General features: G+C 51.5%; 1 long non-coding RNA gene across 1 annotated transcript; it reads left to right on the forward strand.

The window, feature by feature from the left end:
• Positions 1-17,903: 17,903 nt before the first annotated feature.
• LOC144334042 (uncharacterized) lies at positions 17,904-29,790 on the forward strand. Its single transcript, XR_013403407.1, has 4 exons — positions 17,904-18,086; positions 22,405-22,588; positions 22,956-24,384; positions 24,456-29,790. It is a non-coding gene; the product is annotated as an uncharacterized LOC144334042 (long non-coding RNA).
• Positions 29,791-72,089: the final 42,299 nt, after the last annotated feature.

Below are 72,089 nucleotides of genomic sequence, written 5' to 3' on the forward strand. Positions count from 1 at the left end.
CCGCCAGCACTACCCAACAGCATCTGTCTTCCAGGTCATCACCCACGCCCGACATTAGGAAGCTTGACGGACACTTCAGCGGCATCTCAGGTCCACCTGCTTCCCAGGCATCTCTACTTCTCCCTCTCTCGAACAATCCCTTTGCCGCTTCCCCTCATCTTCCCTTTGGGGGCTTGCATTTTCCATGATGAGACGTGGGAATTCTTTATGCATTCCCGACATGAATCCTTTTTGGCAGGAAATACCATCTCCCGGATCCTGGTCCACCCTTTACCATGTTTATGGAGACTGTGGTCATCAAGAAGGCTTGGCATTGATGTGGCCTCGGGGAGCCAGGCTTGTCAACCCTCTCCTTTGTGGTGTCTACAGCCTGGATCTTGTCCAACAACCCACCCCAGAAACAGCAATGTTCCCCCAAAGAAAGGAAGCGCCAGCCCCCTCCTCGTGCACACTGGAGTAGGGGACTGTGTTCCCAGAAAAGCATATGTAATGTCATAGTGCAGTTTTGCATTTAGATAACAAAATAGCAAACGTGGTCTATTGTTTCTCTTTTACAAACCGCAGATGGTGGGCTGGGCAGAATCTTCCGAACTGGGGTGAACGTACCTGTGAGTGCCTGTGCAGAGGAGGCAGCACGGAGGGCAGGGCCTCCAGGCGATGCTGATGCTGAGGTTTTGATGTTTATCAAAGGGATCAAGGGTTAGGAAGGCAGAGAGAGCTGTCAGGTCCACAAGCACTGAGTTGCCCCAGGGAACCCTGCGGAGGGAGCAGGCAGGCCACGCACCCCACCTTCCTAGGGAGGGCCTGGGCGTCAGGGCTGGGCGACGTGAGGAGGCTGACTCTGTCCGGGCCGCCCCGGGATCCCCGCCCCCTGTGCCAGTGCACCCCCAGGAGTGGCTTCTCATTCGGGTCAGAATGGGGACCCTCAGGCTCGCATCCTCTGAGGATTCGTCTGGGGGCAGCAGGGGGCCTGGGCTGGCCCTAGACTTGAGGCCAGCGTCATTACTGCTGCCCTGACAGTGTCAGAGCCTGTGCCTGGCTCGCGCTCCAGAGAAGGAGCTGCAGAAACTCAGCCTAGATGGGCAGTCTCCCGAGGAAGCTGGGGGAGGGGGTTCACCCGGAGCTGGGGTGGGGTCACAGGCAAGGCGGTGGTGCCAGAGTGCATTTGGCTGTTTGGAAGGGGGTAGGGATGGCAGGATCTCCAAATGACCTCCTCTGGAAGGAGCCCTTTCCTTCTAGATTCGGCTCCTGGGGTCCCCACCCTCATGGTCCTCAGAATGCTGTATGCCCCCTCCCCACTGTTGGCCTGGGCAGGGAGCAGTCAGAGGGTGGTGCTGGCGTCCAACATCCTGGCCCCTCTTCCTGGCTGCAACCCGGTACCCATGTGTAAATGGCTGTGGTTTGGGGCCTTCCACTCCCTCCGCATCTGACCTCTGCTTGCCACCTTCCCTTATCCAGGCTGTTGCCCCCTCAGCCCCAGGGTCTCCCTCCTTCTCCACATCCCCACCGACAGCTGGGAGTCCAAACAAACAGCATGGTCCATGCAGCCTGCCACAGCTCCATGAGACACCCAGGCTGAGTGGACCCCTGAAATGTGTACACAGGTCTCACGGTTCTTCCCAGCCACCCCCACTCTATCTCTTCCCAGCAAACATCTCCCAACACAGGTACTTCCGTGGTTTCGCCAAACACACGTTGCCTCGGCCACTCTCTTACTCAAGCACTTTCAATGGCTCCCACTGCCTGAAAATGATGGCATGACCTCAGGTCTTGCCAATGCAGGCTCTCTGGTGGGTTGGACCCTCCACTCTTTAGCACCCCCCCTCCCCTGCGTCCTTCTGCTCGCAACCCCCACGCTCCAGTCTCAGAGCCCACAGGAGGGGCCTCTTTTGACCCCAAGAGTAAAATTTCCAGACATTTTTAGACAACAGTACATTTGAATATTGATTCTGACCTGTTCTGAATGCTCCGGTGACTTATTTTATAAAGGACCCCAGCACAAAGGCCTTCTCAGCCTGATATCCCTGTGGGCACCAGAGGATGGCATCCAGACGCAAGCAGCGTTTACCCAGAGGACACAGGTGCACTCCCTCAGAGCCTCCAGGTGAAGCCACTGAAACACCTGCTGAGGAGACAAAAGATGAGGGCGGCCCACCCAGGCCTCCCCGGAAAGGCTGCTGAACCAGGCGGCTGCATTGGGAGGGCAGCAGAGGCAGGAGCAGGAGGCACGGCCGGGTGAAGGGGGCCCTTCCCAGGACGGCAGCCCGAGAAGGAAGCGGTGCCAGGGACTGCTCTCCACGACAAGCTGCGAACACAAGATATCTAAGTGCGTGCACACACACAGACACACACACACACAAACACACATCACACACCACAGACACCATACACATACATGCACACCACACCATATACACACCACACGCCACATACAACACACACAAACCACACACACGCCACACACATGCACACCACACACACCACACACACATACCACACCACATCACAAACACACCACACACAAACCACACACACATCACACATACCACATACACACCACACACAAACCACACATATACACACCACACACACCATACACACACACATGCACACCACACCATATACACACCACATGCCACATGCAACACACACAAAATCGCACACACAACACACATACATGCCATACACATGCACACCACACACACCACACACACACGCCACACCACATACAAACACACCACACACACAAACCACACACACACACCACATACATACCACACAACACACACAACATACACAAACCACACACACCAGACACACAAACACCACATGCCACATACTCACCACATACACACCACACACACATATACACCACACACCACATACAAGCTACACGCCACACACAACACACACAAACCACACACACCACACATACCACACACACCTACATACATACCACATAAACACAAACCACATGCCACACAAAACACACATAAACCACACACTACACACACCAGACCCTACACACACACCACACACACATACACACCACACACCACAAACACCTACATACACACCACACACATACCACACAAACTACACCAATCATACACATACACATACACACCAAACACACACCACACACAGCTACATATACACCACACACACTACACAAACTGTGCAAACCACCCACACACCACATACACACACCACACACACCACACCCAATACACACACACCACACATACATACACACCACACACACACCACACCCAATACACACCACACAAACTATGCAAACTACACACACCACATACACACACCACACACACAACACACAATACACACACAGCACACATACGCATCACGCATAAACCCACACCACACACAAACACCACACACCACATATACTACACACAATACACACCACACACACCACACATACCACACAAACTGCATAAACCACACACACATATCACACTACCACACACTTACAAACACAATGCACATACACACACCACACATCCATATACACCACACACACAAACATCACATACCATACATACACACACACACACACACCACATATATAGGCACACATAACACATACATCATACACATCACACACACACACCACATACACATGCCACACACGTGCAACACACACATATCACACACTACACACACATACAGGCACACACATGCACACCACACACACAACACACATAGATCACACACCACACACACATCCCACACATACCACACCCACCACGCACGCACTTCACACACCCCATACACACCACACATGCACACACCGCACATGCTACACACCATACACACATCACACACACCACGCACACAACCACACACCACACACACACCACACACGCACTCCACACATACCACACACACCATATACCACGCACACCACAAACACACAGCACACACACACCCCACACACACTCCACGTGTCACACACTAACACGCCACAGACGCTACAGCCACATGCGTGTGCTCTATCCACACAGCCTCTGGGTGGGGAGGTAGGAACCTGGCATAGGGCTGTCCCGTGGCCCCATTGGGTGTTCTGTGGAATGTGTATGGATCCCTATTCATGCGTAGATACGTAGAGGACAGCCTGACAACCCCCCTGGCGAATGCAGTCCCATGATCTTTGGCACAGGTGCCAAGGCCACTCAGTGGGGCAAGGACGGCCTCCTCCACAGAGGGCGCTGGGAAACCGGGATGCCCAAATGCAGAAGTGCGATGCTGGACCCCTCCCTTCCCATCCAAAAATTAACGCCAAACAGGTCAACGGCCTGGACGTAGGGTCTGAGACGGTAGAGAGAATGCACAGGGCCAAAGCTTCACAGCCTCAGACCTGGCAGTGATTTCCCAGACGTGACATCAAAGGTGTAAGCAACAAAGAGATAAACTGGACTCGAAAATTTAAAAAAAAAACAACTTTGTGCATCAGAGGACATCATCAACAGTACAACGGCAACTTCCGGAACAGGAGAAAATGCCACAAATCACACACCTGATCGGGGAGTAGTACCCAGAGCACAGGGAGAACCCCTAAAACACAACCGCCAAACACCAGATTCAAAAGTGGGCGAAGGACACAGACGGGCGCCTCTCCAGGGAAGGTGTATCAAGAGCAGCAACCGCAGGGAAAGGTGCCCAACGCCACGAATCGTTAGGACAATGCCAATCAAAACCACAGCACGACAGGACCCCACACCCGTTAGGGCGGCCACCATCAGCAAACCCAAAAAATGCACGACAGGAAACAGCAAGTTCTCACGAGAATGTGGAGAAATCAGAGCCCCTGTGGTGGGGACGTGCCGCGGGGCAGCCGCTGTGGACGGTACCCTGGCAGCACCCCCGCAGGTTAAAGGGGCACTAGAGGCTGCCGCACTCCTATTCCTACGCCGATGCCCAAAAGAAATGAAACCTATGTCCACACGGGGACATGTGTATGACTGCTCAAACAGTGTTATTTGCTGTCGCCAAAAAGTGGAGTGAACCCAAAGTCCACCGGCTAAGACCACGTCTTGTGGTCCACGCATACAACGGGGCACGATTCAGCCTTAAAAAGGAAGGACATTCTTATACCCGCTATGCCGTGGATGAACCTCAAGAACCTTACAATCAGGGAGAGGAGCCAGTCACAACAGGACAAACGCTGCCCGATTCTGCTCCCATGTGGTCCCTAAAGCCGTCAAATCCGTTGGGATGGGGAGGAGAATGGGACTGCGGGTTCGGGGTGGGGGCAGCGGAGGGGATAGGGAGTGAGTGTTTCAGGGGACAGAGTTCAGTTTGGGAAGATGACAGAGTTCTGGAGATGACGGTGGTGATGGCTGCCCAGCAGCCTGAATGTGCTTAATGCCACTGAACTGTGCACTTAAAGTGGTTCAGATTAGAAGTTTTATGTTATGTGTATTTGACCGCAAAAAACTGGAAAAAGTATAATATAAAAAAAGGGAGAAAAGAATGTTGAAAAAGAGACCCCAGAACGAACTCTTCTGCAGAATGAGGGGCTGCCTCACGTGTTTTTCTTTGCCAGCCTGGAGTTTCCACCCGTGGTCAGCGGGCACAGAGGGCTGGGCTGGAGGCAGAGACCGCCTGGGTCAGCGGCAAGGCCGTCTCTCAGCAACCCTGGGGCAGAGCAAGCAGCCCCTCCTGGGAGGCCAGAGGGGGAATGGACACAGGCCCACCCAGGGGCCGGGCAGCTGGTGGGCACACCCCGTGGGGACTGGGAGTGCAGAACCACTGAGGCAGCACCTCAGGGAGCCCTGGGGAGTGTCCCCTCTGGGTCCACACAGCACTAAGGCCGCCTCTGGGGCATAAGGTCGGCAGCCCACCCACCACGGCACTACGCTGCCTGTGCCCTCCTCATGGGCAGAGTGGGCGTCTAGAGCCTGGCAGGACCCCTTCTGGCTTGTTGTCCACAAGTCCCCAGTTACACAGCCCAAGCCGGCTTTGGAGGGGCACGGTGACAGAGCCCCTCCCTGCCCTCTGCAGGAAGCCGGGAAGGAAGGGTGGACCCCTCCCACTCCAGGCTACTCCCGCCCCACAGGGAGGGCCGTCTTGGCGGTGAAGCCTGAGGCTCAGGGTCCAGGCAGAAAGGGCTGGTTCCTCCAGACCGCCAAATGCCGTTGCTACTTATTTCTTCTCCATTAAAAGCCTCGGGACCAGTTATTGATTTCTTATTAAGATGTGTTATCGTCCATGATACAGCAAAGCGAACAAAACTGGAGAAAATAGAAGCAGAGGTGAAGGCGAACGCGCACGTGGCCGCGCTGCTCATGGGGCTCTGAGCGTGTTGTTTCGCTGTCACCGCAGGTGGCCTTGCTGCCATCATCCCGCTGTGTGTCAGAAACCTTTTCCGTGGCGTCTGTATCAATCTGCTTTTAACAAGGAGGAAGGAAGGGCCTGATCCCGTGCCAGCTGCGTGGGGGTGAGGGCTGCCTGCCCCGGGCCTTCGGCTGAGTTGGTTTGGAAAGCACTTCCTTTGTCTAATTACACCCTGATCTGGTATCCAGGGAAACAGCTGCATCTTAATCCTCAGGGCAGGACATTAGTTTGTCTTTTATCTGTCCACAATCGGCACTGGGGCCACGTGGAGTCAAAGTGTGCTGACTTCTCGCACGCACGCGGAGGCTAATTGCAGGGACACGGAAAGCCAGAGACCCCTGCGAGTAGAGCACCCTACCAGTGGGCAGGGGGCAGAGCCGGAGCTGCCCGTGCTGAGCAAGCCCTGGGCACCTGCCTGGCAGGAAGGTCGGGGTGGAGGAAGCGGGTGCAGGTGGCTGAGATTGCAGAGGGAGAAAGCGAGGGAGGAAGGAGAGGGAAGGAGAGGAGGATGAGGGAGGGGAAGGAGGAGGCCCTGAGGCTGTCTCAGGGAAGGGTTTGGGGCCTATGACTCTGCAAAGGAGGAACATAACTGTTCCCTGGTTCCCTTTGTGTGTTGACTTTGTCACCAGGCACATGCTAACCTTTCAGTGGATGAGGATGTTGGTGGCTTTATATTCGTTATTGAGGAAACACAGATTTTTGTTTTCGTTTTGAGATGGCGTCTCTCTCTGTCACCCAGGTTGGAGTACAGTTGCAGGATCACGGCAACCTCCATGGCCTCAATCAATCCTCCAACCTCAGCCTCCTGAGTAGCTGGGACTATAGGGACACGCCACCATGCCCTGTTAATTTTAAAACAATTTTTTGTAGAGACGGAGCCTCACTATGTCACTCAGGCTGGTCTCAAACTCCTGGGCTTAAGCGATGCCCCTGCCTGACCTCCCAAAGCATTGGGATTACAGGCTTGAGCCACCACACCTGGCCTGAAACCACAGTTTTTTAACTGAAAAAAATAGGTATGTATATTTATGATTAAAATGGTAACCCCATGCTCACTAGAAAAATGTAAAACATACAAAAATGCATAAAGAAGAAACCGAATAGCTTCTAGAACTCCTAGAACAAACACACAAAATAGGTAAAGGCCCCTAAGGAATAATCTGTGACCCCCCGCACCCCTCCCCGAGCCTGGATAAATCGGGTGCGCTGTGCGGACACCCCACGGGACACGAAATTTAAAGTGGTGGCTATGTCTGGGGAAGGAGGGAAGGAGGGAGGGAAGCTCAGTGAGCCAGGGGTATGGGCAGGGCTGGTTTATCATTCTTTAAATCAAGGTGCACGTGAGGCTAAGTCTGGGTGTGACGGAGCTGGGCAGTGGCCACTCCGAGGTGCTGGTGATTACTGTCTTCGTGAATCGAGATGGTCAATCATTAACGTCCCCTAACCCCTGGGGTGTACCCTGGGGGGGCCCTGGCTAGGTGCAGTGTGACTTCTCGGGGTGAAGCAGGAATGCACCCTCCTGGGTCACCCCCTCCAGGCTGAGACCCGACCCCGTTCACTGTGGCCTGGGCAGCGAGAAGTCCCCAGCCACAGGCCCTGTGGTCCAGCCAGGGCTCCCGACCTCCCAGCCCCCCAGTCCCCAATATTGCACACCCAAAAGAGGTGAGTTTCATCTCAGAAAGGGGGTGCTTGTTGGCTTAACCTGGGACACTCCTGGCCCGGCAGTCGGTAGAGCTGTCTCCAGGCCAAAGGCACACCCGTGGGCAGGGGTCCGTGTTGTGAGATACCAGGGTGCCCCCCATGGCTGGGTGCTCTCCCCACAGGACAAGAACTCGGCTCCAGGAAGGATCAGCCGTTCCCAGAGGGAGTGGAGGCTCAGGGACCCCCCACCAAGGTCCTGGTCTGGGGCAGTTGGGACTGAGCAATCTTCTTCAGGGGAGCAGCCTTGGGGACCCCAGAAGGCAGAGCCTGATGTCCCTAAGCTGACTCTGCAGGGGGGAGCATGGTGGCCGATCGCTGAAGGTGGCCCCCTCCCTCCCTTTCTCCCCTGTTTCCAGGGGTAAGGCTGGCTACAGCCCTGCCCACTGAGGGGCCAGCGTTGTCTTGGGCATCAGGCACTGGTGCAGGGTCAGACAGTGCCTAGGCAAACAAGGGAGAGGCTGTCTGGGGGCAGCTCAGAGGCCAGAACAGGGTTGGCCCTGGGGACAGTGCTGTGTAAAAAGAGGAGGCCCAGCTTGGTGGTGGGCGCCTGTAATCCCAGCCACTCGGGAGGCTAAGGCAGGAGAATAGCTTGAACCAGGGAGTTGGAGCTTGCAGTAAACAGAGATCGCGCCACCGCACTCCAGCCTGGGCAACAGAGTGAGACTCCGTCTCAAAAAAAAAAAAAAGAGGGGGCCCCAGGCTCAAGGCCTCACTTGCCCACTCTCTGGTGGGCCTCAGTGTCCCCACCTGGGCAGCGTGTGTCCTCATACCAACCCCGTGGGCTACGGTGGGAATCAGAGGGGTGATGGGGTGCAGTGATGGCTCAGGCGGCCACGGTGGCGTCACAGGGCCTGGTGTGCGCGCCAGCCCCAGACGGTCCTGCTGGCTGTGGCACAAGATGTTCTCTCCCGGGGTGCGCATCCTGACCTTGCCTGCGGGCACCGCTGAGCTGCTCTGCTCCTCAACACAGCGGCCCTGGTCTGTGTCACTGTGACAGGTGACACCATTGCTCCGTTCCACTGGGAGGTAGGCAGAGGCTCCGGGCAGAGGCGGGGTGTGCCGTGTGCTGTCCTCAGCAGTGGGAGACCGAGGAAGGCACAGCTCTGTCAGGACAGGGATGCGGGCTGGGGGTCAGTTCAGGAGAGACCGTCCATGAGGGCGGCGGGGGCCCAAGTGGACACAGGGAGGGCAAAAGCAGGGGCAGGAACGGAGGCGCCATCAGGCCGGCCTGGAGCAGGGAGGACGGGGTGCAGCGCGGGGCGGGGGCTCGGCACAGTGCCCAGGAGAGGCCCAGCCCCGCCCCTGTTCTTGGAAGGGCCTCAGCTACAGGCCCACAGGGAAGTCCAGTTTACTGTCTGGTCCACCCTAGCTGGGTGCTACTGGGAACCCCACTGAGGGCAGACCCCTGGGAATCCACCCACGGAGCCATCCCACCCAAAACCCCATACTCGAGGCCTAACCCGCTGTACCCTTGGCCCCATGTTCTTCTCCCCGAAGACACCAGACTCCAAACCCAGGGAGTGGGGAGCTGGGGTCTGTGCCAGTGACTTGTCACAGCAGTGCTGGTGCTGAAACAGCTGCGATTTGTGCACACACATGTGATAGAGCGTGTGGGCCCGGCCCTGTGCACACGCATGTGAGAGTCAGAGTGTGTGAGCCCGGCCCCGTGCACATATGTGAGAGTCAGAGCGTGTGAGCCCAGCCCTGTGCGCACACATGAGAGTCAGAGTGTGTGATCCCAGCCCTGTGCGTACACATGTGAGAGTCAGAGTGTGTGATCCCAGCCCTGTGCGCATACATGTGAGAGTCAGAGTGTGTGAGCCTGGCCCCATGCACACATGTGAGAGTCAGAGCGTGTGAGCCCGGCCCCATGCACACATGTGAGAGAGCGTGTGAGCCCGGCCCTGTGCACACGCATGTGAGAGTCAGAGCGTGTGGACCCGGCCCTGTGTGCACACACGTGAGAGAGCGTGTGAGCCTGGCCCTGTGTGCACACACGTGAGAGTCAGAGTGTGTGGGCCTGGCCCTGTGTGCGTGCACACATGTGAGCGTCAGAGCGTGTGACCCTGGCCCTGTGTGCACATGTGTGTGCATGCCGAGGGTCAATGGAAGACCAGGCCACCTGTGAGGGCCAGCCTAGCCTGCTGAGAGCAGTGATGGTGGCTGCAAGGGGGACAGAGAGGGAGGGGACAGAGGATGGGGAGGCGTTGGGTCCTGGTCCTGCCGCCCAACTGGATCTGGGATCTACCTGCAGGGACGGGGAGAAACCTGAGCAGGCTGCACGCCCTTCCTGGGCACAATGGTCTCCACGGTGTGCACAGGTGCTTCTGTGGGGTATGGATGTGCGTTTGCTGCAGATGGACTGAGTGTGTGTGTGCATTTGTATGTGACCGTGTGCATCTGTGGGCTGAGAAGTTGCAAGTATGTTTCTCCCTGGATCATGTTGATCTGGGATATGGATGGGGTGGGCTCTCGAGGCCTGCAGCTTCCCTGTCCCCTGCACCCTGAGCTCACCCCAGGAACCCCCCAGCATGCTTGCTCCCAGGGTCTCCAGCACCTGCCCCACTCCCGCCTGTCCACGCCCTCTAGCTCCGTGGATGGCCGCAGCCACACTCAGGCCCATGTCCCAGCTTAGCTGGTGCTCCTCTTCCTTGCAACTGCCATCCTCTCTCTTGCTGCCTGGGGTGCACACTTCCTGGTGGGTGGCGGGTGACAGGCATTCTGGGCCATCTCTGTCCTTGCAGACTGAGGCCCAGCCCCTTCCTTGGTGTTCTCTGAGGCTGGCACCCCCTCGTGGCCATCTGTGGCATAACCTCGCTCCCAGCCACCTGTGCCAGAAAGAGGCTGGGGGTCCACAAAGCCCCCTCCCTGCCCGGGGAGGGGCCTGGCAGGCAAACCTGACAGAACAGTCTGTGGGGGCATTTGTGGGCGCCTCAGGGCCCCTGGGCCAGCTGGCATCGGGTGCACTGAAGGTGGGTGCATGGGCCCCAGTTTCCCAGATGCCTCTGGGCTCCCCAAGCCCCTGACATGGTCGGTCAGGGGTAGAATTTTCTAGGGACGCTTCCACACAGCTCCCAGACACCCAGGTGGGAGCAGGGGGCTTCTCGAAAGGCCTCCGAAGGCCTGAGAGGACCCCTGCGCCTCATTGACTCCCACCGAGGGCTCTTTCCTGCCTTCTGAATTGGCCCCAGCCCACCCTTAGCAAACCAGCCTTGCAGTCAGGCCCCTGGCTTGTTTTGGGAGGCCATGCGGCTCCAAGTTCAGACCCCAGCCCTGAACCAGGCTGCTCCCCGCTTCCCGCCCCCGGGGAGGGTTGCACTGCTCTATTCGCAACAGCCCACCCCGGCAGCTTCGCAGGGCACTGGTGGCCTCGCAAATTTGTGCAGCACCACGACCCCCTGGGGCTCTATGTCCATCACCCCCATTCCACAGGTGGGAAAACGGAGGCCTGCGGACAGTGAGTGGCAGCGGGGCCCAGGCCTTCAGACCGGGCGCCAGGCTGCTTCCACCGCCTTGAGGAAGACGCATCTTGGGAGGAGGGCGTCCTGCCAAGATGGAGGGGCGGTGCCCACCCCTGCCCGTGAGTCAGGGCATCAGATCTCGTGGGCACCACTCACAGGGGCAGATGTGGCAGGGGTCAGCTGGGGCCTGGGCCGGATCTGGGGTCTTGGCGTCAGGGGGCTGAATCTGGCCTGGTAGAGGGTGGGCTGTCCCTGGGCTGTGCTGTGGCCCAGCCGGCTCTGGGGTCCAGCCACCACCACGCTCACCATTATCCCCAAGAAACCGGTGGGCCCAGGGCCAGTGGGTGCAGGTGAAGACCTGGGTTCTGGACCACACAGGTCGTGAGGGTCTCCATCTGTAGCAGGGAAAGGGGTAGGGGTTTGAGGTGAACAGAAGGATGAGCGTGTGGCCTCATCAGTCTCTGTTTCTCTGTCTGCGTCTGTCTCTATCTGCCTCTCCCCATCTCTGTCTGTCTCTATCTGTGTCTCTGTCTCTCTGTCTCCGTGTCTGTCTCTTCCCAGTCTGTCTCTATCTTTGGGTCTCTATGTCTCTGCTTCTGTCTCTATCTCTGTTTCTCTCCCTATCTCTGTCTCTCTCTTATTCTATCTTTGTGTCTCCATCTCTCCATTTCTGCATCTCTGTCTCGCCATCTCTGTCTCCCTGTCTCTGTGTCCCTGTCTCTGCGTCTCTGGCTCCTCATCTCTGTCTGCATCTCTGTCTCTCTGTCTCTCTGTCTCTCTGTCTCCCTGTCTCTCTTTGTCTCTGTCTCCCTGTCTCTGTCTCCATCTCTGCATCTCTGTCTCCCCGCCTCCATCTCTCTTCTGGCTCTCTCCATCTCTGTCTCCCTGTCTCTGCGTCTCTATCTCCTCACCTCTGTCTCCATCTCTGTGTCTCTGCCTCCCCTTCATCTCTCTGTCTCTCTGTGTCTCTGTCTCCCTGTCTTTGTCTCTCTGTGTCTCTGTCTCCCCTTCTCTGTCTCCATCTCTGTGTCTCTGCCTCCCTGCCTCCATCTCTCTGTCTCTCTGTCTCTCTGTCTCCCCGTCTCTGCGTCCCCGTCCCCGTGTCTCTGTCTCCCATCTCACACGTCCAGTCGGGGAGGAGGAGGAACCCTGGGTGCTGAAGGCAGAAGTCAGGTGGAAGAGCCGCCCTGCAGGGTGTCCAGGTGGCCACAAGGTGGGGCCGTCGCCCTATGTCCAGGTGGCCAGGCTGCAGGAGGAGGGTGCTGGCTCCTCAAGGAGGAGAGGGGCTGGGAAGGGGTCAGGAAAGGGGAGCTGGGGTGGGACTCAGGGGGTCTCCATCAGATTGCTCTCAGGGAACCAGGCTGGTCCCCAGGACCCCAAGGGAGAGACAAGACCGCAGGAGGTGCGGCTCAACTGTGACTGCCACAGGACTGGGGCAGGGGAAGGGTGGAGGGGCCAGGTGCGGGCCGCCCGAGGTGCTGACACTGCCAGGCAGGGCAGGGGTCGCTCACGTCCCAGGAGGCCTCCATGAGAGTCCCACAGTCAGGTGCAGAGGTCTCCGAAGTGCCTCAGTCCCACCTACAATCTAGCTCTGTGGCTGGGGCCTAACGGGGGCTGTTGGGGGCCAGGCCTGAGGACGTGGGGCCCCCAGACACATTCTCTCTACAGGCACGTCGCATGCCACACACTACATATGCACACGCACACTCGCGGGCCCTGCAAACATGCATGTGCAGATGCCAGCACACATGGCCCTATGTACAGCACACATCGCAGTCACACACACGCCCCTGGCAGCCTCCTGCACAGCTGTGCACACACTTACCTCCCAGGAGAAAGGAAAGAATCACATCCCAGCCCAGAAAGACTGACCACCGTGGCACCACAGCCCGGCCTGCAGGGTAGCAGGGAAGAGGCTAGCAAGCGACGAACGGGGGCCGGTCCGTGACCCCAGCTCCCTAACCGGGCACCAGCCGCCGGGGCATCTTGCCCCTGGGCTCCAGCTTCCCTGGTAGGATCCACATGGCCAGGCCACGCACAGGTCCCACCTCTCCCCACCCAGCTCAGCATCCTTCATCACCCACACCCCACATGCCCTGTGCCATCCCACTCAGAGACCTCACTGCTTCCTTTCTCCCAGGGCAAAGCCCAGCTCAGAGGACAGAGGAGGGGGCCAGTGGGGGCTCCTGGAGTCCCCACAGACACTGGGCCTGGCATGCCTGTTGGGGTGGGGATGGCATGAGTTGTCTGCTGAGGTGGCCTCGAGCCCACCTCAAGGACCCAGAGACCTGGCAGGTGGCACCTTTCTGGGGGCTGTCCAGGGACCAGGCCTGGCCAGTATCTTCACCTGGGTTCAGGAGGGCTCCTCCTCAGAACCCATCCCAGGGACACTGGGTGCACCCCTTCCCCCTCCAGGATCCTGTCCTCACAGCCACTGGCCGGGAAGGGGTCTTGGCCCCTGCTCCACAGAACTAGGAGCTGGGCCTGCCATGCGGTCATTCACAGGCCAGCCCAGCCCCGTGTCATTCCAGTTCTGGCGGATAGCAAGACGAGGCCACCTGGTGCTGGGCCTCTCGCCTCCGCACGGCCAGCATCCCTCCTTTAACCAGCGCTGGGCCTGGCTACTGGCTGGGAGGGCAACTGCCCCAGCCCCAAAGTCACCTGTGCCTGCAGGGTCCCGCTCCTGGGTGTCCGAGGTCAGCCCGGCACAGCCCTCACAGACATACCTAGCCCGGACCTTATGAGCTGAGCAGTGGGAGCCAGGGCCTGGCTGGCATAGCTCACTGTCTGCCCTGGGCAGCTTGACCACCACACACAGACGGCCACAGACCGATGGCCTGGAGGACTGCCAGCCAAGGCACAGCCCTTTGTCCAGCACAGCCAGCACCTGCAGACAGGGATAACCAGGGGTGGGTGAGAGTCAGACACAGGCTGACCCGCAGAGGGCCTCCAGCTGGAGACATGAGGGCAGACGTCACAGAACCATAGCATCTCCTGTTTCCCTGCCGCAGGCGTGAGGGGACATGGTGGTGGGGGGAACAGGGCAGCTAGCGGAGCCCGGGGCAGCTAGCGGAGCCTGGAGCAGGAGGCGGGCTGGGGAGGCCTGGAGGAGGGAGCCCTTCTCACCCTCCTGCCCAGAATACCTGGGTACTTCCTGGCCGGCCAACTCCATCTCCACCGGGCTCCCTGACCACACTCTCTATACCCACGTGTCTCCTGTGCAAGGGAGGCCAAGGAAGTTTGAAAGCATAGACTCTGACCCCCAAGGTCAGGCCATCCTCCCCTCCTTAGCCTGGGCCTTCCCAAGACAGGGGCCCTTTTGCTGGAACTTTTGGCCGGTCTGGTGACCTAGCACCCACCAGGGACCTCTGGGGCTGAGCGCAGAGACTGACCTGCCTCCAGGAGTAGCCCATGGCTGCAGCGGGCCCTAGACCGAACCCCCAGGCCACAGCTGGGGCCCACCCCATGACTGCCCTGCTGCAGACTTACTGCTGGGCCACTCTGGCACAGGCCTTTGTAAGTGCCTATTTCATGCCGCCCCACTCTGAATGTGGGCTGGCCGGCAGGGAGGCGGGGGCCGGGGGTCAGCTCATGCTGCAGCATTCAGCGGGTGCACTGTGGGTCCCTCTAATGGCTCACGGGGCCAGCCCTGCAGCTAACAGGGTGTGAGCCCAGAGCCCCAAGGTGTTTCTGGGTCCCCAGACTCCCCAGTTGTTTGTTTTCTGCCTTGCAGCACCCCCTCCTGAGCTCGGTGGGACCAGGGCTCCTCCGAGAGGCCCGAGTCTGCATCCTAAGCCAGGCCGGATCCCCCTCCCCACCTGTGTCCCAGCCTATCTTCCACCCTAGCATCTACCTGGGCACAAGGGTGAGCAGCTAGACGGCTGTTCCGCCTGGAGAAAAAGTCCCCCGTGCTGAGCAGGACAGACAGGGTGTGGAGGTGAGGGCAAGACAGAGGCAGGGGCTGGACGGGGAGGGGGCACAGAACGACCAGGGCTCTGGACAGGCCGGGGCAGAGAAAACAGTGGCCTACACAACCTTGCCCTCATAGACGGCCTCTAGGACTAAAGACACTCTATCCTGAGAGCTCAGTCAGCTCAGGCAGCCAGAACAAAGGGCCACAGACTGGGGGCTTAAACCCTACTCATTCATGTCCCACAGCTCTGAGGCCTGGGTGGCTCCGATCAAGGGGCCAGCAGATTCGATTGCTGGTGAGAACCTGCTTCCTGGCTCAAGTCAGGGCCTCCCCAGCTCACACGGGCAGCAAGTAAGTGCTCTGGGGTCTCTTCTTACAAGGACACTCACAGTGTGGGGTCAGAGCCCACACTTGTGCCCTCATTTAGCCTTGATTACCTCCATCAAGGCCACACCTACGCCCTTTAGAGACCCCCAAGATGGGCCACGGTCCTTTTGGATCCTCACCCTCTTCCCACAAAGCAGACGCTTCCGGACTTCACCAAGGAGACATGGAGGCTGCAGAGGCAGACGCATGGGCAAGGCCATCAGCTGGGGAATGACCAGCTGATGTCTGGTGTCTGGGCTTGTTGCCTGCCTCCTGGCCCCAGACAGCCTACTCCAACATTCTTTCCTCCCAGCCACCCACCCACATCTGTCCACCTTCCCGGGGTGTCCTATCATCTACCCATTCCTTTTTTCACCCTCGAGCACCCACTCTGGTACGAGCAGCCCCCACAAGAGAGAATGAGGGCCACCCAAATGCAAAACAAATGTGGACTCAGAGTTGACCAACAACCAAGGGTCAGTTCTCTATGAAGGTGAAAAATAGATATTTTCAAAGCAACTGAGTTAATAAAACAGGCCCACTGCTTTAGGAAGCTTTCATTCATTAAAGAACTTCTGGGACCCGCCCCCACCACCGTATTATTATGGGCACACTGAGACATGTACACTCTGGACCCCAAAAGCCCTTTACCTAATAAGAGATAAGTTGTGATTTAACCCATGGCCATCTGCTCGTAAAAGTGGTGAGAGTTAATGGATAGATGCATGAATAGATACATAAATGTGTAGACAGGTGCCTAAAGATAGACGCAGAGACAGATCAAAGGATGAAAGGAGGAAGAGAGGGAAAGATGGGTAAAGGAATGAATGAATGGATGGCAAAATGGATGGATGGAGAAGTGGATGGATGGACGGATGGACGGACGGATGGATGGATGGATGGATGGATGGATGGATGGATGGATGGATGGATGGATGGTTGGATTGGTGGATGGGAAAATGGCTGGATGGCTGACTGGCTGGCTGGCTGGATGGATGGATGGATGGATGGATGGAGGAACAGATGGACAGATGGATAAGTGGGATGATGCATAGATGGATAAGTGGGATGATGGATAAATGGGTGGATGGAAACAGAAGAAAGACCTTTGCTGTATTCCAAACACCATATCCTTAGTCTAAAGACTCAGCTCCCATCCCTGCCAGCTTGGAGATTTGCCTTGGTTGACCCTCTTGTAAACAGACCGAACAGGCCTCCAATTCTCTGGAACCCCAATCCTTACTGATGTCAAACTTGGTACCTAGTTAACATAACTCCAAAACCCTGGCCCACCTGGGGCTTAGCCATGGTAGAGGGGGCTGCCCACTGCTAACTGGGTACCTTCTAAGTCCTCTGCCAAGCGTCAGTATACCACATTAAGATTTAGTAGATAAATGGGTGCGCATATCTGTACAACGTCTCCCTGTAGGGGAATCTCAGGACCCTGCTGAGAGGATGCTGGGAGCTGTGTGCTGTCCAGTCACTCGTGTCTTCTAGACCAAGCAGAAATGTCCTCTACTCCAGGGAAACAGAGGGGATCCCTCAACCCTTCCTCCTCTCCCTCCCCCATGGGGGCCATTAAGACCCCCATGAGTTCTGGACCACGTGGTCCTCTAGTGCCTGGTTCATCCCGGGTGTCTGCCAGGCCCTGCCCAAAAATGCAACGTCTGGGCAGCAAGGAGACTGAGGCCAGATCCCACCCTCATCCATGCCTGGAACCTGCACCCACGTGGCAACCCCTCCCTCCAAACCCAGCTCATGCCGGGGCTCAGAGCATGATGGAGAGGGTAGCCCTGGGCACCCTGGGCATGGCAGGGCTGCCCTGCCTGCCCCGCCCTGGCCCGTGCCTGCGAGAGCCACCTAGGGAAGGCTCCTTCCCCTGGCCCCGGGCCCACGCTCCACCCAGGAATGTCCTGCACCACTGGAGTGCGGAGATGAAGGTTACAGGGTCCAGCTTCTGGGCACCGGGACATCTGGGGTAGGGGCTGAAGGCCATTCAAAGCCCCTGTCCCGGAGTCTACCTTCCCTCCTCACCCCTCCCCCACCCACCCTGGAGGAGGTTTGTAATCCTCAGTCATAACCTGTCAGGCCTGTTTGGAAGGGAAGGGCCGCCAGCTTCCTAGCAGGGAGCAGGGAGCTCAGGCGTTGGTTAGAGAAGAGGTGAAGCGTGCACAGGAAGCGTGCGGGGGGCCGCCCTGGGCATGGGGGAGGGGCGCCTGCCCCGCCGACGGGAGCTTGGGCACGTGCTCACACACGGGACTGGACCGTGTGTCACAGCAAGCCAGGTAGGTGCAGACAGGTCCGCGCATGTCACCTGCGCAGTGCACAAGGGCCTCTGCTGTGGGTGCAGGGCATGCCGGAGTGAGTGCCTGGCTGCCCGAGGTTCCAAGGGTTCCACTTCACCCGGTGCTGAGTGGTGCCCCCCACCCCAGAGACCTGGGGCAGCCAAGAAATGGAGAGGAGGCCCCACCCACCCAGCCCTGTGGCCTCCAGGCTTGACTCGGTGCAGCTGGCAGAGGCCCTGCCCTCCTGGCTGTCTCCCTCCTAGGGGGGTCCAGGAGTTTCAGGAACTGGGGACCAAGGGGGGTCTTCTGCAGAGACAGGAGGGCGCAGGCCCCAGGCCAGGAACCCCCTTCACCCACAGAGCCATCGGCGTGGGGAGGTCAGCCGTGGGGTGTCCTGGTGTCTCCAGGGAGCCTTGGATAGAGCTGTTCACTCCCTCCTTGTGGCCCCCAGAAGCCCAGGAGGGACCTGGAGCCCATGTCCCAGGAGTGCCCTTGGGAAGGTCAACCGCAGGAACCCTCGCAGCCCGAGGCTGGGGCTCCGAAGCTGGGATGGGCAGCGGGGGCCCTGCAGGGCCCCACAGGCACAGAAATCTCTGTAATCCTGAACCATAAAGGGGCCGCCTTCCCTTTTGATTCTGAATTTTTATAGCAAAATGAAGAGATAAGTCAGCTTTGATCTGAGTTTTATTAGCTTATGCCTTTGTTCCCTCTCTCCTTTGGGGGAACAAACGGGTTTATGGCTGGTCTCCCCATCCCTCCGTCAGCTGCAGGCGGGTGGCGGGCGGTCGCTCTGATAAGACCTGGTCCCTGCCTCCTGCGCTGCTGTGGGGTGCCGGCATGAGCCCACCTGGAACCTGGGCCACCAGCCCCTCCGCCAGGTCACCAGGAGGCCTGGGGGACAGGCACCCTCAGGTTGGGGGGGACTCTGGGATACAGACCCATGCAAACCCGTGGCCTCCTATTTCGCCCATCCCACCTCCCTCCCTCTGCCTGATGACTCCCGTGGGCAGGGCCTTCTGCCTTCCCAAGCCCCTGTGCCTCAGTTTCCTTACCTAAAGAACAGGGTGCTAATGGAGCCGAGGGAGACCAAGGAGACGGCTCAGCCAGGGGACAAACCAGCAGCTATTGCTATGGAGGTTCAGGGAAGTGAGGATGTTGGACCACAGGCTGGGAACTGGCCCTCCAGGGACCCCTGAGGAGAGCAGGCCTGGGATCCTGGGGCTGGGCTGGGGCCTCATGCCTCTCTGGGAGAGCCGGTGGTCTCATGCCTCTCTGGGGGAGCCGGTGGACTCCAGGGTGAACTTGGTGTTAGCCTGTGTCTGCTGGGAGTGGGCCACGAGAGTTCCCAGCTTCAAAGGGCCAGGGGAGGCCTTGGAGCCCCGCCCACCTGTGAGTTCGGGGACATCAAAGGGCCCCACCCAAGGGGCGGCTGGCTGTCGGAGCAAGTGTAGAAACACCCAGAACTCTAGCTCCAGAGGGAGCGGCTGGGTTGGGTCCACTGGAGGCCCCCTGCAGTGACCCAAGGACCCTGCCTCACCCTGAGGTTCTGGCCAGGCCGGTGACACCCCACCTCTCTGGGTGAGGGCCTTGCTCCCAGGGGTGGCTGGGGAGTGGTGGGTGGGGCCTCCGGGGGCTGCGACACAACCGCACTCTACTTCACGATCCACCCAGTTTTGACAGGGATCCAGGAGCTTCTGGGGGTGCTGGGTGCTGAGTGACACCACGGCACTCCTGTGCATCCCCAGCCTGGCCGCAGGTGCTCTGGGCCCTCTCCCTGGGACTGCCTGCCTGGACAGCATTTTCTGGCCCTTTCAACCCACCAGGGCCCCTAGCCCAGCCCTGGGCCTTTACAATCAGGAGGTGAGGAGGACCCCTCACCCCAAGGGAAGCCTCACCCTGCATGGGACAGGCCTGGCCTCGGCTGAACTGCACAGAGTCGGGGCCCTTGAGAGCTCCCCAGCTACAGCCTAGGTGCCCCCTTCCACTGCCCTGCAAACGTCCACAGCATGGGTGGATGTGCCCGATTGCAACCCTACTGTGTGCCAGGCCCCAGGACGTGGCCTGACCCCAGGATCTGTTTCGCTCCTGTCCACAGCCCTTGGTGGGGATCCTCTCCTAGGACCCTCCGGGGCCTGAGGGTCAGAAGGTGGTGACATCAGAGTCACACGGAGAGGGACTTGGAGTGTCCATCAGACACCTTCCTGTCCCGCTGCCCGAAGGGAGTGCCTGCTTCAATTCCTGCCCCCAGGGCCGTAGGAGCAGGCCTTCCGGGACTCCATTCCTAGGATCGCAGATGGAATTCCTGGTGGGGATGGGACTCTGCCCCTCCAAGGACTCTAGAGGATTCCATGACAGGGTGGGTTGGGCCTGAAGGGCAGGGGCCAAATATGGGGACCTCCCCACAGATGTGAAAGCAGAGGTTTCCCTACCTCCCGCCAGAGGGCAGGGAGCATAGCTGGGTGCTGTGGCTGGGGGCAGGACTCCTGGCAGCCTGGTCTCCCAAGGCAGAGGGTGACAAATCACTAACTGGCCTCTAGGGGGGTGCTGCACCTGACCTGGGCTGTCTTCAGGGGCCAGTGATTCACTAAAAAGCCCACATTCTGCCAAGGCTCACACTCTGCCACCTCCTCACATCCCAGTCATCCATCCTCCCCACCTCCCTACCTCCCAGCCTCCAGCCTCCCTACCTCCCAGCAGCCCAGTCTTCCAGCCTCCCCACTTCCCAGCCTCCCCACTTCCCAGCCCCTCTGCCTTCCAACCTCCTTACCTCCCAGCCTCCTAGCTCCCCCACCTCTCAGCCTGCCCACCTTTCTACCTCCCAGTCTCCCCATCTCCCTACCTCTCAGCCTCCCCACCTCCCAGCCTCCCTACCTCCCTACCTCCCAGCCTCCTCACCTCCCTACCTCTCAGCCTCTCCACCTCCCAGCCTCCCCACCTCCCAGCCTCCCCACCTCCCTACCTCCCAGCCTCCCTACCTCCCTACCTCCCAGCCTCCCCACCTCCCAGCCTCCTCACCTCCCAGCCTCCCCACCTCCCAGCTTCCCCACCTCCCTACCTCCCAGCCTCCCTACCTCCCAGCTTCCCTACCTCTCAGCTTCCTCACCTCCCTACCTCCCAGCTTCCCCACCTCTCAGCCTCCCAACCCCCTACCTCCCAGCCTCCCCACCTCCCTACCTCGCAGCCTTCCCACCTCTCAGCCTCCCCACATCCCAGCCTCCCCACCCCCCACCTCCCAGCTTCCCCACCTCCCTACCTCCCAGCCTCCCTAACCCCACCTCCCAGCCTCCCCACCTCCCTACCTCTCAGCCTCCCCACCTCTCAGCCTCCCCACCTCCCAGCCTCCCTACCTCCTTACCTCTCACCCTCCCTACCCCCTACCTCCCAGCCTCCCACCTCCCTACCTCTCAGCCTCCCCACCTCTCAGCCTCCCCATCTCCCAGCCTCCCCACCCCCCTACCTCCCAGCCTCCTCACCTCCCTACCTCTCAGACTCCCTACCTCCCAGCCTCCTCACCTCCCAGCCTTCCCACCTTCCAGCCTCCCCACATCCCTACCTCCAAGCCTCCTCATTTCCCTACCTCTCAGCCTCCCTACCTCCAAGCCTCCTCACCTTCCTACCTCTCAGCCTCCCCACCTCCCTACCTCCCAGCCTCCCCACCTCCCTACCTGTCAGCCTCCCCACCTCCCAGCCTTCTCACCTCCCAGCCTCCCCACCTTCCAGTCTCCCACCCCCCACCTCCCAGCTTCCCCACCCCCCTATCTCCCAGCCTCCCCACCTCCCAGCCTCCCTACTCCCCACCTCCCAGCCTCCCCACCTCCCTACCTCTCAGCCTCCTCACCCCCTACCTCCCAGCCTCCCCACCTCCTACCTCTCAGCCTCCCCACCTCCTTACCTCCAAGCCTCCTCACCTCCCTACCTCCCAGCCTCCCCACCTCCCTACCTCTCAGCCTCCCAACCTCTCAGCCTCCCCATCTCCCAGCCTCCCCACCTCCCTACCTCCCAGCTTCCTCACCCCCTACCTCTCAGCCTCCCCACCTCCCTGCCTCCTAGCCTCCCCACCCCCATCTCTCAGCCTCCCCACTTCCCTACGTCTCAGCCTCCCCACCTCCCTACCTCCCAGCTTCCTCACCCCCTACCTCTCAGCCTCCCCACCTCCCTACCTCTCAGCCTCCCCACTTCCCAGCCTTCCAGCCTCCCCGCCTCCCAGCCTCCTTTCCTGGTGTGAGTGTCGTGGATGGGCACTGAGAGAAGGGGCTCATCCTGGACACAATGCACCGATCCTAAGACACTTGTTCACACTTATTGTCTCTGAAAACAGGTTTCATGTGAATGCTGCCGACAGCCAGCTTCGTGACATGGTGGCCCCAGCTCAACGCTGATGAACCTGACTGTCCGTCCTGGCAGTGACCCCTCTACACTTCCATCCCAAGCCTCAAGGGCCCATCTAGGGAAGGACAGTGAGTCTGGGGCACCTTCCAGAGATGATTTGCTGGCACCTAATGGTAAGATCTAGACACCGGCAGAGCAGGCAAAAGGTCCCGGGTCAATCGTGGAGGCCCTTCTTAGGGAACGGGTGTCCCCCAGTCCTGTACACGGCCCAAAGGAAGAGTGTATGATGGACGGCCTCGGTGCAACGACTCTAGACAAAATTGACCCGGAGAAAGTGGACTCAAATGTGGGGACCAGTAACCCTTACTTGCTGATATTTTCTCTCTACATGTGTACACAACGGTGATTTAAGAAAATCTCTCCCTCAACCCATCAGGCAAGGTGCTTTCAATAAGCGAGAAACAAAACAAGGAAAGCAGGAAAGCACCATTTCCTCATTGAAGTTCCATTTCTTTCTTTTTTTTTTTTTTTTCGAGACAGAGTTTCGCTCTTGTTGCCCACGCTGGAGTGCAGTGGCGTGATCTCGGCTCACAGCAACCTCCGCCTCCCGAGTTCAAGTGATTCTCCTGCCTCAGCCTCTCCAGTAACTGGGGTCACAGGCATGCGCACCACGCCTGGCTAATTTTGTGTTTTTAGTAGAGACGGGGTTTCTCCATGTTGGTCAGGCTGATCTCATTTCTTTTCTCATCATGATGACAAAATGATGGTAAAACTTGACATGGGCCTTAGATTTTAAGAACTAAGAGGGTGTCAAACAGCCACCCTGTCTTGTGTACATTTTCCACTGTATTTCACTCTTGCAGTGGCCTTATAAGGTAGGGTCTACCGTTGTCCTGATTTTTCACATGAGAAAGCTGAGGCTGGGACTCAGGTCACACAGGCAGGCAGATGTCCCTAATCAGAGCGTCCCTTCAGGGTCACCCACAACTGCCCAACAGCAGTGACTGAAACCAGGAAGTCGTGGGACGACTGACTCTCACAATTCTGGAGTCGACGGGGTTCAGCTTGGCAGTGCTCACTCAGGGTGTCTCGTGGGCAGTCAGACAACAGCTGGAGCGGAAGTCGGCTCAGAGCATCCTTGCTGGCAGGTCTGGTGGCTGGTGCTGACTTTGCCAGGCTCTGCCAGGGTCATTGGCTGCACATCTGCATGTGCCGCCTCGGTGGCACCTGGGCTTCCTCACAGTATGGCAACCAGGCTCCAAGGGCAGCTGCCCGAGAGCTCCAGGAGGAAGCTGCGTGGCCTCTTATGATGTGGTCTGGGAGTCGCAGGGCGTCCCTTCTTCTGTGGTCGTCAGCCTGCCCCAGTTGTAAGAGGTGGGAGAGGCCCCATGTCTGCGTGTCCACACCATAATGGGGGAAGGGTCCGCACCACCTTCTGAGAGCATCATCTGCCACGGGGTGGCACAAGGTCATGGCATTTCACGTGATTGTGGCCCAAAGAAAGCCCTCAGCTGTGGAGCCTTGCCCTCTCCAGAAGCATCATAGCAGATGTCCCTTTATGTCCGCAGACAACCCATGTGGGTTCACAGCCTCCGTCAGCAGGTCAGTCGTTTGTTCCCTCTGGGGAGCAGGAGCGGGGCTCCCAGGCATGCGCCCAGGGGGCACTGAGCACCTGCCTGCCCTGCACATGGGAGGGACCCAGCAGTGAGCAGGCGCTGGTCCTCACGCGACTGCCTGCTGGTGGAGGAAATGACACGATCAGGGAAGAAGCAGATCTCACATAGAGATGTCAAATGCTGGCATCCAAGAAAAATCCAGCCATGTGGCAGGAGCAGAGGGCTCCGTGAGGAGAGGCAGGTTCCTCGCTCTTGGCCTCCCTGGGAAGCTGTGGGAGGAACGTCTGCACCGTGCGGAGGCCCCGACGCAGGAGTGAGTGTGTCGGCGGCTGGAGGGCAGCGAGTGGGGAAAGGTGCAGGCCAGGCCACAAGGGCGGCCTCTGAGTGAGTGTGTCTGCGGCTGGAGGGCAGCGAGTGGGGAAAGGTGCAGGCCAGGCCAGAAGGGCGGCCTCTGAGAAGGGGAGAGTGAGGAGGATGGCCCGTGCCCTGGCCTGGCTCTGGGTGCACAGGGATGCAGGAGATGCCAGGCCACACCCAGGCTCCAGGATCCCGGGGCAGCCATTCTTGGCAGTGCTTGTAGAATCCATCAAAATGCTGATCCCGGGCCCTACCTGTGACTCACACAGTCTGTGACCAGGCCTGGGATGTGCATCTTACAGGAATATTCTCAGAGCTCCAGAGCTGGCAGACCTGGGTGAAAACCAGGAAGTCCTGGGAGCCGTTCCTCAAAGGCAGGAAGGTTTGGAAAATCAGAGAAGAGGAGAATGTGCTGGTGCCCCTTAGGCTGCTGGGCACAGGTTCACATAGCCTAGGCTTCCCTGGTGCTCCAGGCAGCTGAGGAGTTTGAGGTCTGAGTGCCCTGGGGTAGGGCGGGATGGCAAGCCAGGTGCCAAGCAGCAAATGGGATCACTCCCCTGCTGCTTGTGAGCAGCCTGAGAAGAAGCTGGCAGCTGTCCACGCCTCACGCCAAGGCTGGCTGGCCCCACATTCCAGAAATCACCTGTCCCAGGCGGCCTTGCTCACTGCGCATCTCAGCCTGTCCATCTGGAGCGTTGGAGGCTGTGCCCAGTCCTGGTCCGGCACGGTCTGGCCCTTTCTTTTCCTGGTAGGGAGCCTACCAGCTGGCCCATGGGCAGCAGAGGGGCAGCGGACAGCCAGGGCGTAGGGAGGCGGCAGCAGGGCAGGCCCAGGCCAGTGGAGGCAGAAACCGCAAGCTGGGAGCAGACAGGACGGCAGAGTCTTGCAAGCACCTGACAGGTGGCAGAGACAGAGCCTGGCCCGGCGGGCAGTGCAGGCTGGGGGAGCACCAGTGCAGACAGGGCCAGACACACACACAGGCAGACAGGGCCGCGCTGCAAAGGCTGGAGCCACTGCCAGGTCAGGACTGGGCACCCCGTCAGGGCAGGGCAGGGGCCCCACTCAGGAGACAGAGAGAAGACGGAGAGAAGAAGAAGGGCTGGGGGACCCCCTCTGGCCCCAGGCATGGCTGGCCCCTTGCCTCATGGCCGAGCTGATGCCTTCCCAGCCCAGGCTGGGTGGGGGCCAAGCATGAATGTGGCCCCATGGCCAAGGGTTAGGCAGGGTCAGGGCCCCAGGTCACCCACCCCACAGTCGTTCGGCCTTCTCTTGGGTCCCTAAACTGCCTCCTCAACCCCCGTCAGCCCACAGGCCTGGACCTGCCTCCTGCCTGCCCTGGCCGCTCACACTCCTCTCCAGGGATCAAGTCCGCCCCAGCCACCCTGGCCCTGCTTCCCCAGGGTGTGGGCTCCAGCCCTGGTGCTTACACACCTGAGGACCAGGCACTTACTCCCTCCTGAGCCCACTCTGACAGGGAAGGTCCCATAACAGGGTCCAAGCCTAGGACTTCCACCCAGTCTGCCCGGCTCCCACTCTGTGGACCCCCAAGACCAGGGTCTCTTCTCTGTCCTGGCTGAGGTCCCTCTGTCTCATCGCCAAGACCCCAGAGGCGAGGCCCCTAGAGGAGGTTTCCCAGGAGCAGGGAATAAGTGTTAGCGGCAGCTGTGAGGGGGTCCTGGCTGTCCAACCCCACTCCTCTCCAGGCAGACCCTCAGCCAGCGGCTAGGGCAGCAGTTGATGGGGCTGGAGAGCCACTCTACCAGCCCCCTGGCCACTGTGGCCTCTGCCCAGCTCTAACGGCCCACGCTGCTCCCCAGCTGTGCCCTTCTGTCCCATCACAGGAGACCCCAGAGGGAAGGGCGGGGCCTGAGCCGGTCTGCGTTGCCCATGGAGGACTCTGCCACGGGTGCTTTTTGGCCTCATTCTTCTTGCTGTGGTCCAGCCCCTCTGGAGCCCATGGACCCACCTCCCAAGCCCTGTCCTGCAGGGACTCCCACCTTGGATGTGGGCGGGACCTCCTGGCTCACTTCCAACCAATAGGATGAGGCAGAAGTGACAACCTTGCTTCCAAGCTTAGGTCACAAAAGGACGTGGCTTCTGCCTGCTTTCATTGGACGATCTTGAAGGAGACTGTACTGCCCATGAGGGCTTGGCTGGGCAGCAAAGACTGGGCTCCATCTGTCTGTCCAGTCCCTCCCTGCATGTCCCTGAGGTAGCTCCTGGAGGACAGTGGCCGGCACCTTGTCAGGGTCCACACCTGGTTGATGCAAGAAGGCACAGGTGAGCCCAGTCCACGAAGCTCCGCACGGGTCAGAACCGGGTGTCTGCCGGTCAGACAGGTGCATCCACCTGTGTCCAAGCACATTTGGAAAGTGGAAAGGGAAATGGTGGCCTGCAAAGGGCATTGGTGTCCCTCAGATCCCAGGCCTGAGGTCCCTGGGCAGCCCAGCCCACAGACCCATCACCCTGCCCTGCCCGCTGAAGCTGCTGGCCCTGGGCTCAGTACTCTGGCCATGGCTGGGCTCATATCGAGACCTCCCTTCCCCTGACTTCCATGCTCAGGGCTGCTTCGTGCAGTTCCAGGGACTTGGTGGGGGCCCCAGGTGCAGGGACGAGGTTGCAGGCAGCGCTGGTGGGGCGAGGACCAGGGCCCAGGCCGTTTCATGCAAAGACACCCACTGGGGAACGGAGGCCCAGCTGCAGGTCCTGGTGGTGACCCTGTCCTTTACTGGAGGAGGACTCATGTTAAAAATGACCTGCCAAGGGGACATAGGCAGAGGAGTTGTGCATAAAAAGCTCCTGAGCCAACGAGGTTCCAGGCAGCCCAGGGGCCAAGGGGTAGGGGGAGCAGGATGCCCTGGGGACACCCTGCCCTGCACAGCCTGGCCTCCGTGCCTGGGCGAACAGCAAAGCCTTGGCGAGCGGGCTGCAGGTAAGGGAAGCTCCACGGCCCAGGGAGGTTTATGGCCACCCGGCAGAGCACCCGGCCCCAGCAGCTGGCCTGGCCCCTGCACCTGTCCCTTTGTTTGCACAAATCCCGTCCCTAATAGACTTAATCGCAAAGCTTTGATGACTGTGCCAGGACCCTGCACAGCCCCCTACGGGCCACGCTGAACAAACACGCCATTGTCTCCGGGTGCACCGCAGGCGACCTGTTAATGGTTAAACCAAGGGGAGAAGGACGGCAGCTCTGCCTGAGGCCAGGGTGGGGGAGCTGCCTGGCATGGTGTGGGCACCAGCCCCCCCACCCCACCAGGGCACAGTTGTTCTACACTGGGGCTCCCAGTGGGCAGAGAGAGCACATGGCTTCTCCCCTGGTTTTAGAACTAGCTTCCCAGCAACCCTGGAGCCAGGAGACGAGCCCAGAGGAAGCGGCTGGAGTCCCCAGCAAGACACCTGCCCTGATCTCTCCACAGCAGGCAGGCGCCCGGGCTGTGGGAGCTGCTCACACACTTGAGAGCTGGCCATTCATTCTCTGTGTACTCCAGACCCACGGGCCAGGAGTGGGCCTGCAGCTAGAGCCCTGCGAGCAAGCCTCACACAGCTCTGGGATGCCAACAGCACAGCTGCCATGGGCAATGCCGTGGCAGGTCCGTGCAGGCTGATTACCCCCAGCACTACCATGTGACCAGCAATCCCACCCCAGCTCTGTCCCCAGAAGTGAAAGCAGGGACTCAGGCACACATGTGCACACCCATGCTCCAGGCAGCATCACTCACCAGAGGCAAGGATGGAAATGACCCCAGCATGCATCGACCACAAAAAAGATGAGCCCACTGTGGTCTGTCCATACAATGGAACATTACTGGGCCATGAGAGGAATGACGGACAGACGCAGGCTGCAGCATGGACCAGCCTCGCCAACGCTGCGCTCGGTAGAAGAGGCGGGGCACACAATGCCACATGGTGATGGACTTCCTTTATATGAAATGTCCAGAATAGGCAAATCCATAGAGACAAAAGTAGATGGGTGGCCGCCCAGGGTGGGGGGTGATGGAGACGGGGAGTGGCTGCTCAGTGACAGGGTTTCCGCCTGGGGGATGCTTGGGCTCTGGAGCTAGACGGAGGTGAGGGTCGCACAACACTGAGATCGTGCTGGATACACTGGATTGTGCACTGAAAATAGCTAATTCTGTGTATGTGAGCTTCAACTCATTTAAAAAATGACAGCCCACTGAGATAGACACACAGACGGTGGGTCCCTGAGCGTGGGGAACCCAGATAGGCTAAGGGCTGAGGCCGAGCCACAGACCACAAGCAGGCAGCCTGGCTCACTCCCAGCTCTGCCTGGGGCTGGCTGCGGCCTTGGTGGTCTCTCTGTGCCTTGATCTCCAGGCCTGTGGCCCTGTACCTCCCACTGCGCCATCCCAGCTCCTGTTGAGCGTGGCCACAGGAGGGGCCCTCCGTGGGAGCTGCTGTGGCCACACACACACCTCTCCGAGCACCTTTGTCCAGTCCATCCAGTCTTTCCCCTAATGTCCTGAAGACCTACTGTGCGGTAGAAGCCAGCCCTACTGTGGGGACGCAGGAGTGGGCAGGCTGCCCTGGTTCCTGCTACCATGGAGTACATAGCCCCAGGGGCAACAGGCAAACCCCAGGAGACCCCCACCCGCGCCTAGACAGGGGTGCAGCAGGGCGTGCAGCAGGGGCCAGCTCCATCCCAACCTCCTCCAGCCCCCCAGCTAACTGGCCCGCAGGCTACGCCGGGTGCCCTCATTGGCCCCTGGGCTTTTTCCGTTTTGTAACTGGTAGTCTTTTTTTTTTTTTTTTTTTTAAGAACACACTTTAAGGGTTACAGAAAATTGAGTAGAAGGTACTGAAAGTTCCCAGGTGCCCTACCCCCTGCCCAGCCCTCCCCAGTGCCCGCAGTCTCGGCTGTTACTGGCCTCTTGCATCACTGTGAGTCAGTTCAGGAACCCATCAGATGTTTTTAAAAGTTGCATACTTTTTACTGGGGCAAAAAACACATCACATCAATGTACTGTCCTAAATGGATACTGTTTTTCAAGGCACAGTTCAGGGGCACTAGGGACACTCACACTGGTGCGCAGCCCTCACGGCCATCCATCTTCAGAACCCTCTCATCTTCCCAAGATGAGACTCTGTCCCCATTCAATGCAAACTCCCTGCGCCTCCCCCAGCCCCTGATCCCCCCGTTCTACTTCCCATCTCTGTGGATTTGATGACTCTCGTAGCCTCACGTAAGTGGCAGCACACAGCGTCCATCCTTCCGTGTTTGGTGTTTCCTACCGAGCATGTGCCTCAGGTCCACCCCGTGGCAGCAGGGGTCCGGATCCCCTACCGTATGGGGAGATCGCACGTTGCTTATCCATGCTGATGCTTTTTAAAAAACATTTCTGTTTATTTAATTGACAAATAAAAATGCGTATATTTATCCTGCACAACACGTTGTTTTGAAATACATCAATACTTTATTATTATGCAAAGGCTATAGTTTACATGAGGCCTGGAGCTTGGTGGTGTAAGTTCTCTGGGTTTGGACAAATACTACCCTGTATCCACTGTTACAGCACCCCACAGAGGGGTTCCGCGGCCCCGAAATCCTCCATACTCCACCTGTTTGTTCCTCCCTCCTCCCTAACCCCTGGCAGCCACTGACCTTTGTCTCCATGGTTTTGCTGTTTCCAGGATGTCCTAGGGGTAGAAACCTACAGGATCCTACAATCCTTTGTAGCCTGGCCTCTTCCATTTAGCATGTCGCGTTGGCGGTTTCTTCCTGTCTTTTTGTGGCCTGTAACTCATTTCTTCCATGGGCTTTTAGACAGGCTCAGTTCTCTCCCATCTTAAACACTCATCCCTTGAGTCCACAGGCTGCCCTACAGCTCGTGCCAACCTCTTTACTTCACCTTAAATGTCTCCAAAGACAGAAGGCCTGTCCACTGCCTTTCCCTGTCACCTCGTGCCGCCTCTCTTCTAACCACAGTCCAGGTCAGTCAGCTCCCGCACCGCCAAGGGGCCCAGTGCTTTGGCCTCCAGTCCTGGAGACCTCCTCCTGCCTTCCCTGCCCCCCATCCATTTCTTCCCCTCTCTGCTGCTCCTTCCCAGGTCCTTGGGGGACGGCCTCTTCCACTGGGCCCGGAACTGCTGTAGATGGCCTCCTCTCGTCTTCCTGCCACAGTTCCCGGCTACATGCAGGCCACAGTCCGTCTCCCGCTGGGCCACCTCCTCTCCCCTGTGCTCCAGCCCAGAAGCCAGCTGCCCTCGTCTGTCACTCTCAGACAACAGAAGGCAGCACAGGCTCAGCTGCCCCGGCCCTGAGCCCCAGGGCTCCTCACCGCCTGGGCCTCCTTGCCAGGCCAGATCTTGATGCTGGGTACCACTGTCCTGCCACCTGCCCTGCCAGCTGCTGCTCCTTCCTGCCCCACCTTCTGTCCTTCAGGCACGCCATCAGGAGGGCAGCAACATCTCTGTGGTCTCCCTTTACCCCCCGCTCTGCCTCTGCACATCCTCCTCTGGGGAGTCAGAGTGACCTCTGCAAACATGAGCGTCAATGGGCACTTCTCCGTGCTTAGAAGCCCCCAGGGCTGCCCGTCAGCCTTTGGTAAAGTCACAGACAGAACCCACACAGAGCCTTTGTGCTTGGCCTGGGCCGGCCCACCTGCCTCCCCAGGTTTTGGGTGGTGCCCACCCACCCCAGCCTCTGCAGGTCCACACCTGACTAGCCGCAGGGCCTTTGCACACCTGCATTTCACTGAAATTAACTCTACGGGACCCTCTCCTGCAAGGAAGGCTCCGCAGCCTCCCCAGCCAGGCCACACACCCCAGTCCTCGTTCAGGGGTACACAGTTGTCCCCTTCATACACAAGCCAGGCCCCCCTCTGGGCACCGGGCCACAGCTGGGAACAAAACAGACCCGGTCCCAGAACCCGCAGAGCCTCCACCCTAGGGGAAAGGAAGCAGAGAACAGAGGTGTCGCTGAGCACACGGGAGCTCGAGGTGCTAAATTCCATGGAACGGAAGCCGGGAGCAGCCAGAGAGGGAGCACGGCCGCCGGGGGGTAGGTGAGGGGGAACCGGGATAGCCACTGAGGTGTAGGTGAGGGGGACCGGGACGGACGCTGGGAGGTAGGTGAGGGGGAACCGGGATAGCCACTGAGGTGTAGGTGAGGGGGGCCGGGACGGACGCTGGGGGGTAGGTGAGGGGGGACCGGGATGGCCACTGAGGTGTAGGTGAGGGAGGCCGGGACGGCCGCTGGGGGGTAGGTGAGGGGGGACCGGGATGGCCGCTGGGGAGTAGGTGAGGGGGGCCGGGACGGACGCTGGGGGGTAGGTGAGGGGGGACCGGGATGGCCACTGAGGTGTAGGTGAGGGGGGCCGGGACGGATGCTGGGGGGTAGGTGAGGGGGAACCGGGATAGCCACTGAGGTGTAGGTGAGGGGGGCCGGGATAGCCACTGAGGTGTAGGTGAGGGGGGCCGGGACGGATGCTGGGGGGTAGGTGAGGGGGGCCGGGACGGATGCTGGGGGGTAGGTGAGGGGGAACCGGGATAGCCACTGAGGTGTAGGTGAGGGGGGCCGGGATAGCCACTGAGGTGTAGGTGAGGGGGGCCGGAACGGACGTTGGGGGGCAGGTGAGGGGGGACCGGGACAGCCCCTGGGTGGTAGGTGATGGGGTAACAGGAGCAAGTCCCAGACAAGTGAGTTTTCAGAAGCTCACGAGGCCCTCAAGAGGACAGGCTAAGTGTGTGACCAGGGCTTGGGGAGACGTGAAGGTGAGGTCGCTGTCTGCAGAAGGTGCAGGAGAGCAGCCGCCCAGGAGGCCTGCCCGGGGCCCTCAGTGTCAGAGGCCGCGAAGCCTGGCTTCTACTTGCCCCTCGACCCCGGGCCTTCTCCTGCCTTGACCCACAAGCTCTGTAGGGTCCCCACTCGGCCCAGATCCCCCACTATATCCAAGGGTCCCCGCTCGGCCCAGATCCCCCACTATATCCCGGGGTCCCTGCTTGGCCCAGATCCCCTACTATATCCCGGGGTCCCTGCTCGGCCCAGATCCCCCACTATATCCCGGGGTCCCCGCTCAGGAATGCATAAAGTAGGCGCTCAGTCAGGGCCAGCAGACTGGATAGATGCAGCTGGATCAAGAGGTGCTCTGGACAGACCCCCAGAGGCACTGAGGATGGGGCCTCCCTGCGGGATGCACTGGGCACATGGGATGCTCACGGTGGTCTCACCATCGTGTCCCCTTCACAGACGAGCCCGGAATGGGCAGGTCCTCACCTGAGGAAAGTAGGCACCAACCAGGTGTAACCTGGGCCAGATGGGCAGCCCTGAGGGCAGCGCCCCACCTCTCAGGCCCCACTCGCAGCCAGGCCCCAGGGAGAGCAGGGTGCCAGTGGGAGGTCAGTATTGGGCTCAGGGTCTCCTGGGGTCAGGAGGGAGCTCAGAACTGCCTCTTCCCTTCTCCTTTCTCAGCTGCCAACCACCCCACCCTCTAAACAGAAGGGAGGCCGGCATAGACACACGTGTGGCTACCCCACCCTCACACCCTCAGCAACCCTCAGGGAGACAGGTCGTACGCTGCCTATCCTTGCAATGGACTCCCTGTGCCCATTCTCCTGGAGGGCACCAGGCACACATAGGTACACATGCAAACACGCAAGGCACACACACAGACACGCAGAGACCTGCACAGCCACACACAGATAAACACAAATACACACAGCCATGCACAGCACACACAGCCACACAGTCACAAAGACACACACAGACACAAAGACACACACAGACACACAGACACAAAGACACACACAGACAGGCACAGACACACAGAGACTTGCACAGCTACACACAGATAAACACAAATACACACAGTCACGCACAGCACACACAGCCACACAGCCACAAAGACACAGCCACACATGGGCACACAAAGGTACACACAGACACACACAGCCACACATGGGCACACATAGCCACACCCAGAGAAACACAAATAAAACAGCCACACACAGTACACATAGCCACACAGACATGAACAGACAAAACACAGACACACAGAGCCACACACAGATAAACACACATACAAACCGTGCACAAACAGCAGGGATGCACAGCCCCACACGGGCACGCACAGGTGCACAGAGATGCATGAGCACACACAGACACACAAATCAGGAGCACGCACAGGCACGCAGAGATGTGCCCATCCTCTCACAGCCACATGCACCCACAGCCACAGACACACCCATGGGGACCCAGCAACACCCGCTCTCCCAGCACAGCTGCCTGCCCACAGGGACACCACTCCCAATGCCCAGCACCGATGTCCCGGCACCAACGCCCGGCAAACATCCTCAGCGGTGCCCACCCAGGCCAGCAGGCTCAGACAGACACCGCTGCCGCAGCGAGTGTGCCTACAGTCCCGTCTGCTGGGATAAGGAGACCTACGGGTGTGGATGCACCACCTGCTGCCCACTGCCTGCTGCAGGGGGCCAGGACCTCTGAGCCTGGCTGAGTTGGGCACCCACCTCCCATGCCCAGGGGGTGCTGCAGGACTGTGGCCAGACCAAGCCTTCCCAAGGTACCCCTTGGGGTCAGAGCAGCTTCCCAGGACAGCCCCTATGCCTGGGAGGCTCTCTGTGGGCTCCCCCTGTTCCAAGGCCCTTTGGACCCAGCCTTGGAACCTTCACAATCCCCTGTGCAAGGAGGACACATGGTAATGAGGAAGGTGCCTGGAGCTGCCCAGCCTGCAGCGTGCTGCCAGCGCCTCCCTGGGTCCCCATCCCCTGTGCCCACTGGGTCCCTATACCAGCCTCTGCTCTGCCTGGCCCCTACACCCTCGGCTCCACCTGACTCCTACACAGGCTGTGCAACCATTCCCAGCCACAGAGATTGGCTGCAAGTTCTCACGGCTGCCCCTCCTCAGTGACTCGTTCTCAGGCAAACAGAAGGTTGTGCCCCAGCCCAGGGGCAGCCCACACCAGGAGTGACCACCCAGGAATATGAAACCCAGTCCTCTTGCCTCAAAGCCCAGCCTACCACAGTACAATGTATGCCCCAGAGCTCCCTGAGGCTGTCTGCTGCTAAGACACCCTCTTGCTTGCCTGTGTTCTCAGGCTCTTCTCTTCCTAGGAGAACATCCCTCCCCTAACAAATCCCACGCATGAGAAACCCCACTGCAGATTCCGCTTCAGGGGAACAGGCCTAAGACAGTTGGTGGAAGCTGAACTCAGGTGTGGACTCTGTGATCAGCTCTCTCACTGACCAGGGCAAGGAGGAACCCCTCATGGGGGTGAGCAGGGGAGGAGTGGGCAGAGCCCCTGGCAGGCTAGAGCAGAACACTGTGGGATCACACACACCTGGTGCCATGTCCCCAGCACTTGAGAACTATGAGGAAGCCTTAACCAAAGAGTGGTGGAACGGGCAGCGTTTGCTGAGAGCCACCAAGGTCCTGAAGGAAGAAAACCCCAAATTCAGATCTACAAATTCACAATTCAAGACCCAGTGTGAGAGTCCTAATGAGGTCACTGGTGTGGGCTTTTGTCTTCGTCTGTTTGTGTTGCTATAAAGGAATACCTGAGACTAGGTAATTGATAAAGAAAAGAGGTTTATTTGGCTCATGGTTCTGCAGGCTGTACAGGAAGCACAGCACCTGCATCGGCTGCTGGGGAGGGCCTCAGCCTGCATCCACGCATGGCAGGAGGGTGAGAGCTGGTGTGCAGAGACCACTTGGTAAGAGAGGAACCAAGAGAGAGGGAAGGTGCTGGGCTCTTCTTAACAATCAGTGCTCATGAGAACTCAAAGTGAGAACTTTGTTATTCACCCTCCTCCAGGGAGGGTATTAATCCACTCACGAGGAATCCATCCCCATGACCACAACAGCTCGCACCAGGCCCCCACCTCCAACAATGGGCATCAAATTTCAACATGAGGTTGGGGGACAAGCATCCAAACTATAGCATTCCCCCCTAGTCCCCCCAAATTTATGTCCTTCTCACATGCAAAATACAATCATCCCATCTCAGGAGTCCCCTAAAGTTTTAGCTTGTTCCTGCATCCATTTAAAAGTCCAAAGTGCAAAGTCTCATCTAAGACTCAAAGCAAGTTTCTTTCAGGTATGAGCCTGTGAAATCAAAATCAAGTCATTTACTTCCAAGGTACAACGGTGGAACAGACATTGGGTAAACATTTCCCCTTCCAAAAGTGAGAAATTGACCAAAAGGAAGGCAGAACAGGCCCCACACAAGCTTGAAACCCAGTAGAACAGACATTAAATCTTAAAGGTCCCAAATCTCTTTTGACTCCATGTCCCACATTCCACACTGGAAGGAAGGGTGGGCTCCCAGGACTCTGGGCAGCCCTGTCCGCATGGCTTTTCTGGGCCCAGCCCACGCGGCTGCTCTCACAGGTTGGAGTCCAATGCCTGGGACTTTTCTAGGCTGAGATTGCACACTGCCAGTGTCTCTGTAATTCTGGGGTCCCTATGGCAGCCCCATTCCCACAGTTCCACTAGAAGAATACCTCTGAAGGGCTCTATCCCTGCAGCAGGGTTCTGCCTGGGCACCCAGGCTTTCCAATACACCCTTTGAAATCTAAATGGAAGCGGCCAAGCCTCCAGTACTTTTCCATTCCGGATTCTTGCAGACTTAACAACACATGGAAGCCAGCAAGTCCCATGCCTCGTGCTCTGCAGAGCAGCTGTCCAAGCAGTATCTGAGGTCGTTTGGTCCATGGCTGGATCTGGAATGGCTGGAATGTGGGAAGCAGCAGTTCCAGTGGCACCCTGGAAGCCTCCAGCACTTTTGCATTCTGGATTCCTGCAGACTTAACAACACATGGAAGCCAGCAAGTCCCATGCCTCATGCTCTGCAGAGCGGCTGCCCAAGTGGTATCTGAGGCCTTTTGGGCCATGGCTGGATCTGGGGTGCCTGGGATGTGGGAAGCAGAATCCCAAGGTGGTCCACGGCAGTGACACCCTGGACCTGACCCTCCAAGTCACTCTGTTCTGCTAGGCTTCTGGGCCTGTGATGGGAAGGGTGGCCTCAAAGTCCTTTGAAATGCCTTCAGGGCCCTTTCCCTATTGTTGTGACTGTTAGCACTATGCCTTCTTTCAGTCATGCTAATCCCTCTAGCAAGCAGAGTCCCAAAGGACCTTGAATTCCTCTCCTGAAAACGTTCTTTGCTTCTCTACCACAGGCCAGGCTGAAAATTGTCCAAATTTTTATGCTCTACTTCCCTTTTTATTAGAAATTCTGCTTTTAGATCATTCCTTTGCTGTCGTATTGACTGTAAGTTGTTAAAAGTAGTCATGGTACTTCTGGAACACTCTGCTGCTTAGAAATTTCGTCCACGAAATACTCTGGGTCATCACTCTTAAGGTTAGCCTTCCACAAAGCCTTAAAGCATGTTCACGATGCAGTTGCAACCTTTGCTAGGGGTTAACAAGGGTGATCTTCGTTCTAGTCCCTAGTAAGTTCCTCATTTCTATCAGAGACCTCATCAGCATGGCCTCTATTGCCTACATGTCTATCAGCATTTTAGTCACAACCACTTAACCAATCTCTAAGAAGCTTAAAACTTTCCCTCATCTTCTTGTCTTCTTCTGAGCCCTCCAGACTCATTAAACCTCTGCCCATTACTCAGTTCCAAAGCCACTTCCACATTTTCAGGTATCTTTATAGCAACACCCCACTCTCAGTACCAATTTTCTCAGTCCACTTGTGTTACTATAAAGGCATACCTGAGACTGGGTAATTTATAAATAAAAGAGGTTTACTTGGTTCATGGTTCTGCAGGCTGTACAGGAAGCACGGTGCCTGCATCTGCTGCTGGTGAGGACCTCAGGCTGCTTCCACTCATGGTGGAAGGTGAGGCGGAGCCGGTGTGTGCAGAGACCATATGGCAAGAGAGCAAGCCAGAGAGATGGGAGGGAGGTGCCAGCCTCTTTGTAACAACCTGCTCTTAAGGGAACTAATAAAGTGAGACCTTATTTGCCCCTCTCTACTTGGGAGGGCATTGATCCATTCATGAGGGATCTGCTCCCAAGACCCAAACACCTCTCATTAGACCTCCACTTTCAACATTGGATCAAATTTCCACATGAGGTTTGGGGTGGACAAACATCCAAATTCTAACGGCTTTAATCCAACCTGACTGATGTCCTTGTGAGAGGAGGAGATTAGGGCTCAGACACACACAGGGGGAGGACCCTGTGAGGACACAGCCAGAGAGCAGCCATCTGCCAGCCAAGGGGAGAAGCCTCAGGAGGAACCAGCCCTATGATACCTTGATCCTGGATTCCAGCCTCCAGGACTGAGGAGGATAAACTTCTGGTTATTAAGTCTACCCGTCTATGGTACTTAGTTATGGCAGCCATGGAAAGTGAATTCAGGCAGCAAAGAGGAAATGGCACCAGCTGGCCTAACCCACAGGGGTCTTTGAGAAGGGTAATAGAGCATCATGCTCCTAGAGGGGACAGGTGGGCAACCAACCAAGTGACCACTTAATATACAAACAAGGGGTCAAGACTGGATGACCTGAGGCTGAGATCGTTCTCTCAAATGCATTCCTGACCCGTTGACCATTTCCAGACCTCAGCCAGTTCTCAGACCCAGACTCATCAATGGAAACAGAAGCTGGGTCCCCATGAGGCAGGACCCTGAAACAGCATACCAAATGCAATCTGTGGTATGTCCTCAGTCCTTTCCCCAAGGGACTTACAGCCACTGAATCAGATCATCGCAGCTGATAACTGAGGGACACAACTATCTTTGCAGGCCTGTTGCATATGGAGTCTGCATAACACTCATAACACTGGTACTAGGGGCCCCAAGTGCCATCATGGGCCCCCCATTAAAGAAGCAGCATAGGGGAGTTGGGTAATAAGTGGAGTCCTGGCCCAGGTCTATCTCATGGGGTGGGCTATGTTCATGAACCCTTTTGAAGATTACTCCCCCAGTTCCTACACAAATAATCAACATGGACCCATAAGCAGGCAGACCCCTTCATCAGCTCCTTGACCTTTGAGGTAAGACCTATTATGGCAGGAAAGAACAAGTAGAAGTCCCTGAACCTGCCTTCACTCCAAAGCCAGAAAATCAGTCAAAACTGATGATACTCTCCAAGGCTTTTCATCCACTTCTGGCAGAGATGAAGTAACAGTAACTAGGTTTCCCCTCTCAGCCAAAATAATAAGCAAAAAGACTGAAGAAAAAAAAAAGAAACACTGGTTTTCAAGAAAGGATATCGGGCAAGGAAGGACAGTGATCCCCAAGAGAAGAAAAAAAAAAAAACAAAATGAGTCCTACAATTGCCTTGTCTTGCTGCCCTGAGAGAGTTTTTGGACTGCAACACAGGGAGGGAAATTGAGGCAGAGCCCAGTGAATCCAAGTTGAGGAAATGGAGTTGGGGGTTTGGGGAGACCAAGGTGGCTAGAGTTTGCAGGGCAGAGAAGAGAGTGGTACAAAGAGTGAACCCTAGAGATCTCCAGATGGTTCCCCCTGAAATATTCAGCAGGATATACTCATCACAGGCCTGGGAGGGAATGACTACAGCCTGGAAGGACCATCTATAAGGGGTCGGGGCTGCAGGACCCAGGACCTGTGCAGAGCTGGGAGAAGAACCAGTTCCCACCAGCCAGACTGGAAAATGTCATGATTCACAGGGCATTGGGTAGGGTACCAATAAAAGGGTCTTGCCCCAGCAGTGGGGAATAATTAGCCCTGGATGTAGTAATGTTCCAGGCCTGCCTGACAAGTCATAAAAGCAAGATATGAAAGGAACAAGTTGTTCCAAAGTATCTTAACTGCATCCCAGAACAAAGCTCAGCCGTGTTCATAAGAATGCAGACGTATCCAGTATCCAACATGGTAAAATTCACAACATCTGCAGCCAATAAAAAATTGTGAGATCTGCAAGGAAGCAAGAAAATACAACCCATAATGGGGAGAAAAATCAACCCATTGGACAAACCCAGAACAGACATGAATGTTAGAATTGGCAGCAAGGACATTAAAACAGTTACTGTAACTGCATTCCCTATGTACAAAGAGCTAAACAGAGATGTGGAGAGATGTGAAAAATATAAGAATGAACCAAATTGAGCTGTCAGTATAAACATAGCAATGTCTGAGATAAAAAATACACTGGATGAGATTGCTAAAGATATACCAATAGAAAATATTCCAAATGAAATGAAAAAAACAATAATTTTTTAAAAATGCGAAGAGTATCACTGAGCTATGGGACAATTTCAAGTGGCCTATATACACGGAATTAGAGGGCCTGAAGGAAAGAATAGGGAGGGACAAAAAAATTTTGAAAAAAGAATGGGTTTTTATTTTCACCCAAAACATGTAAAGAGCTCCCATCCTTCCACAAGAAAAAACAGAACAACCTGAAAATCACTAGCTTTCTCAGACTCATCAGAGACTTGAGATTGCAGAGCAAATCACTCTCCTGAAATCAGGGAAATGGGTAAGTCCAGAGAGTTGTGGCCAAGACTGGCTTACTGGGAATAGAAGCCACAGGAGACACAAACAGACACAGATGTTTAAATGGTAATTCTGATCAATTGCTGAGACAGGCTACCCTGAGAGTAAGAGATCCTGGGGGTGTGCAGTCTTGGGGGCTCCGTACTTTCATGGATTTTACCTCCAGGAACCATACCAGTTTCTCACTGTGAAGAGCCCAGAAAGAGCCCAGAAGAGCCTGGTAGCAGGCAGGTAGGGGACAAGGGTGAAGAGTAATCATGGAGAAACAGGCCTAGAGTAATTTCCACAACAAAGGACCACTCTCCTGGGGAAAGATGTTTCCAGAGCCTTATCCCACCTGGGTGAAGGGCATTTCCCCAACTCCAGCCCCTTCTAGCTCTCCTGTCACCTCCAAGTTGTAAAAGCTATGCCACTAGGAAATACTTGTGAAGGTTTCAGCCAGAGGCACAGGCTCACTATAAGACATTTAATTGGAAGATTATAGAACAGTATTCTCCCCAACATACCTGACTCCTTATCAGAATAATATAAACCCTCAGAGTAGAGGGCTGTTTACCTCAGTTTCTATTACCTGATAAACAAAAAATTTACAAGGCACACCAAAGGATAAGAAAAGGCACAGCTTCAAAAGACAAAACAAGTGACAGAACCAGACTCAGATATGACACAGACGTCAGAACTGAATCACATAGATAATTGAATATAATTATGATTAACACGCTAAGAGCTCTAATGAAAAAAAAAGGACAAAATATAAGAAAAGATGGGTAATCAAGCAGAGATATGAAAATCCTAAGAAAGAATCAAAAGGAACTGCTAGAAATAAAAAAACATTTTAGTAGAAACAAAGAATGCCTTCAATGGGATTATCAATAGGCTAAGCATGGCTAAGGAAAGAATTGAGGAGCTTGAAGGCAGATCAATAGACACTTTCCAAACCGAAATGCAAAGGAAAAAAGAGGAATTGGAAAAAAGAAAAAAACAGAACAGAGCAACTAAAAACTGAGGCAAATTTTAAAAATGTAACATACTTGTAGTTAGAATACCAGAAAGAGAAGAAAAAAGGAATGGAGCAGAAGAGATGTTTGCAGTTATAATGGCTTAGAACTTGGCAAAGTTAATGACAGACATCAAACCACAGATGCAAGAAACTCAGAGAACACCAAGCAGAATTTTTTAAACATTAAAAAACCGTCAACTACACATAGACTTATTATATTCAATCTGAGAAGACCTAAGACAACAAGAATTCTTGAAAGATACAAAAGGAAAAATACCGCATTACCTAGAGAGAAATATGGATAAGAATTACAATGACCTCTTGTCAGAAAACTTCAAGTAAGAAGACAGTAAGGTGAAATAATTTAAGTGTTGAAAGACATATACCACCAACCTAGAATTCTATATCCAGTTATATATATGTGTGTGTATATACACACATATATGTATGTATATGTGTATACATACATATATGTATGTGTGTGTGTATACATATATATGTATATATGTGTGTATGTATATGTACATATTTACATATAATTTTTAAATTGTATAAAAATAATTTTTAAAGTCCTGAGAGGAACCAGGGCCACAAGTATGTTCAAAGTGTTGATGATAAATGTGTCCTGCAATTCACATTAATTCTCAGAGCTCTTAGGCTATCATTAAAAAAAATTTTTTTTCAGTCAGTCTCACTCCGTTGCCCAGGTTGGAGTGCAGTGGTGTGATCATAGCTGACTGCAGCCTTGACCTCCTGGACTTTGAAATCCTCCTGCTTCAGCCTCCCAAGTAGCTAGGACTATAGGTGTGCTGCACCACATCTGACAATGTTTTTATATTTTATTTCTGTAGAGACGGGGTCTCACTATGTTACCCTGGCTAGTCTTGAACTCTGGGGATGAAGCGATCCTCCTGCCTCAGCCTCCCAAAGCACTGAGATTATGGGTGTTAGTCATTGCATCCACCCTGTATCCAGTGATACTGTCCTCCAAACGTGAAGAGAAAGTAAAGACTTTTACAGACAAACAAAAATGGAAGGAATTTATCACCAGATCTGCCCTACAAGAAATGCTGGGATTACAGGTGTGAACCACCACACCCGAATGAAATGTTAAGATTTTTTTTAGACAGAGGAAAATTATAGGTCAGAAACCTGAATCTGCATAAAGAGAAACGGATCATCAGAGAAGGAATAAATGAAGGTAAAAGTAAGATCTTCTCTTATGCTAAATCAATCTAATGATAACTATTTGTTTAAAATAACATTAGTAAGAATGCATTGGGTTATTACAGCATATGGGTAAGTAAAATAAATGACAAGTGTTATAAGGGATGGGAGGAGGAATCGGGACTTGATATAGTTTGGTATTTGTCCCCTCCAAATTTCATGTTGAAATGTGATCCTCAATGTTGGAAGTTGGGCCTAGTGACAGGTGTTTGGGTCATGGGAGTGGATCCCTCATCAATGTTTTGGTGCCCTCCCTGCAGCAATAAGTTATGTGAAAGCTGGTTGCTTAAAAGGGTCTAGCACTTCTCTTGCTTCCTCTCTTGCCATGTGACATGCCTGCTCCCTCTTTGCCTTCTGCCATGGGTAAAACCTTCCCGAGGCCTCACCAGAAGCAGATGATGACATCACGCTTCTTATACAGCCTGCAGAACTATTAAACCTCTTTTCTTTATCCATTACCCAATTTCAGGCATTCCTTTATAACAATGCAAAATGGACTAACACAGGACTAATCTGTTATAGGGTATCTGTGCTACTTGTGCTACTGATGAAGTGAAATGGTGTTATTTGGAGATGTGCTTAGGTTAATTTAAAATGTATATTGTAAATGCTAAGGTAATCACTGTTTATCTGTTTATCAACAGAAAAAAAACAGACAACCTCCAGAATGGGGGAGATATTCTCAAACTATGTATCTGGCAAAAGTCTAATATCCAGAATCTATAAGGAACTTAAACAATTCGACACGCAAAAAACAAATAACCCCATTAAAAAACGGGCAAAAGTCATGAACAAACACTTCTCAAAAGAAGACATACAAATGGCCAACAAACATGAAAAAATGCTCACCATCACTAATTACCAGAGAAATGTAAATCAAAACCATAATGAGATACCATCTCACATCAGTCAGAATGGCTATTTTTAAAAAGTCAAAAAATAACAGATAATGGCAAGGCTGCAAAGAAAAGGGAACACTTATATACTGTTGATGAAAATGTAAATTAGTTCAGCCACTATGGAAAGCAGTTTGAAGATTTCTTAAATAACTTAAAACAGAACTACCATCCCAGGCAACAATCCCATTACTGGTTGTATACCCCAAGGAAAACAAATCATTCTACCAAAAAGACACATGCATTCATATGTTCATTATAGCACTATTCACAACAGCAAAGGCATAGAATCAACTTAAGTGCCCATCAATGGTAGATTAGATAAAGAAAATGTGGTACATATACACTATGGAATACTACACAGCCATAAAAAGAACAAAATCATGTCCTTTGCAGCATGGACCCAACTGGAGGCCATTATCCTAAGTGAATTAATAGAAAACCAAATACTGCATGTTCTCACTTATAAGTGGTAGCTAAGCATTGGGTACACGTGGACATAAAGATGGGAACAACAGACACTGAGGACTACCAGAGAAGGGAGAGAAGGAGGGGGGTAAGGCCTTAAAAACTACCTATTGGATATTATGCTCACTACATGGGTGATGAGACCTTTTGAACCTCAGGTTCATGCAACATACCCATGTAACAAACCTGCACAGGCAACCCCTACATCTAAAACAAAATTGAAATTATGTTTAAAATGCACTATATAATGATAAAGGAACCAGACTTCCAAGAAGATACAACAATCCTTGATGTGTTTGTACCTAACAACAGAGCACCAATATACATGCAGCAAAAGCTGATAGACCTGCAAGGAGAGATAGACAAATTTACTGTTACAGTTGGAGACTTCAAGACACCACTGCCAGTAACTGACAGGTCAAGAAGGCAGAAAATAGACAAGGATAAAGTTGACCTGAACAGCAGTTATCGTCCAACTTGTTCTAATTGACATTTTTGACTACCTCATCCAACAACAGAATAATACACATTAATCTCCAGCTCATGTAGAACATTCATCATGATAGACCACATTCTGGAATAAAACATACTTTAACTAATTGAAAAGAATAGAAATCACATAAAGTGTTCTCAGGCAGCAGTGGAATTAAACTAGAAATAAAAAACAAAAAGCTGGCAAAAAAAAAAAAAATCCCCAAATATTTAGAAATTAAACAATACACCTCTAAATAATCCAAGTTGAAAAGAAGTCTCAAGAGAAATTTTAAAAACATTTTTAACTAAATGAAAATGAAAATACAGTATATCAAAATCTGTAGGATTCAGCAAAATCAATGCTGAATATAGCATTAACTGAATATTATTAGAAAGATAATCAGTAACCTAAGCTCCCACCTTAGGCCTAAAACAAGCAGAAGAAAAATTTAATAAAAATTAGAGGATAAATCAATGAAATTCAAAACAGAAAAAAAATCAACAGAAATAAAAGCTGGTGCTTTGAAAATATTAATAAAATTCATAAACCTCTAGCTAGGTTAGGTAAGAAAAAAAGAGAAAAGACACAAATAACCAATATCGGAAATGAAAAAGTGTCATCACTATTGATCCCATGGACTGTAAAAGCATAATAAAGAAATTCTATAATTAACTCTATACCCACACATTTCACATGGATGAAATGGACTAATTTCTGGAAAGACACAAATTACCAAAACTTACACAAGGTGAAATAAATAATCTGGATATCCCTGTATCTATTAAAGAAATTGAATTAATAATAGTAGCCTTCCTAAAAAGAAATTACCAGGCCCAAAGGGTTTTGGCAGTGAATTCTATTAAAAACTTACGGAAGAAGTCATACCAAATTCTTCCAAAAAGTCAAGGTGACAGATTTTCTAACTCATTCTCTGAGGACAGCATTACCGTAATACCAAAACTCAGATAAAGATATTATGGGAAAGGAAAACTATAGACCAATAGCTCTCATGAATATAAATGCAAAGACCTAAAAATTAGCAAAGTGAATTGAATAATAAATAAAAAGAATTATGAAATACAACCAAATGGGATTTATTCTAGATATGCAAGATGGGTTCAGCATTTAAAAAGTGTGGACTGTAATCCACACATCAACAGACTAAAGAAAACAATATATAACCATATCAATTGAAGCAGAAAATTTATTTAGCATTTTTCTCCCTTTGGCTTCTTTCTGTTCCTTCTCTTCTTCCCCTTTCCTGTCTTCCTCTTCTCCACTACTCCTCTTCTCCTCTACTCCACTTTTCTGAAGGGGGAGGACATTAGCTCTCCAAGTATGTAAGAAGTGGCTGTAGCCACCATAGGTATATCCAGTTTCTGTGACAAGATTTTAGTGATCTTGTCCAAAGTATCTTACAAAGAACAACTGGAGTTAAAAAGAGTGAAGTCAGTAAGGTGGCAGAATAGAAGATTTCCACCATCATCCCTCCACAAAAGCATTGATGTTTCAACTACCTATAGATGAGAGTATCTTTGTGGAAGTCCAGGAGTCCAGTGGAGAAGTTCTAGCACTGTTATAGCAAAAAATCTAATAATAAATGCATTGAAGAGGGTAAAAGAACAGTTTGACTTTATCCACATCACCCTTTTTTCAAGGCAACATAGCTCAGTGACAAAAGAAATCTATTAGGTCCATGACCTTTCCACAGGGGAAAGTGAGTGAGCACCAGGCCACCCGCCCCTAGCCATATGGCTAACTGCCCAAAAGGCCCACTTTTTCTCACCCCACTCAGAACACTGAGGTGATCAGCACAGCTAAGTGGTTGCAAGAAGCTGGGAGAAGGTAAGAAAGGCCATAGATCCTACTAATTTATCTGCAGACTTCATCATAAACATATAATGTGGGAAAGGAAGAGGAACAATGTAGGTTTTGTACGGGACTTAAGCTATTATCAGCTTAAAATAGACTGTTTATGATGTTTAATGTAAGTCTCCTGATAACCACAAATCAAAAACCTATAGTAGGTACACAAAATCAAAACATACAATTACAGAAAATCATCAAATCACAAAGAAAGACAATAAGAAAGGAAGAAAACAAAAAGGGTGTATAAAACATCCAGAAAACAATTAACAAAGCAGCAATAGTAAGTCTTCACCTATTAATAATTACTTTAAATGTAAATGGATCAAATTCTACAATCAAAAGACATAGAATACCCAAAGTGTGGTGCACTTCTGTAGTCCCAGCTACTCAGGAGGCTAAGGCAGGAGGATTACTGAGCCCAAGATTTCAAGTCCAGTCTGGGAAACATAGTGAGATCTCATCCTTTAAATTAAAAAACAAAACAGAATGGCTGAATGTGTTTAAAAAGCATGATACAAGTATACACTGCCTACGTGAGATTAACTTCAACTTTGAGGATATACATAGACCGAAAGTGATGGGAAGAAAAATGATATTTCATACAAATGGAAACCAAAAGAGAGTAGGGATAGTTGTACTTATATCAGACAAAATAGACTTTAAATCAAAAACTAACAAGAGAAAAAGATTATTACATAATGATAAAGTGGTCAATTTACCAAGAGAATATAACAATATTAAACATATATGCACCCAACATTGAAGCACCTAAGTATATAACTAGCTAAAAGGAGAAATAGACAGCAATGCAATGATAATAGTAGAAGAACTCAATATCCCACTTTCAACAATGGATAGATCACCCAGACAGAAATATCAGTATGGAAACAAGCATTGGACTTGAACTACACTTTAGACCAATGGACCTAACAGACATACACAGAACATTCCATTCAACAGCACCAGAATAAACATTCTTCTCAAGTATTCACAGAACATTCTCTAGGATAGATCATATGTTAGACCACAAAACAAACTTTAACAAATTTAAAATGACTGAAATTATATCAAGCATCTATTCCAACCATTTCCAGTTTCTAGTTTGGTATCAAACTAGAAATCAGTAACAGGGGGAAAAAATGGAAAAATCCACAAATATATGTAAATTAAACAGCACACACCTTAAAAACCAATGGGTCAAAGAAGAAATCAAAAGGGACACCAAAAATATCTCAGACACATGAAAATGGAAATACAACATATCAAAACTTATGAGATACTGCAAAAGCAGTTCTAAGAGAGAACTTTATAGTGATAAATGTCTGCATAAAGAAAAAGGAAAAACCTCAAATAAGCAGCTTAACTTTATACCTCAGAGAACTAGAAAAAGAAGGCTGGGTGCGGTGGCTCAAGCCTGTAATCCCAGCACTTTGGGAGGCCAAGTCGGGCGGATCACGAGGTCAGGAGATCAAGACCATCCTGGCTAACATGGTGAAACCCCGTCTCTACTAAAAAATACAAAAAACTAGCCGGGTGAGGTGGCGGGCACCTGTAGTCCCAGCTACTCGGGAGCTTGAGGCAGGAGAACGGCGTAAACCTGGAAGGCAGAGCTTGCAGTGAGCTGAGATCCGGCCACTGCACTCCAGCCTGGGAGACAGAGCGAGACTCCGTCTCAAAAAAATAAAAAAAGAAAAAAAAGAAAAAGAAAAAGAAAAAGAAGAGCAAGCTAAGCTGAAAGTTAGCAGAAGGAAGAAAACAACAAGCAGAGCTGGGAAAGATTAATGAAACTAAGAGTTGTTTTTTTGAAAAGATAACCAAAATTGATAAACATTTAGCCAGATGAAGAAAAAAAGAGATAAGACTAAAATAAATAAAAATGAAAAAGGAGACATTCAACAGATCCTACAGAAATACAAAGGATCATAATAGACCACTATGAGCAATTATATATTAACACACTGGATAATCTAGAAGAAACAGATGTATTCCTATAAACATACAATTAACTAAGAATGCATCGTAAAAAACTAGAAAATCTGAACAGACCAAGTAAGGAGATTGAATAAGTAATCAAAATCACATATCAAAGAAAAGCCCAGAACCTCATGGCTTCACTGGTAAATTCTACCAAATATTTTGAGAGGAACTAATAACAACTGTTCTCAAACTCTTCCAAAAAACTGAATTTCTGGAATACTCCCAAATTCATTTCATAAAGCAAGTATTACCCTGATATGAAAAATAGACAAGGACACTACAAGAAAAGAATACAAACCAATATCCCTGATGAGCATAAATGCAAAAATCCTCAACAGAATACTACCAGCAAACCAAATTCAAAAGCATATTACAAGAGTCACACATCAAGATCAAATTGCATTTATCCCTCAGATGCAAAGATAATTCACTATAAGCAACTCAAAAAAGTGATACATCACATTAACAGAATAAAACATAAAAATCATATGATTATCTCAATAGATACAGAAAAATCATTTGTCAAAATTCAATACCCTTTCATGATAAAAAAAAAAAAGTATCAATAAATTTGGTATAGAAGGAATGTACCTCAACACAATAAAGGTCATATGCGACATCTCACCTCTAACAACATACCCAATAATAAAAAGTGAAAAGCTTTCTCCCTAAGATCAGGAACAACAAAAAGGATGTCCACTTTCGCCAGCTCTGTTAAACATAACACTGGAAGTGCTAGCCAGAGAAATTAGGTAAGAAAAGAAAGCAAAAACAAACAAAAAAAGCATCCAAATCAGAAAAGAAGAAGTAAAATTATCTCTGTTTGCAGATGACATGATTCCATACATAGAAAACCCTAATGACTCCATGAAAAAAAGTTAAAACTAATCAATGTAGTAAATTTTTAGGATACAAAATCAATGTACAAAAATGGGTTGTATTTTGACAGTAACAATGAACTATCCAAAAAAGAAATTAAGAAAACAATTTATTTACAATAGCATCAAAAAAGATAAAATACTAAGGAATAAATTTAATCAAGGTAGTGAAAGATAGGTACACTGGAAACTAAAACTTTGATGAAAGAAACTGATGAAAACAAATAAATGGAAGGATATCCTGTGTTCATAGATCAGAGGAATTAATGTTGTCAAAATCTCCACGTTACCCAAAGTGATCTACAAAGTCAATGCAAACTCTATCAAAATTCCAGTGGCATTTTGCACAGAAACAGAAAAAGCAATGATAAAATTTTTACAGAACCATGAAAGACCCCAAATGACTAAAGCAATGTCGACCAAGCAGAACCAAAGAGGAGGCATCACACTTCCTAATTCACCAGGACTCAAAGTCCTGGCTATTTCAATAAGACAAGAAAGAAAAATAAAAGGTATATAGATTGGAAAGGAAGAAATACAACTGTTTATATTTGCAGATGCCATGATTGTACATCTAGAAAATCTCTAAGAATCAACAAAATACTCCTGGAACTAAAAAGCAACTACGGCAAGGGCCCAGGATACACATTAATACACCAAAGTCGATCACTTTCCTATATACTAGCAATGAGCAACTGAAGTCTGAAATGTTAAAAAAAAAAATACCATTTACAACAGAACCCCCAAAACGTAATTCTTAAGAATAAATTTAACAAAATATATATGACCCTGTGAAGGTTAATTTTGGTTGTCAACTTGAAGGGCTACCCAGATAGCTGGTGAAGTATTATCTATGGGCGTCCCTGTGAGGGCATTTCCAGAAGAGATTGGCGTTTGAATCCATGGACTGAATGAGGAAGATCTATCTTCACGTGATGTGGGTGGGCACTATTTAATTGTCTGAGAGCCCAGATAGAACGGAAAGGTCAATGGTCTATTTGCTCAGTCTCTCTCTATCTCTCTATCTACCTACCTATCTTTCCTGGAGCTGAGACACCCATCTTCTACTGCCCTTGGACATTGGAATCCCTGGTTCTTCAGCCTTTGGACTCCAGGACCTGCACCAGTGTCCCCCGGGTTCTGAGGCCATCATCTGCAGACTGAGTTACACCACCAGCTTTCCTGGTCCTGAGTCCTGCACACTTGGACTGAGCCATGCTCTTGGCTTCCCTGGTTTTCTGGCTTGCAGGAAACACATCATAGGACTTCTCAGCCTCCGTAATTGCATGAGCCAATTCCCATAATAAATCCTCTCTCATATAGCTCTATCAGTTTTGATATCTACATCTATATCTATGTCTATCTGCATCCTACTGGTTTTGTCTCTCTGGGTAACCCCTACTACGTACTAGGAGTGGTTCTAGAGGGGACAGAATTTTAAGGATGAGTGCTCTAAATTGGTTTTAGAGTTACTGGAATTGGGTCTCTAGTCCGATCAGACTTAAAAATGCTAAGGACTCTACTTCCAATAGCACCCAGAGCACCGATAGTCATGGCATAAATTGTTTATAAAGACATGCAAAATACCTGCATTAAGTACTCCTAAGCAACTACTTTTTAATTTTATTTCCTTACATTTTTATTGTGGCAGGGGCTCTCTCTGTCACCCAGGTGGGAATGCAGCAGCACAATCACAGCTCACTGCAGCCTCAACCTCCTCGGCTCAAGTGAGCCTTTCACTTCATTATTTTATTTTATTTTATTTTATTTTATTTTATTTTATTTTATTATTTTATTTTATTTTTTGTAGAGATGAGGTCTCCCTATGTTGCCAAGGCTGGTCTTGGACTCCTGAGCTCAAGCGATCCTCCCACCTCGGCCTCCCAAAGTGAGCAGCCACTTTTAAGAGGCAAGGAACTTAGAGGCTCTGTATATGATACTTTGGAGCATTTGCGGAAAACGAAGGAATGAATGAACTGCTGGTTGTGCCTAATGTTGCTGGACAAAGTGATGAAGGCAAAGAATGAGATCAGGTATTTGGATTCTCAGCTCAAGCACTGCATAAATGACCTAAGAGCCGCTAGGTGTGTCCCTCGGGAGAACCTAGGTCCTATAGCCATAGGGTCGAAACTGCTGCAAGTCAAAAGCAAGCCCTCATCATTGCAGCTCTCGGCCTTGCGGGGTGTCTGTTGTTAAAGGGAAGGCTTCGGTTGAGAAATAATTGATAAGTTGGAATGGGGACCTGGGAGGGGGGCCTCGATGAAGCTGGGGACACTGTACCCTGAAATACTGAGTCTTCTTTTACCATGGAAAAAGTCTCTCCACAACCAGCATAAGTGACATTCCCAGCCCCAGCGGCAGCAGCGTCCCTGCCCCGGGGGGACACAGCCTCCCGCCCCCGGCGGCACCGGCCTTTCCACCTCCTCTGGGGCATTAAGCTGCGTTGCCTGAGGAAATGGTAAGGACTTCCCCTAAGGCAGTTGCCAGGCAAGTCGGTGCTGATTCTCCTTGGGACCCTCCCCCACCACCTCCCTTTGCTTCTGGACTTATAACAAGACTCACAGCCCAGCAGCCCCCTGAAGGTGAGGCCCACAGTGTAACACAGGAGGAGACAGGCCACACCCTAGAAGAGCCCCTTGACTTCTCTGATTTATACAGGCAGACACCCGGAGGCATGAGTGGGAACGGACACTGGGTGTGGGCACGGGGGGAGGAACGTGGAGGTGGAGGGGCCGGGTGTGCAGACGTGCCACCAAGCAGAGGCTGCATTCCAGGCTGCAGCTCGGGGACTTGGAAAAGCTCTAAATGGCTGGTCGGTTGAAACATGGATCAAAGGATGCCCGCAGTGAGCGAGCTGGAGGTGCCCAAGCTCCCTTGGCTTAACATAGAGGAAGCGGTTCAAAGGCTCAGGGAGATGGGAATGTGACAATGAAAACCTCCTCGCCCACCCTGGGGGAGCCCAGGACACAGGCCTTTCATGACTGAGACATAGATTTGTGAGGGAGCCCAGTCTCCTTGCAGAGCTCTGCAATTGTTCTTCTCTGTAGGCCAGACTCACAGTGGGAACTGCAGTCAATCAACTGCAAAATTTACATGCAACGGGGATTAATTGGATCCTGGGGTAGCAGGGGCCAAAGAAAAGGTGGGCGTGGTTACCATGATGGACAGCAGAAGCAAAGCAGCAATGAGACCTGGGTGACAGGTCTGACCTATGCAGACCTACGGCTCTGGCTGTTTATCATGCTCCTAGCAGTGAAATAAACAGGAAACCTGCTCAATTCCTACTGGATACGAGCAGTAAACTTCCAGGCCAAGTGGACAAAAGTCTAAGTTCAATCATAAAAACAGAGAGAATCATGGCCTTAGTCATTCACAGACTTGAGACAGTCTACGGACCCCGACCCTTTGAATGCTTTAAGAAAGGCGGGTACCCTTGAGAAAGAACTCCGGTACAGTCCCCAGAATTTCTCCTGGTAATCTTTTCCGCAGTCTTCCTGAAAGAGACGGTGTATTGGAGAAAATAAAATCATGCAACATTTCGGGACAATTGGACACTGGCTCTGTCCTGACATTGATTCTAGGAGATGCTGGAGGGACGCTGTGGCCATCCAGTTAGGGAGGGGCTTAGGGAGCCAGGGGATCAATGGAGTTTTAGCTCAGGTCTGACTCCTGGGTCCAGTGGGTCCCCGGCCCATCCTGTGGTCATTTCCCCGGCTCCAGATCCGTAAGTGGAACAGACACACTCAGCAGCCGGCAGAGTCCCCACATGCATCCCCTGACCTGGGCTGCTATGGGGGGAAAGGCCAAGTGGAAGCCGTTAGAGAGGCCTCTACCTAGAACCGTCAGTCAAAAGCCATCCCACATCCCTGGAGGAACTGCAGACATCAGCGCCACCACCAAGCACTTGAGAGACGCAGGGGCAGTGATCCCCACCACAGCCCATGCCACTCGCCTGTTCGGCCCGTAGGGGAGACAGGTGGGTCCTGGAGAATGACGGGAGACTGTCCTAAGTTTGACTCCAACTGCAGCTGCTGGGCCAGACGTGTTTCCATTGCTTGAGCAAATTAGCACATCTCCTGCTTCCTGGTGCGCAGCTACTGATCCGGCAAATGTGTTCTCCTCCACCCCCGTCCACAAGGCCCAGCAGAAGCCAGGCCAGCAATGCACCCTCTGAGGGGGGGGCCAGGCCGCCCCACCTCAGGGGCCTCTCACCTCTCCAGCCTGTGTCAGAGGTAATTCTCAGAGGTCTCGATCACCTTTTCCTTCCCCAGGATGTCACACTGGCCCATTACACTGATGACATCATGCTGATGGGACGTAAGGCACAAGAAGTAGCCACCATTCCAGACTTGTTGGTGTCAGAGGGTGGGGAATAAACCCAACTAAAATTCAGAGCCTTCTACCTCAGGGAAACGTCCAGGGATCCAATGGCGTGGAGCCTGCCGAGTTATCCGTTCTAAGGGGAAGGACAAGCAGTTGCATCTGCCCCTTCTTAGTCGTAACTAAGAGACAATGCTGAATGGGGCCTCTTCGAATTTTTTTTTTTTTTTTTTTTTTTGAGACGGAGTCTCGCTCTGTCGCCCAGGCTGGAGTGCAGTGGTGCGATCTCGGCTCACTGCAACCTCTGCCCCCTGGGTTCAAGCAATTCTCCTGCCTCAGCCTCCCGAGTAGCTGGGACTACAGGTACATGCCACCACAAAGAGCTCCCAGTGGCCAAAGCTGGAAGATTTGAACAAAACAAAATAAATGTAGTAATGGATTATAACCCAAATTATAAAATAAACATTCAGGAGTCCAATCTGATACAAATAAATGATTGAATAAATACATACATGGCAGACAACAGACAACTCTCCCATGCAGAAGAATTTCGAACAATTTATGTAGCTACTTCGCCCTTAACAAGGTGGAGTATAACTCCCCACTCCTTAGATGTGGGCTATGCTAGTGACATCCTTCCAAAGAGGACAGTACTAAAAGAGGAGAAAAGAGTCACTTAGCAGTGGAGAAACCTGACAAACAGCATGTGTTAGGCTGTTACTGCATTGCTATAATGAAATACCTGAGGCTGAGTAATTTTTAAAGAAAACAGGTGTAATTGGCTCATGGCTCGGCAAGTTTTACAGGAAATGGTGCTGACATCTGCTCAGCTTCCAGGGAGTCCTCAGGAAGCTTACAATCGTGGTGGAAGGTGAAGGGGGTGTAGGCACATGACATGGGAAAAGCAGGAGCAAGGGAGACAGGGAGGGTGCCACACATTTTTAAACAACCAGACCTTGGAAGAATTCACTCACTATCACAAGGATAGCACCAAGAGGACGGTGCTAAACCATTCATGAGAAATCCACCCACATGAGCCAATCACCTCCCACCAGGCCCCACTTCCAACACTGGGGATTACGTTTCAACATAAGATTTGGGTGAGGACATAGATGCAAACCATATTACAGCACCTGGACCAGGTGATGAAGCTCGACATCAAGAGCAATAAGCCATGTTGATAATATATAGCCTCAATATGATGTGAATGGCATTACCTCTGTCATCTTACTCAAACCCATAATCCCAAATTGATCCCGAGAAATCAGACAAATCCCAACTGAGGAAAATGCTGCAGGACATCTGACTAGTATTTCTCAAAAACTGTCAAGGTCATCAAAAGAAAGCAAAGTCAGAGAAAACGTCACTACCAGGAGGAAGCTAAGGAAACACGACGGCTAAATGTAATGTTGTATCCCGGATGGGAATTCTGGAACATTGGGGGAAAACTGAAGGAATCTGAAAAAAACTATAGTTTTTACTTAATAATAATGTATACATATTGGTTCATTAAGCATGGTAAATGTTCCACACCGATGTAAGATGTTGATAATAGGACAAACCGGGTGTGGGGTTTATGGGCATTCCCTGTACTATCTTTGCAATAATTCTGTAAATCTAAAACTGTTCTAAAATTTAAAACTTTATTGAAACTGGCATAATAGGCAAAAAAAAAATCCAAATTTGAGAAAACCTATAAACTCACAGATCCAAAAATTTTAATAAGCCCCAACATAAGAATCACTATCACTAAGAAAACTATACTGGGGAAGACAATAATCAAATTTCTCAAAATCAGTATTAAAAATAAATCTTGAAAGTAGCCAGAGGGAGAAATAGACCCATTACATACAAAGAAAGAAAGATAAGAGTGACAGTACATTTATTACCAGAAATAAATCAAAGAATAAAAGGGTGAGTAACATCTGTAAAACAGCGCAAGCAAATAAATTGCCAACTGGAATTTCCTATTCAGCAAAAATATCTTTCCAAAATGAAAGTGAAATCGACTTTTTCAGATATACAAAAGCTCTAAGAATTAATCATCAACTGACTTGCACTATAGGAAGTGTTGATGGAACTTCTTCAGGCAGAAGGAAAGTGATATCAAATAAACATACGGATCTCAAAGCAATAAAGAGCACAGAAATGATAACTACATGGGTAGATATGTACTTTTTATCTTGCGATTTAAATATCTTTAAAAGATAATTATAGTTGTAACAATATCAAAATAATTCAAGATGTTAACAGTAGAGGAAAGTGAGTGTGGCGTAGACTGGGAACTCTCTGTACTAACTTTACACATTTTCTGAAAAGCTAAAACTATTCTAAAGTAAAAAATTTATTTAAACATTAACTTAATAATGAATAACAATATAGTGTGAGGTTTATAATATGTAAGTAAAATGCAGGACAATAATAGCATAAAAGTGAGGAGGGAAGAAATGGAAATATACTATTGCAAGTTTTTATGCTATGTATGATGTGATCAAATATCACTTGAAGAAAGACTAATAAGATAAATATATGTATTAGAAATCCTAAAGCAACCACTAAAATAATAAAACAAATGGCTATAGATAATAAGTCAACAAAGGAAAGAAAATGACATCATGAAAAATACTCAATCTGAAGGAAAAAAACAGATGAAGCAAATATAAAACAAATTACAAAATAATGGATTTAATTCCAATTATATCAACAATTACATTAAATGTAAATGATCTAAACACCTTCATTAATATACATAGATCGTTGGGTCATATGAAAAAAGCAAGACCCAACTATATGCTGCCTGCCAAAAATACACTTTAATTATAAAGACAGTAGGTTAAAAGTAAAAGAATTTTAAAAAGCATAAGCAAAACTAGCACCAATCAAAGAAAGCCAGAATTGCTATGGTAATATAAGGGAAGCAGATTTAAAAGCAAAGAATATTACTGGGACTAAGAAGGTCATTTCATAATGATAAAAGAGTCAGTCCATCGAGAGAATTTAGCAATCAAAATGTTTATACACCCAGTAACAGAGCTTTAAAACAAATAAAGCAGAAAACTGACCAAATTACTGGGAGAAATAGACAAATTCATATTACAATGGGAAATTCAATATTCCTATTTCAATAATAGAACAAGTAGACAGAAAATTGGTAAGGACATAAGAGACTTGAATAAAACAATCAACTTGATTTAGCTGACACTGATAGGACAGTCCACCTGATAACAACACAATACACATTCTTTTCAAGTGCACAAGGAGCATTTACTCAGACAGACCTTACTATGGGCCATAAAACAAGTCTCAGTAATTTCAAAAGGATTCAAGCAATACAAAGTATGCTCTCTGACCAAAATGAAATTGAATTACAATTCAAATTAAATTCAAAGTTAACAGAAAGAAGGAAATAATAAAAGTTAAGAAGTAAATCAAGGAAACAAAGCACAGGGAAAAATGGGAAAAAAATAAATAAACCAAAAATGGATTCTTTTTGAGAAAATCAATCAAATTGCTGAACTTCTACCATGATTAATCAGGAAAAAAAGGCAGAAACTGCAATATTAGGAAGTAAGAGAGATGATATCATTTACAGATTCTACAGATATCCAAAGGATAATAGGGGCTATTACCAATAACTTTATTCTGATAAATTTGATATCTTAAATGAAATGAACAAATTCAATGAAAGACTGAAATTACCAAAACTCATACAAGAACAAATAGACAACCTAAATACACTCACAAACACAAATTAAATTGGTAGTAAAAATTCTATTCACAAAGAAAACATCACAGCTTCACTGGTAAATTTTACCAAACATTTAAAGAAAAATGATACCAATTCTGGAAACATTATTTCTAAAAATTAAAGAGGAGGGAATAGTCCTTCACCATTTCTATGAGACCAGCATGATTACCCTGATACCAAAAGTAGACAAAGACGTTACAAGAAGAGAAAACTAAGGCTAAAACCTGTCATAAAAATAGATGCAAGAATTCTAAACAAAATTTTATCAAATCAAGCCTGAAAATATATGAAAAGGATAATACCTCATGCTCAAGTGTGGTTTCAGAATACAAGGTTGGTTTAACATTCAAAAATCAATATAAATTTTTCATATTAATGAAACTAGAAAAGGAAAAGCATATTATTACCAATATATATATGTGTACTGGTTAGGGTTCTCCAGAGAAACAGAACCGATAGGGTGTGTGTGTGTGTAAAGAGTAGACACAGAGAGAAAGTCCACAGAACCAACAGGAGGTGTGTGTGTGTGTGCGTGTATGTGTGTGGAGAGAGAGAGAGACACACACACACACACAGAGAAAGAGAGAAAGTCCAAAATCGGCAGGGTAAGTGGCAGACTGGAGCCCCAGGAAAAAACTAGAGCCCAAATCCAAAAGCAGTCAGCTGGCAGAATTCCTTCTGGCTTAGAGAAAGTCTTCGTTTTGTTAAGGCCTTCTTCAACTGCTTAGATGAGGACTATGGTTCAAGCTTATCCAACCTGTGGCGCATGGGCCACATGTAGCAGGACTGCTTTTAGTGCAGCCTAACACAAATTAGTAAACTTTCTTAAAACATTAGACTTTTTTGCAATTTTTTTTTTTTTTTTTTTTTTTTGAGACGGAGTCTCGCTCTGTCGCCCAGGCTGGAGTGCAGTGGCCGGATCTCAGCTCACTGCAAGCTCCGCCTCCCGGGTTCACGCCATTCTCCGGCCTCAGCCTCCCGAGTAGCTGGGACTACAGGCGCCCACCACCTCGCCCAGCTAGTTTTTTGTATTTCTTAATAGAGACGGGGTTTCACCGTGTTAGCCAGGATGGTTTCGATCTCCTGACCTCGTGATCCGCCCGTCTCGGCCTCCCAAAGTGCTGGGATTACAGGCTTGAGCCACCGCGCCTGGCCGCAATTTTTTTTTAATCTCATCAGCTATCATTAGTGTTAGTATATTTTATGTGTAGCCCAAGACAATTCTTCTTTTCCCAGTGTGACCCAGGAAAGCCAAAAGATTGGACACCCCTGGTTTAGATGTTTGTCCCCTCCAAACTTCATACTGAAGTTTGATCCCTGATGTTAGAGGTGAGGCCTAATGGGAGGTGTTTGGGTGATGGGGCCAGATCCTTCCTGAATAGATCAATGTCCTCCCTCAGTATGAGTCAGTTCTTTACTAGTTTCCAAGAGAGCTGGTTATTAAAAAGAGCCTGGCATCTCCCCTTCCTTGCTCACTCTTGCTTTCTCCCTAACCATGATGCAGATGCCCAATCTCGAACTTTTCAGCCACCAGAATCATGAGCCAAACAGATCTTTTTTCTGTATAGATATCCAGTCTCAGGTATTTCTTTATAGCAACACAAAATGAACTAAGACAAGGACCCTGCACATTGTGGAGGTTAATCTGCCCTACTCAGAGTTCACCAATTTAACATTAATCTCATCCAAAAATTACCTTAGCTGAAGCATCCAGAATAATATTTGACCAAACATCTGGGCACCATAGTCTATCCAATTTGATATGTAAAATTAACCACCACAATGCTAAGAAAAATTATCTAACAAACAATATCCAATATCCTTTCCTGATAAAAAAAAAAAAACTCTCAGCAAATTAGGAATAAACGGGAATTTCTTCAACCTCATAAGGAGTATCTATGAAAAACTTACAGCTAACATATTTAATGGTAAACGATTGAAAGCTTTCTTCCTGAGATGAGAAACAAGGTGAAGATATCTGCTCTACCCAGTGTAATAAGGAAAGAAAAAGAAACAAATGCATCCAGATTGGAATGGAAGAAGAAAGAAAAACTGTCCTAATTTATACAGAAATGATTGTCTAGGTAGATGGTCAAACAGAATCTACATGCAACACACAAAGAACAATCAGAAATTGAAATTTTAATAGGGTAAAAATGCAAAATACTGAGAGAGAAATCTGAAAAAATATGTGCAAGTCTGGTGTACTGAAAACTGAAAACATGCCTGAGAAAAACAAGTCATACCCAAATAAATTAAGAAATATACTGAGTCCTGGATTGAAAGACTCAGAATTATTATCAGGATGTCAGTTTGTGACAAATTCATCTATGGATTCAATCAGGACCCCAGCAAGAGTTAAAGAAGGCCTAGGTAGTAACCACCATCCTCTCTCTCCTGATTTCCCCCCTCTGGCCTCTCTGCAGACTGACTGAATCAGAATAGATGATTGCAGACCTCAGACTCAACCAAGTAGCGACACCAAATGGGCTGCCAGGCCAGATGTGGTATCTTCGTTTAATCTTGCACTAGATTAGATTTACTTATTCTAAGATTAAATTAACACCGCCCCAGAACCTGGTATCAGTAGCTATCGACTGTGTGAATGAGTTCTCTTCCGTCTCATCAGGAGGGAGTGTGAGAAGCAATTTGCATTCACACGGGAGGGACAACAGTATACGGTCACAGTTTTGCCCCAGGGATAGGTTAATTCTCCTGCTCTTTGTCACAGTGTAGTCCAAAGGGAAAAGGCCCTCTGGACATTCCACAGATGATCGAGTTCGTTCACTATATTGATGGCAGTATGTTAACTGGATCTGACGAGCAAGCAGGGGCAAGTGCTCTGGATGCCCCAAGTAAGGCACATGAGCCAGGCTGGGAGATAAATTCCATGAAGCTTTAGGGGCCTGCTACATCATGATCTTATTACCATTACCATGAAGTTATTGCCATAAAATCTGGCAAATCCCATGGTACAAGAGGTATCTGCAATGGAGAAAGACACCACACACAGAGCCCCTGGAGAGCTTCAAATAAGAGTCATGGCCCAGACTCCCCGGGCTCTGGAAGAAGGCCCTGCAGAGAACGATATCATTCAGAAAGAGATTCCTGCCCTCCTGCAGGACCCTCTAGAAAAAGAATTTCTGGTCATGGACCAAAGTGACCATGTGGTCAGAGATGCCCATCTTGAGCTAGGATCTGTTAGATCCACCAAATCAGATCAGGCCAGCCCAGCAGCGTCCAGCAAAATGGGAAAAGATAGAACCTGGGACTGGGAACAAGCAGAGGGCAAAAGAAAACTACATAATCCAGGGATCAGAACCCCCACGTCAGCTACCAGTGTTGCACCGACACCTCTTTTTCAGTCCACACCTGTGGCCTCCTGCAGAGCTCCCTCTGACCGGCCAATGGAGAAGGAAGGGGCCTGAGCATCACTCATTGGTGGGCTAGCTAGAAACGTTAGTGAGCCCCCAAAGGACTGTTCTTGCACTGCAGCCCACTCAGGTGGTGATGACGGTGGCGTTGGGGAAACCTTCCCGGGGGGTGAGCTTTGAGTGCAGGACCTGGTCATGCACTCATAGGGAAAGAAGTGGACCAAATCTGTGGTTCTATTTCCAGCAGTTTTAGGCTCTGTTGCTTGACAGGGCCGTTCCCAGAGTGGGACGCTTCCACTGGAAGACACTGTTAAGACACAGCGTCCACCTGGTCACTTTGGGCTCCTGGTATCAACAATCTGGCAGAGAGAAGGAAGTTCCCATACTGGCAGGGGTAACTTGCTGGGAGCACCATGAGAAGGTATCATCAATGGGGGCGGGCAGGTGACCCACCAGGGGCATCTCTTGGTGCTGCCATGCACAGATCTTCCCGCAAGTAGCAAGCGCCACAGGGTGAGCATGATAAGGCCATGGCAGCCACGGGCTGCTCGAGGTCCCGGCCATCTGGCATGGATGGAGGAGGAAGGGATGGTGGGTATCAGTCAGGGCCCCAGGCAATGACAATGGCAATGGCAGGAGTGGGCACCGGTGTTCATCCCACTCAGCCTATTAGCATCAATTTCCCCAGGTGTTGGGGCCAACTTGATCCTGGAGAAGCTCTCCTGGAGGAAGCAAACCTTCTACACAGGTGGGCTGTGCGGGGGCTGGGGGTGGGGTAAGGCGTGGTCAGTCATGGGTGCTACTGGTGTCCTCCCCAACTCCTTTTATCTGGACTGTGTGCCTATCCCCCAGCTGTTGAGTGTTGACAGCTAATGGCTCAATGAAGAGCTGTTTAGCTAAAGGGAAGCCCCACATCCGGGAGGTGTGTGCCCTGCAGGGGACACACAGCAAATGACTGACAAGGAGGAACAGAAGGCAGCCTCTTGCTTCCAGTCCTGGGAGACCGTGCTGAAGCCCCGCCTCCTGGCTTATCTGTGTCTCCTGTACAAGAATTCCAGCCCGGGCTCTGTTTCTAGGGAGTGTGCCCTGAGATGCCAGTGCTTGAGCTTCGAGAGCATGAAGGGGTAGGCTCTGGTGGGCATGGACCCTGGTGTGATGACAGCTGTGTGGTTCACCTTGGACCCTGTCACCATCCTCCCACCAGGCTGGAAAAGGAGACCAGGACATGGCCCCAGCACAGCCCCCAGACCTGGGGTGGGCAAACCGGCAGGCTGGGCTTGCTAAGCTCTTGGTGTTCTTTGTGTGGGAGTGGGTGGGGCTGGTGAGGGCGGGACTGGCTGCAGGTCCTTCAGCGGGTCCCTGCTGGACCTCCACGGCAGGGACTGGGGGACAGGGATGAAATTAAAAAAGACCCACCTCCATTCAAGCTCAGCGAGCCATGACTCAGTGATGCCCTGAGCTGCCTCCCTTTCTCCTCCCTGGGCTCTCAACCCCCAGCGCCCCACCCCATTATGATCCCCCGCAAAATGCAGAGAGCCCACTAGAGGGAGGAGGCTGAGGGCTCCAGGCTGCCCTAGTCAGACAACACATCATGTTCCTTCACCTGCAGACAGACCCTGAGACCATCAGTGAAACAAGGGACCCCCAAGAGAACCAGAAACCTGACCTCCTCCCACCCTCCACACCAGCCCGACGGACTCTCAGGCTGCCAGAAAGGCCTCATACCTCAAAGTCAACCTCCCAGTCACCCTCCATTTCCAGGCGTGGGTCTGGAGTGCTGTGGCCCAGGTAGTATCAGAAGCTCGCAGGGATAGGCCTAAGAGGTGACCCCAAGACATCGCCAGGCCAAGGAGCTGTGGAGAGGGCTGGGGAAGCTCCAGATCCTCTACTCCCTTCAAAACACGCCTGAAACACCAGCCAGCACCAGCACCACCAAGCTGAGAAAGGGCCCTGGACCGTCTCCACCACAGTCTCATGCAGCGGCTGGGTTAGTCCCCTCCCTTGGGTCCCCATCTGTCCCACTTGTACAGGAATTAAAGATGCCTGCTGCCCACCCAGTAGGACCTAGCAGGAACCCAATGTGAAGGTGCTTGTAAAACTCTGGGGAAAGTGAAGGTCAGAGGTGACTCCCAGCTTCTACTTAGGACGCAGAGAGCTGGAAAGAGCCGGGCTCCCATCCTTAAACTGCAACAGCAACCAAAGGCACCAAGCAACCTGAAAAGTCACAACTTTTCTCAAAAATACCCGAGAGCTGAGGTCACAGGGCAACCAACTCACACAAAATAAAGGGAAGGCGGGCGCCTGCAGGAGGAGACGGGATGCAGGCTGTCGCCGAGACAGACGAGGCAGGACACCAGCACGAAGAACACAGCCAAAGTGTTTAATGAGTTGGCAAAGGTCAGTGTGGGGTAACGGGAAAGCATAAAAACCCCGGGGGCTGTGGAGGGAAGGGAAATCCACACCCACTGGCCGGTCCCCATGGATTTCACTGGATGCCCTCTTTGTGGTGTAGGCCCGGCAGAGGGGAACAACGGCCACTCTCCTGAAAGTACAAAACCTACATAGGTTATTCTCCTGAAACGAACAAAACCCTTAGATTGCTGGAGGAAAGGCAAAAAACACTGTCACACTTAGGGCACTAGTAGAAACCACTGAAACTGGGGGAATCCTAAAAGCCCTGTGCCCTGGGGAGGGATAAGCTACATTCTGGGCCCAGAGCTACAGCTGAGTGTAAGGCAGGAGTCCCAAGAAGCCTTCACCCACAAGACCCAAGGACATAGGGTTAATCAGAAAAAACCGAACAGTCCCCTACCTCCAGCTCCTGCTGACAAGCAGCATGTAACAAGTGACCTTGGAGTGGGAGAGGCTGCAGAGTGTGGACGCCCTCTCCAAGGTAAGCTTACAGATGAAGGCCGGTTGGACACTGGGAAAACCCTCTCTGTGGTAAACACAAAGTAGTGCTAGAGAGATTTGATGACTGAGGTGCTCCAGGGATAACTGTGACAACACAAAACTCAAACCCAGCGCAACTCTGGATGAGATTAGTCCCAAGCCCCGCAGTAAAGGAATAGCAAAAAGCAGGGCATGCCACGTGTGTACATATGTAACAAACCTGCATGTTGTGCACATGTACCCTAGAACTTAAAGTATAATTATATATATATACACACACACATACACACACACAAATTAGCTGGGGGTGGTGGCGCACGCCTGTAATCCCAGTTGCTCGGGAGGCTGAGGCAGGACAATCGCTTGAACCCAGAAGACGGAAGTTGTGGTAAGCTGAGATCGCGCCACTGCACTCCAGCCTGGGTGACAGAGTGAGACTCCATCTCAAAAAAAAAAAAAAAAAAAAAATGAAGATTGAAATTTTTTCAAAAAAAAAAAAAAGAAGAAGGGCATGCCCGTTTCCAAAAGCACAAAACTAATTATTTCAGTCTCTACTGTCCTCCACATGATGCCTGAATTTCAACAAATTGATGAGGCCTATTAAAAAAATAAATAGGCCAGGGTCTGTGGCTCATGCCTGCAATCCCAGCACTTTGGGAGGCCGAGGTGGGTGGATCGCGAGTTCAAGAGCTTGAGACCATCCTGGCCAATATGGTGAAACCCCAACTCTACTAAAAATACAAAAATTAGCTGGAGTGCAGAGGCACAATCATAGCTCGCTGTAGCCTTGACCTCCTGGGCTCTAGCGATTCTCCTGCTTCGGCCTCCCAAGTAGCTGGAATCACAGGCGGGCACCACCATGCACAGTTGATTTTTTTATTTTTATTTTTTGTAGAAGCAGGTCTCCCTTTGTTGCCCAGGCTGGTCTCAAACTCTTGGGCTCAAGCGATCCTCTCACCTCATTCTCCCAAAGTGCCGGGATTCCAGATGTGAGCCACTGAGACCAGCCTTTTGGTCTCATTATTTTGCTTGCTTTGTCTTGATAGTGCGTTATCTATTTATTATTTATTTATTTATTGAGATGGAGTCTCGCTTGTCACCCAGGCTGGAGTGCAACGGCGTGATCTCGGCTCACTGCAAACTCCACCTCCTGGGTCCAAGTGATTCTCCTGCCTCAGCCTCCCAAGTAGCTGGGATTACAGGTGTCTGCTACCAGGCCCGGATTAGAGACAGAGTTTCACCATGTTGGCCAGGCTGGTCTGGAACTCCTGACCTCAGGTGATCCACCCACCTCAGCCTCCCAGAGAGCTGGGATTACAGTTGTGAGCCACTGTGCCTGGCCGATAAGTACCAGTTTTTAGACACTGAAGGTTTATCACATTTAAACTGCTGAAAACCCAAGACAAAAGCGAAAATCTTGAAAGCAATCAGAGAATACAGGTACATTCCATACAGACACAGGAAAAGCAGAAATATGGTAGCAGACTTCTAAACTTCTTGTCAGAAACAAAGTTAGCCAGGGATGAAAGAAAAACAACAGCAAAACTGTTGATCCAGAATTCTATATCCAGTACAAATATCTTTTTAAAAAAAGGAGAAATAAAGTCTTTCTCAGACAAACAAAAACTGCAGAATTTGTTACTGAAAGACCTTCACCATAAGAAATGTTAAAGGAAGTTCTTCAGGCAAAAAACACGATACCCAACAGAGACTTGGATCTACACAAAGAGGCAAAGTGCACTAGAAATGGAGTAAATGAAAGTACAAATAGAATTCTTTCCTTCTTATTTTTAATTGCTCTAAAAGATACCTGACTAAAGAAAAAAATCGTGGTCATATATTATATGTCTATAGTATAATGTAAGACAGAATGTATGACAATAATAGCACAAATGGTGGGAGGAAGGAATTGAGAATATGCAGTTGTAAATTTATTATATAACACATAGAGCAAGGTAATATCATTTGGTAGACACTGATTATTGAAAGATGTATATTATGAAAACTAAGACAACTATTAATTTAAAAAATAAGATATAAATGATACGCCAACAGTGGAAATAAAATGGAATAAAAACAAGTACTCAGTTAATCCAAAAGAAGGCAGAAAAGGGAGTGGGGGGACAACAGATGGAATAAATAGAAAAGAGCTAGCAAGATGGTAAATTAAATCCAAGCATATGGCCAGAAGCAGTGGCTCAGGCATGTAATCCCAACATTTTAGAAGGCCAAGGTGGGAGGACTGCTTAAGCCCAGGAGTTCAGAGGCTGTAATGAGCTATGATCATAGCATCGCACTCCAGCCTGGACAACAGAATGAGATCGCATCTCTAAAAAAACAAAAATACTCCACATATATAAATAAATAATTATATTAAACAATCTCAACACATCAATGCAAACAGATTATCAATTTGAATAAACAGAAGACCCAACTATACGCTATCTATATGAAACCCACTTTAAATATAAAGGCATAAATAAGGTTAAAGTAAAAGGATGGAACATATGTAACATAGAAACATGTCAAAATAAAGCTACAGCAGCCACGTTCATCTCAGACAAAGTAGGCTTCAGAACAAGGACGATTACACGGGATAAGTGAGACCGCACATAACAAGAAAGGAGTTCCATTTTCTGAGAAAACAATCCTCAATGTGTAGGCACCTACCAACAAGGGTTGAAAATACAGAAAGCAAAAAATGATAAAATAAAAATAGAATGCAACATTCATTCATGATTAAAAAAAAAAAAACTATCAACAAACTAGGAATGTAAGAGAACTGAACCTAATAAAAGGCAAAGCTGAAATACAAAAAAAAAAAAAAAAAAAAAAAAAGCTAACATACTAAATGGTGAAAGGCTGAGTAGTTTACCCCTAAGATTGTAAAGGAAGTATGATATCCCCTCCTACACTTCTATTCCATATTTTACAGGAAGGCCTAGCCAAGATATTAAGGTAAGAGAAAGAAAGAAATGGTATACAAATTTGAAAGGCAGAAATAAAACTAATTCAATTCACAATGACATGAATGTTGTATAGAAAATTCCCCAAACAGCTAGAGAAAACTCCTCAAATGAACAGGAGAATTGAGCAAGATCTCAGTATAAAGTCAATATACAAAAGTGAGTTGTATTAATATTTCTGCTAGCAACAAGCAATTAGAATTTTACATTTTCAAAATAGATCCACTTACAATAGTGCTCCTCAAATGAAAATCTTGGGCACAGATGTAACAAAAAAGGTATTCTGATCTAAACAAACAGAAAAATATACTATGTTCATGGATTAGATGAGTCAGTATTGTTAAGATGTCAATTCTCCTCAAATTGATCTAAATATTCATATATCCCAATAATTTTCCCAGCAGAATGTTTTGTAGATGTTGACAAGTTGATTAAAAAACTCATACGGAAATTAAAATGCTCTAGGATAGTCAAAATAATTTAGGAAAATTATTGTCTGATCACAGTCTGATTTCACTGATATGTTACTATATATTTACTGTTTACTACCTGATTTGGCTATAAAGCTATAACAATCAAGACATTGAGGTATTGGTGAAGGCATAGACTCAGTTCAGTGGGATTGAATAGCGAGCCCAGAAGTGGACCCATAAAAATATAGTCAGGTGAATTTTGGCAAAGATGCAAAGGGAAATCATAGAGAAAGGGCAGTCTCTTCAACAAATGGAACTGGATCTATTGGATGTCCATATGCAAAAAATGAACCTTGGCACACATATCTCACACCTTACACAAAAATTAACTCTAAATGAATCACAGACCTGAATGCAAAATATACAACTATAACACTTCTAGAAGAAAACAGAGAAAATCTTTGTGCCCTTAGGATAGGCAGGGTCTTCAACCTCGGTACTGTTGCCATTTGGGGACGTAACTCCTGTGTGGGGGCTAGTCTGTGCACCAGGGGAAGTTTAGCAGCGGCATTCTCCAGTTGTGACAACTAACAATGTCCCCAGACACTGCCAATGTCCTTTGGAGGCAAAACAGGCCTGAATTGAGAATCTCTGGGAAAGTTCTCAGCTGTGACATGGAAGCATAACTCATATCAGGAAAAAAAAAGTTAATACACGGGACTTTGTTAAACGTAAAACTTTTCTTCTGTAAATGGCCATGTTAAGACATTGAAAAGACAAACCACAGGCTGGGAGAAAATATTTGCAATCACATTATCAGATGCAGAATTTGTATTCAGAATACACAAAGAACTCGAAAACTCAACAATAAGAAAACAAACAGCCCAATTTTAAAAATCGGCAATGGACTTGACAGACATGTCACCAAAGAAGGGAGGCAGATGGCAAAGAAGCCCCAAAAGATGTGTCACAGGGTTAGTTTCAGGGAAATGCAAACCATGAGAGACCTGTGTGCTCCTGTGTGCTCCTGTGTATTCCTGCGTGCTCCCGCGTGCTCCTGCGTGCTCCCGCGTGCTCCTGCGTGCTCCTGTGTGCTCCTGTGTATTCCTGCGTGCTCCCGTGTGCTCCTGTGTATTCCTGTGTGCTCCCGCATGCTCCTGCGTGCTCCTGTGTGCTCCTGTGTATTCCTGTGTGCTCCTGTGTATTCCTGCGTGCTCCCACGTGCTCCCGCGTGCTCCTGTGTGCTCCTGTGTGCTCCTGTGTGCTCCTGTGTATTCCTGCGTGCTCCCGCGTGGTCCTGTGTATTCCTGCGTGCTCCCGCGTGCTCCTGCGTGCTCCCGCGTGCTCCTGTGTATTCCTGCGTGCTCCCGCGTGCTCCTGCGTGCTCCCGCGTGCTCCTGCGTGCTCCTGTGTATTCCTGGGTGCTCCCGCGTGCTCCTGCGTGCTCCCGCGTGCTCCTGTGTATTCCTGCGTGCTCCCACGTGCTCCTGCGTGCTCCCGCGTGCTCCTGCGTGCTCCTGTGTGCTCCTGTGTATTCCTGCGTGCTCCCGCGTGCTCCCGCGTGCTCCTGTGTATTCCTGCGTGCTCCTGTGTGCTCATGTGTAGTCCTGCATGCTCCTGCGTGCTCCTGTGTGCTCCTGCGTGCTCCTGTGTGCTCCTGTGTATTCCTGGGTGCTCCCGCGTGCTCCTGCGTGCTCCTGTGTATTCCTGCGTGCTCCTGCGTGCTCCCGCGTGCTCCTGTGTATTCCTGCGTGCTCCCGCGTGCTCCTGCATGCTCCCACGTGCTCCTGTGTGCTCCTGTGTGCTCATGTGTAGTCCTGCGTGCTCCTGTGTGCTCCTGTGTATTCCTGCGTGCTCCCGCGTGCTCCTGTGTATTCCTGCGTGCTCCCGCGTGCTCCTGCGTGCTCCCGCGTGCTCCTGTGTGCTCCTGTGTGCTCATGTGTAGTCCTGCGTGCTCCTGTGTGCTCCTGTGTATTCCTGCGTGCTCCCGCGTGCTCCTGCGTGCTCCTGTGTGCTCATGTGTAGTCCCGCGTGCTCCTGTGTATTCCTGCGTGCTCCTGTGTGCTCATGTGTAGTCCTGCGTGCTCCTGCGTGCTCCCGTGTGCTCCTGCGTGCTCCTGTGTGCTCCTGTGTATTCCTGCGTGCTCCCGCGTGCTCCTGTGTGCTCCTGTGTGCTCCTGTGTGCTCCTGTGTATTCCTGCGTGCTCCCGCGTGCTCCTGCGTGCTCCCGCGTGCTCCTGTGTGCTCCTGTGTGCTCATGTGTATTCCTGCATGCTCCTGTGTGCTCCTGTGTACTCCCATGTGCTCATGTGTATTCCTGCGTGCTCCCGCATGCTCCTGTGTATTCCCGCGTGCTCCCGCGTGCTCCTGTGTGCTCCTGGGTGCTCCTGCGTGCTCCTGTGTATTCCTGCGTGCTCCCGTGTGCTCCTGCGTGCTCCTGTGTGCTCCTGTGTATACCTGCGTGCTCCTGTGTGCTCCTGCGTGCTCCCACGTGCTCCTGCGTGCTCCTGTGTGCTCCTGTGTATACCTGCGTGCTCCTGTGTGCTCCTGCGTGCTCCTGTGTGCTCATGTGTGCTCATGTGTGCTCATGTGTATTCCTGCGTGCTCCCGTGTGCTCCCGCGTGCTCCCGCGTGCTCCTGTGTGCTCATGTGTATTCCTGCGTGCTCCTGCGTGCTCCTGCATGCTCCTGTGTGCTCCTGTGTATTCCTGCGTGCTCCCGCATGCTCCTGCATGCTCCTGTGTGCTCCTGTGTGCTCATGTGTATTCCTGCGTGCTCCCACGTGCTCCTGCGTGCTCCTGTGTATTCCTGTGTGCTCCTGCGTGCTCCCACGTGCTCCTGCGTGCTCCTGTGTATTCCTGTGTGCTCCTGCGTGCTCCTGTGTATTCCTGTGTGCTCCTGCCTACTCCTGTGTGCTCCTGCGTGCTCCTGTGTGCTCCTGCATGCTCCTGTGTACTCCTGCGTGCTCTTGTGTATTCCCGTGTGCTCCTGCATGCTCCTGTGTGCTCCTGTGTGCTCCTGCTGTGAAGGGTAAAACGAAGCAAAACAGCAAAAACACACAGGACACGACCTAGTGCCAGCGAGGATGGGGAGCAAGTGGGCCTCACGCCCTGCTGCAGAGTGTACTATGGCACAGCCCCTGTGTGTGCTTGGGGGACCTGTGGGTGATGGGGGGCAAAGAATACGTGGGCAGAGATGGCAGAACAGCCTCCTGGTGCTGGACTTCCTCACTCAGCCAGGGTGGCCTGGGCCTGCACCAGTGCTGCCTGAGACGGCGAGTCTCAACCTGCTCCAGGGGCATGTGCGTTTCTGCGTGTGTGTGTGTGTGTGCGTGTCCATGCATGTGTCTCTATGAATATATGTGCTGTATTTGCATGTGTGTGTGTGTCTATGTGTGCATATGTCTACATCTATGTCTGTGTGTCTGTCTGTGTACATGCTCTGTGTCTATGTGTCCGTCTGTGTATGTGCTCTGTGTCTGTGTGTCTGTGTCTGTGTGTCTGTCTGTGTATGTGGTCTGTGTCTGTGTGTCTGTGTACGTGCTCTGTGTCTGTGTGTCTGTCTGTGTACGTGCTCTGTCTGTGTGTCTGTGTATATGCTCTGTGTCTGTGTGTCTGTCTGTGTCTGTGTGTCTGTGTACGTGCTCTGTGTCTGTGTGTCTGTCTGTGTCTGTGTGTCTGTGTACGTGCTCTGTGTCTGTGTGTCTGTCTGTGTCTGTGTGTCTGTGTACGTGCTCTGTGACTGTGTGTCTGTGTATGTGGTCTGTGTCTGTGTGTCTGTCTGTGTCTGTGTGTCTGTCTGTGTACGTGCTCTGTGACTGTGTGTCTGTGTATGTGCTCTGTGTCTGTGTGTCTGTACGTGCTCTGTGTCTGTGTGTCTGTCTATGTGCTCTGTGTCTGTGTGTCTGTACGTGCTCTGTGTCTGTGTGTCTGTCTATGTGCTCTGTGTCTGTGGGTCTACAAGTGTATATGTGCCTGTGTCCGTATGTGTCCCAGTGTGTTACTGTGTCTGTGCGTGTGTGCATGCTTATGTGCAGTAGGGAGGGAGGGCTCAGGCCTAAGCAGAGTCCCTGGGGCTCTGGGAGCAGAGGGCAGTGAGGCTGAGGCCGGTGCAAGGGTGGTTTCAAGAGCTCAGGTGAAGTGGAGCAGAAACAGAAGCTGGAATCCAGCCCCAGCGGCAGCAGCAGCAGCAGCGCCGGCCCTGCCCAGAACAGGTTCGACCTGAGCCAGCACTGCCCAGTTGCCCTGGGGCTAGAGCGGCTGAGACAGGGAGGGGAAGTCAGAGGGTGGGGGTGGGGGCCGGGCGCTGGCAGAGCGGCCTGCCCTCAACGACTGCCCCTGCCGGAGAACCCCGCCCCACCCGTTGTGGTTCTGCTGGCCCAGGTTTCGCTGGGCCCACTCCCGGGGTTTTTCATCACTGGAGCCCAGGGTCCCCCCACACCCTCCCCACAGCCTTGACCCTGCTGCCACCTGCCTCCTCCAGGGCACCCCGAGGCCCACGTCAGGAGACCCACCTCAGGCAACAGTGGCAGGGTCGCTGCTCTCTGCCCAGCCCGCAGCTCGTGCCACCCTGGGCATGCTGCCCTCCTGAAGGTTCTCCTCCCTCCCCGGGATGCCCCCTCCCACTCCGGAATGCCTCCCTGCCCGCCTAGCAGGGGTGTTTGGCTGAGTTCTGCAGCCCCGACACAGGTCACCTCCTACGTCTATGGGGGCTTCAGACAGTCCCGGAATCCCAGGCGTCTGACAGGATGGGGTCCCAGAGACCCTCCGCCCACCCACCTCCCTGACTTCTGCACAGGCAGGAATGGAGGACTGAGGCAGCCTGGGAGGGGGTGACTGTGGCGGTCGGGAAGGGTCCTCAGGTCCCCGTCCTTATCCCAAGCCCGATCCAGACCAGCTCCACGGGCTGGGTGTGCAGAGCACTCAGACGGCCTGTGAATCCCCACAGCCACTTACTTGCCCTGCGACCTCAGAGAATGACCTGGCCTCCGTCTGTTTTATTTTATTTTTTATCTCCAACTCATATTTGAAGTTCAGGGGTACCAGTGCAGGATGTGCGGGATCCTTGTCACAAGCATCCTTCTCACTACCCTGCCTCACTCCAAAAGGGGTGTCAAGTGGGTGAGCAGAAACGGCCCTTCCTGAATGCCTGTCCTTGTCCCACCACAAGGATGAGGATGCCTGCTCAGAGGGCACAGGGAGAAGCCAATGGCATAGGGTGCACTGCAGCAAGGACTAAGGGACAAGGATTGGGGGCCCCCACCTGCCCAGCGTGCCCTGCTGACCACAGCTCATTAACGGCAGGACAAAGCCTGCCCACGGGGCCCTCAGTGGCCACCCTGGATGCAAACACGGGTAATGGTCAGGCCAAGCCTGTCCCCTCCTGCGCACAAACTCAGGGCAGACCAGAGAGCTTACGTCCACCAAGACCAGACACAAGAAAGCCCCAAGAATACCTTAATGGCGGCCAAACCCTGGAGCTGCCCCAGGCCCATCAATGGGAGCACGACAGATGAATCCTGCTACGGGCACCGTGGCCGTCCGTGTGACCACAGCAAAGAGGAACATGGACGACTCACAGATGCAGAGACGGGGGTCCATGCTGTGCGGTGACGTTCACCTGCAGCTCAGGGACAAACCCTACCTACGGCGACAGATGTCAGGAGGGGCAAAGGGTGAGGGAGGGAGGGGATGTCAGCTGGAGCGGGCCTCGGGGTGCCTGCTGCTGCTGTAGGAAACATTCTGCGTGGGTG

Source organism: Macaca mulatta, chromosome 14 (genome assembly GCF_049350105.2).
Source record: "Macaca mulatta isolate MMU2019108-1 chromosome 14, T2T-MMU8v2.0, whole genome shotgun sequence".
In the NCBI taxonomy this organism is placed as follows: Eukaryota; Metazoa; Chordata; class Mammalia; order Primates; family Cercopithecidae; genus Macaca; species Macaca mulatta.